At 33.0% G+C, this 72,089-nt stretch overlaps 4 protein-coding genes and 1 long non-coding RNA gene across 11 annotated transcripts in view; 3 read left to right on the top strand and 2 right to left on the bottom strand.

Moving 5' to 3' along the window:
• The first annotated feature begins 8,292 nt into the window (after positions 1-8,292).
• Positions 8,293-27,992, top strand: LOC121220331 (uncharacterized). The gene is made up of 5 exons (XM_041100015.1): positions 8,293-8,301; positions 8,361-8,452; positions 26,671-26,878; positions 26,961-27,148; positions 27,271-27,992. Exons 1-5 carry the CDS (start codon positions 8,293-8,295, stop codon positions 27,875-27,877), a joined length of 1,104 nt encoding a protein of 367 aa, XP_040955949.1. The 3' UTR covers positions 27,878-27,992.
• Positions 27,993-28,006: 14 nt separating this feature from the next.
• Positions 28,007-29,071, top strand: LOC121220034 (uncharacterized). The gene is made up of 2 exons (XR_005917125.1): positions 28,007-28,651; positions 28,742-29,071. It is a non-coding gene; the product is annotated as an uncharacterized lncRNA (long non-coding RNA).
• Positions 29,072-35,480: 6,409 nt separating this feature from the next.
• LOC107909499 (RNA-binding protein 38) lies at positions 35,481-37,891 on the top strand. Of its 2 annotated transcripts, none has more exons than XM_016837041.2 (5): positions 35,481-36,194; positions 36,278-36,413; positions 36,562-36,694; positions 36,807-36,840; positions 37,080-37,891. In XM_016837041.2, the coding sequence occupies exons 1-5, from the start codon at positions 35,964-35,966 to the stop codon at positions 37,365-37,367; spliced, it is 822 nt and encodes a 273-aa protein (XP_016692530.2). In that variant the 5' UTR covers positions 35,481-35,963; the 3' UTR covers positions 37,368-37,891. The 2 variants fall into 2 exon arrangements, with proteins under 2 accessions (XP_016692530.2, XP_016692538.2); XM_016837049.2 differs by having other exon boundaries at positions 35,493-36,194; positions 36,568-36,694.
• A 499-nt stretch (positions 37,892-38,390) lies between these two features.
• On the bottom strand, positions 38,391-42,644 carry LOC107909480 (polyadenylate-binding protein-interacting protein 10). 3 transcript variants are annotated; one of them, XR_001687259.2, is made up of 12 exons: positions 42,340-42,644; positions 41,652-42,212; positions 41,444-41,554; positions 41,317-41,361; positions 41,131-41,203; positions 40,931-41,043; positions 40,752-40,811; positions 40,608-40,655; positions 40,444-40,512; positions 38,835-38,896; positions 38,623-38,759; positions 38,391-38,556 (listed from the first exon to the last, which is right to left on the bottom strand). XR_001687259.2 is itself a non-coding variant. In XM_016837013.2 (11 exons), the coding sequence occupies exons 2-11, from the start codon at positions 42,159-42,161 to the stop codon at positions 38,702-38,704; spliced, it is 1,149 nt and encodes a 382-aa protein (XP_016692502.2). In that variant the 5' UTR covers positions 42,162-42,212; positions 42,340-42,644; the 3' UTR covers positions 38,391-38,701. The 3 variants fall into 3 exon arrangements, 2 of the variants coding, with proteins under 2 accessions (XP_016692502.2, XP_016692517.2); XM_016837013.2 differs by having other exon boundaries at positions 38,391-38,759; XM_016837028.2 differs by having other exon boundaries at positions 38,391-38,759; positions 41,652-42,179; positions 42,340-42,557.
• Positions 42,645-68,038: 25,394 nt separating this feature from the next.
• LOC107909462 (uncharacterized) overlaps positions 68,039-72,089 on the bottom strand; it is a 9,417-nt gene continuing 5,366 nt past the window's right edge. For 2 of the 4 annotated variants that reach the window (XM_016836984.2, XM_016837001.2), the window contains 7 exons: positions 72,086-72,089; positions 71,955-72,008; positions 71,241-71,333; positions 71,100-71,165; positions 70,415-70,461; positions 69,074-69,787; positions 68,039-68,725 (listed from right to left, as the gene is read on the bottom strand). The exon at positions 72,086-72,089 is cut by the window's right edge and continues 170 nt beyond it. In XM_016836984.2, the coding sequence (XP_016692473.2) occupies positions 68,338-68,725; positions 69,074-69,787; positions 70,415-70,461; positions 71,100-71,165; positions 71,241-71,333; positions 71,955-72,008; positions 72,086-72,089 (1,366 nt within the window). In that variant the 3' untranslated portion in view covers positions 68,039-68,337. Of the gene's footprint in view, positions 68,726-69,073; positions 69,788-70,414; positions 70,462-71,099; positions 71,166-71,240; positions 71,334-71,954; positions 72,009-72,085 lie in introns of those variants that run through there. The other 2 variants (XM_041099108.1, XM_041099109.1) reach the window with 2 other exon arrangements.

Raw genomic sequence — 72,089 nt, forward strand, 5'->3', positions numbered from 1 at the left:
AATTACTTTTTCAATCATTCTTCGTTGCACAAGATATATTACACATCCTTGGGTATTTCTTGACCTTTCTTCCTTCTTTGACAGGTACAATACTAAGGCTACCATCTTTCTTTCTTCAGAATCATTTCCGCTTTCTTGGGCATACTATACTTAACATGTCTTTACTTTCTATCTCTTTTCTTAAATCTTACCTTTACATCATCTTTAACCTCTTCACTTACCTTATTATCAGACTTAATAACTTATTCCATACTCACTAGTCTTATCATTATCTTTGGGCGGGAAAGACTGTGCCCAAAACTTATATTAGAATTTGTTATGTCTTCCTTACTTTATTACACTTTTTATTCTTACTCTTAACTTGTATCTTTACTTTGCCACGTACTCTGACGCACACTAACCCTTGTATCTATCCCTTGTAACTATACGGAGTTCACCATTCATTTGGTGTCTGCGCAAAGACGTTGTCTTCAGATGGTTACCATAAGCATCGTTCTTCAGATTCCACCACAAAGGTATTCTTTTTTAGCAGAGTTTGCCACCAAGCTTTCTTATAACAAATATTTTCGCAAAGGCTTTCTTACAAAAACTGCCATAAAGGCACTTCTTTAGGTTGCGCCACAAGGGCATCTCCTTACAAATTACCAAAAAGGTATTCCTTATCAGAGATCTACCACAAAGGCATTTCTTTAACAAAGATAGCCACAAAGGCTCACTTTTACCTTAAATAGCCACAAAGGCGTCCTTTCAGAGATAGTTACAAAGGCTCATTTATATGGAAATTGGTCTTTCTAACGATAAGGATTCGTCTATACTCATCATCATGAGGTTTACCCCTCATCGCTGGTACCCACCCAATCGTCCTTTACTTATTCCATATGATGTCATGGCCTAACCAAGACCTTACACTAAATGATCTTCAGAGTGCCATGACCATGGACTTGTTCTTATCAGAGATTCATGTTTTTAGTCCCGACGAACCCCTTTAGACGACTCCAGAGAAAGACAGAGATACTTCATACAGACTTATGTTTACCAGACTCTTTCACAACAGACTTGTTCATGTCACTAGAACACTTGCACACACATTACACATTCTGACATATTAACCATTAACCTAAGAAATCATATCCATATTTCATATGAATCATTCATGCAATTTCACTATTTCTACCTTTCTCACAGAATCACCACATCATGCATTATTAGCTCATTATTACAGAGAGTACTAACATACATAATACATTTGTAAAATTCAGCTTAGGGACTCACCTTATAACCTCAAAAATAGCTTAAACTTCAAATCTAGCCCTTTTTTCTTGAAAGCAACCAATTGAGCTCTAGATCTTTCATCCAACCAGATACTATGGCCTCCTCGTCTCGCCAAATAGAGACACTTTGTTAGAACTCATTCAAGTAACCTTTCACCTCTACTTTAACTCAAACATATCACTGAGCCTTACTTCTTCACGTATACTTACAAATCTGTGTTTCCTTAGTATATAGAGTCATGAAACATAGCTTGTTGGGAGGGAGCTTACTTAGTAGAAAACCAGAGTTTTAGACTTGTCTTTTTGGGAGGCATCCCGCATCTGCTTAGCCTTTCTGTCCTTAAGAATGGAGACAACAACCTTAACTTAACCTGAGTGTCCTTTCAACTTAACTCAAGTTTTCATGGGGACTTGGTAAAGGTCATATCCAAACTGAGCGGCTTATCAAAATCTGCCACGTCTAAGAGGCTTAACTGATACTCCTTTAGCCTTTGACTCTTCTAATTCACATTTGGTTAGTTTCCAACCAGCTTTCCTCACAATTCAACGGGTACGAGACCACATTGGTCACTGGAGGTATTATGCCTTCTGGCATGGCCTCATACCCATAACCATCCTTTATCGTTTCACTTATCCTCCTAACCTGACTAGGAAATCTTTTTCTACATACTTCCATATTAGAGCCCGCCTGTTCTATACATCGAAAAGTACATTTAGGCGATTACTACTACCTAATCAATCATTCATGTAATAGTGTTTTTTTTCAGTGTTTTCAGAAATAATGTTTTCAGGACCATAAATCCAACAAGTGCGTTTGTAATTATAATATTATATTGGATTTTGGTTTAATAATTTTTTCAAATTGAATGAAAAGTTCAGGTGGTTGTCCCTAAAGTCAAGTAGTTTTGAAAAATAAGGTTTTGGGATCTTATTTCCATAAACAAAGCCCATAAATATTATTATTAAATATTTATGAATTTTTGTATAGGTAAACTAAAATTTGGCCTGAAAATTTTGGTGATTTGATAGTTAATTAAAGAAAAAGGACTAAATCGTAAAAGTTCTAAAAGTTAATTGCTATTAGTTTATATGTGCTACATGGCTTTAAAATCTTAATTGGAGGTTTTAAAGAGGTAATTTGACCATGTGGAATTATTATGGCCGATTACTATGCATATTAGGTGTAAAATAATGTAATAAAATAATGTTTAATAATTTAAACATGAATTTAAGCATAAAACAAAAGACAATTATTTTATTGTTTTATTTTTTTCATTTTCTTCAACCTTCTTCATCGAAACTCCATGGTTGAAGAACACAAAGGTTTGGTCAAGTTATTTTCACCTTGCAAGGTATGTAATTCAAGCCCGTTTTTAATAATTTTTATGTTTTTTGAGATTGTTGTAGCTTACTCCAGCTAACTCAGGGACTAATTTGTAAAATCGATAAATATTTTTAATGTATGCTATGAATGATGATTTTTTTATTAATTTTTTATGTTTAAATTAATTTTTGAATTGTGTTATTGTATTATTAGTCTTGTTAACTGTCGTAATATTCCGAAACCTTAATCCAGAAATGGAGACGGGTCAGGGGTGTTACATTTAGTGGTATTAGAGCTACGATTTAGTCAATTCTAGGACTAAACGTAGCATGTATTGAGTCTAGAAATACATGCCACTTTATAACCTACAATACTGTGATGACTCCCAATCAGTCAAGTAGATTTTAACAAAATATAGAGTTATGTTCTGGCCAACGATCTAGGGGATGCTCATAATGTGCTCGAATTTCAAAAGTCTAGAGAAGGGGCTCACTGTACCTTTTTTAATAAAATGAATGATATGTTTAAAGTGTATATAAGAGTTAATCCCGTGGCTCATTGACCTCCACCCCCTCATCCTCACAACCCTATACAATAGAATATTCACAGGTTTCCTGTTGATAAAGTTCGATTATGTGGAGTCGAAGAGTTCATCAGTAAAGTGGGTGATGATTTGGCCAGAGTCGAATACTGGTTAGAGAACACAAAGAGAGTTTTGGATGAAATGTTGTGTCCTACCAAGGATTATTTGAGATGCACAGCATCGTTGTTAAAAGAAGAAGCTCTTCACTGGTGGTCGACTTTAACTATCGTGGTATCGAAAGAATGGGTTAACTAGGATTTCTTTCGAATTGAATTCTGAGAGAAATATGTTAGCAAACCATATTTAGACAAGAAGAAAAATGAAGTTCTTGAGTTGAAGTTGGGAAACAAATCAGTTGCGGAATACGAGCGAGAGTTTGTTCAGCTCAATAAATATACTCTTAAGATTATACCAACTGAAGAAGAATTGTGTATTCGTTTCAAAGATGGATTGAATAATGAGATTAAAGTTCTTTTGAGAGCATTAGAATTGCATGATTCTGTAATTTTTTTTGATCGAGCTCAGAAAATGGAAGAAATTTGTTATCACAAGAAATAGAGCGAGACAAGAGTTTGAGACTTCAATAACCGAAATGTACCCAAAAGGTATTCTACTTCCTTGAGAAAGAAAAATGAAAGAACCGAGTAGTCATTTTGAATGTCATTTGGGTTTTTTGGGTGAGATAAAATGAAACAGAGTAATGTGAGACCACCGATGACTTTAGTAGCCAATGCGGGTAGAGTCACATATGTAAATAGACTTGAATGTAGCCTTTGTGGATGGAATCATTTTAGGATATATAGATTAAATGACGGGTCCTATTTCATTTGCGAATCTCTAGATCATTATAAGAAAAGCTGATGTATCGAGCTGATTTGAACAAAAATCAGAATGTAAGACCTACTATTACTTCTACGAGAGGTAGACAGCTAGGAATTTGAGACACGACTAGAGTCATTAGAAATAGAACAAAAGACATACTAGTTTCGGTCTACAGCTCGAGCTCTCACCAGGGCTTATACGATACGAACGCGCGAGGAGGCCTTAGTTCTTGATGATATTATTAGTACCTTTTTTATCTTTGATGTTACTGTATATGCATTAATTGACTCTGAGTTGAGGCATTTATATATATACACCATGTTAGTAACAAAAAAGAGTTTACTGGTTGAATCAATTGATAGTCGACCTGATTTGCAAACAGTGTCCATTGAAAATTTAAGATTATGACTTCCTTGTTGAATTGATTTTACTGCCTTTTAATGAATTTGATGTTACACTGAGAATGAATTGGTTGACTGTTAACAATGCTATAGTGAATTGTTGATGGAAATGGATTGATTGAGATGCTAGAGCGGTGAATTAATTTCTGTTGAATCTGATAAGTCTGATTGTGTTTCGAATATGATTTTAGAGATATTTGTGTAGAAATTGATCCGAAAAGGTTGTAATGGATTTTTATGCGTATGCCATGGATTCCAAATTATCAAAAATTAAAGTTTTTCAAGTACTGACAGTTTACGAGTTTATAGATGTTTTTTTCCGGAGAAAATGTCGGGTTTACCGCCAAAGCTAGAAGATGAGTTTGCTATAAAATTAATATCAGGGACTGCTTCGATCTCGATTGCTTCGTACAAAATGTCTCCAATAGAATTAAAAGAATTAAAATTTTAGTTGCAATAATTAATCGACAAAGGTTTTATCTGACTGAATGTATCACCTTAGGACGTACCTGTACTGTTTATAAACAGAAGATGAGTCGATGAGATTGTGTATAGATTATCAAAATTTGAATAAAGTCGCGATAAGGAATAAATATTTGTTACCCTGTATTTTTTATTTATTTGATCAGTTGAAAGGAGCCACAGTATTTTCGAAGATTGATCTCAGATTTGGTTTCTATCACTTTCTTGTTGAATTGATTTTACTGTCTTTTAATGGATTTGATGTTACACTGAGAATGAATTGGTTGACTGTTAACAATGCTATAGTGAATTGTTGATGGAAATGGATTGATTGAGATGCTAGAGCGGTGAATTAATTTCTGTTGAATCTGATAAGTCTGATTGTGTTTCGAATATGATTTTAGAGATATTTGTGTAGAAATTGATCCGAAAAGGCTGTAATGGATTTTTATGCGTATGCCATGGATTCCAAAGTATCAAAAATTAAAGTTTTTCAAGTACTGACAGTTTACGAGTTTATAGATGTTTTTTCCGGAGAAAATGTCGGGTTTACCGCCAAAGCTAGAAGATGAGTTTGCTATAAAATTAATATCAGGGACTGCTTCGATCTCGATTGTTTCGTACAAAATGTCTCCAATAGAATTAAAAGAATTAAAATTTTAGTTGCAATAATTAATCGATAAAGGTTTTATCTGACTGAATGTATCACCTTAGGACGTACCTGTACTGTTTGTAAACAGAAGATGAGTCGATGAGATTGTGTATAGATTATCAAAATTTGAATAAAGTCGCGATAAGGAATAAATATTTGTTACCCTGTATTTTTTATTTATTTGATCAGTTGAAAGGAGCCACAATATTTTCGAATATTGATCTTAGATTTGGTTTCTATCAGTTGTGACCTAAAAGTGTTGATACGTCAAAAACAATATTCAGAAACTGTTACGGACACTACTGGTTTCGAGTTATGCTTTTTGGATTAACTAATTCCTTGTAGTGCTTATGAATCTAATGAATCGGGTTTTTCTTACTTACTTCTCGATAGACGATTTATTAAGAATCTCTCGGTAGTTATATTGCTAATAACCAAGCTATTACAGGAAAACGTTGAATTTGTTTAGTCAAGTAAATGCCAACAAAGTTTTGACCAATTGGAAATCTTATTGACAGAAGCTTCGGTACTGATTCAGCCTAAGTCCAGGGAGGAATTCATTATTTACAATAATGCTTCACTCATATGATCTTGAATTATACTGGTTTGATTATTACAGATTTGAGAGTTAAATTGTTAATTCCTCAGAGAATTTGTGATATGCAAAGAAAATATTCGAATATGTGTGTTGAACAATTCTGAAACTGTATGGGACATCTTACATGAGGTTCATAAAAGTGTCTATTTGATTTAAACCAACCAGAGACAAAATATATAATGACTTGAAACAAAGTTATTGGTGGTCAGAAATAAATTGTGAAAGTTCAAAGTCTATACCGAGATATCTGGTATGTCAATAGGTCAAAACTAAATATCAAATTCTATTTGAATTATTACGGTTTGTTTTGATTTCTAAATGGGAATGGGAGTGAGTGACAATGGATTTCGTATTTGGACTACCCTTGATGATGAGAACGAAGGACTTGATCTGAATTGTTATTATCAAATTGATGATATTGGCTCACTTTGTTCTAGTCAAAACAGATTACTCGCTTAAAAAGCTAGTTAAGTTATATGTATCTGATATTCACCTCTAAATTCCAGAGTAAACTTCATGAAGTTATGACGCAAACAAATGGACAGTCGAAACGGGTAATCAGATTCTGGAAGACATATTACATTGTTGTATCATTGAGATCAAGGGTAATTGGGAAAATGTTTATAATTGGTTGAGTTCATTTATAATAACAACTATTAGTCTTGTATTAAAATAGTATTATTTAAAGCTTTTTACACACGAAAAAAATGTAGAGCTTTGTTATACTAGTCAGAATTTAGTGAGAACAAGCTAGTTGGGACATATTTGATTTGGAATACCAATGAATCTATAAGTTTACAGTAACCAAACTTATCATAGGTAAGAAACTTCAAGGACAAAATTTTTGAAGGGGGAGAGTTGTAACAACCCGTTTTCTAGTAATGTTGGAAATAGTAGTTTCAGGACCACAAATCTAACAAGTTTGTAATTATTATTATTTAATATTTACGAGTCAATTATAATATTTTATTGGATTTTGGTTTAATAATTTTTTCAAATTAAATGAATAGTTAACATTAAGTGGTTGTCCCTAAAGTTAAATAGTTTTGAAAAGTGAGGTTTCGGGATCTCATTTCTATAAACCGAGCTCGTAAATATAATTATTAAATATTTCTGGATTTTTTATATAGGTAAATTGAAATTTGGTCCGGAAATTTTGGTAATTTGATAGTTAATTAAAGAAAAATGACTAAATCGTAAAAGTTACAAAAGTTAATCTCTATTAGTATATATGTGCTAAATGGCTTTAAAATCTTAATGAAAGGGTTTAAGAGGCAATTTGATCATTTGGAATAATTATGGCTGGTTACTATGTGTAAAATATTGTTATAAAATAATGTTTAATAATTTATACATGAATTTAAGCATAAAACAAAAGACATAGTTATTTTATTATTTTATTTTTTCATTTTCTTCAACCTTCTTCATCAAAACTCCATGTTTGAAGAACACAAAGGTTCGGTCAAGTTATTTTCACATTGCATGGTATGTAATTCAAGCTTGTTTTTAATTATTTTTATGTTTTTGAAATCGTTGTACCTTAATCTAGCTAACCCAAGGACTAATTTATAAAAGTGTTAAATATTTTGAATGCATGCTATGAATGATGATTGTTTATTAATTTATGATATTTAAATTAATTTTTGAATTGTGTTACTCTATTATAGGTTTTGTTAGTTATCATAATATCCCATAACCTCAATCCAGCATCGGAGATAGGTTAGGGGTGTTACAATTCCTCCCTATGATTCCTTAACCTTTCCTACTACAGAGGGTCGTATGAATAGAACACTCTTGGTTCGCCTACTCTCTACGCTAGAATGGCCTTTTTTGGGTGAACACTACTTAGCTTATCATTTTTCTATATAATTTTACGCCCAATCTAGAGATTTATACACTCTTACTATTATTCTTCAAATCATCGTACTTAGCCATAAATTTCGCTCCTCCATAATACGCCAGACTAAGGCATTACAAACACGCTTGGAAAGAAACTTATACTTAATCCAATCCTATCATTGGACAACTTAAAACTATCCTCTTAATCCTTATTCCTATTAACTATATTTCAAACTTTCAGGACTTCGCTGAGGGGGTGTTACAAATGTACTCGCCAAAGAAGGAAGAAAGGTCAAAAAATACCCAAGGGTGTCCAAATAACATATGCAACATAGATTAAATGAATCAGGTATTTAAGGAATTTCTCATTGAGTTCTCACAAACTTACAAAAAATTTTATTTGTTCAGGTTATAAAGGAATTTGTGCTGAGGGATGATGCCAGGGTTACGCCAAGGAAGTCGCGTGATTGGGCTGTTATGCATACAAAGGAAAACAAATGGCATGTCAAAGTCTGCACATAAGTCATTCAAGTAGAAATTCAATATGTAACTATACAATGTACACCATAAGAGATTCTGTTATACTTATAGATAGACGTTTACAAAGATGGATAAATAAGAAAGAAAAATTGTAAGTTACATCTGTATAAGGTGTAACACCTGAGATTCGGATCTGGTAAATTAGGTTGGGTCGAGGGCATTACAGGTACAATTTTATAGTACGGTAAATCATAACAAGAAAATGTTGCAAGGAAATTAAAGACGATACTCTAGGGACCAAATTGTAAAGAGTAAAAAATTACAAAATTAACCAATAAATGACTAACGGTGGTTGGTTGAGTTCGATGTGGTTCACTGATATTTGAATGAGGGACTTAAATCAATTAAATTACTAATCTGGCTCAATTTTATTAGACAAATTATTCTAGTTTATCTCTCGATCTTACCGGGTAATATGGGACTAATGAATTGATGCACAACAATATTACCTCTCAGCCTCACTTGTCTAAATGTTCCCTTAAGGACATCAATCTTATGTTTTTAGGTTCATTCAAATTAATCCAATTTAATTACAATTTGGTCCTTCATCCAAAAATCAGCTCACTACATCTCTATTAACCAACATCCCTGAAAGGTTTAGCTACTCACGCTGAAAATACAACTAACAACCATAGAAATGAAAAGCAAAGAAGTCATTAAAGTAATGCTTAAGAAAAATATAAAAATTTGAGATTTTTATGCAATAAAACTTAAAGAACATGAAACGAGAAGCATTCAACAAGAAAACTAAAGCAATAAACATAAAAGGAATAAACTTTAATAGATTTAAAGTAAAGGAAACTAAAATACATCAAACTAAAGCTAGAAATATCATTACCACTCAAGTACAGAGACTGAAAGTACAAATAAACTTAGGCTACAGTGATAACTAACTTAACTAGCTACAAGAACACTAAGAACAAGAACAAAGTGTAATAAAATAAACTCTAAAACTAAGAAAGGAGAAGAGAAAATATAAACCCTAGAAAAAAAAAGTTGTAGAAAACTAATAGAAAACCTAGAAAAACTAAGGCTAAAACTTAGATAATGTGTGTATAACTCTCCTCAGCAAAAATTGATTGTTCCAGGTTGATGACTAATGAATTTTTGTTGCCAAAAATGCCCCTACATGAGCCTTGTGTGATTGGTGCATCTGATGGATAAAGATTATCCTTTTATCCAATTTTATCCCCTCACGATATCGATATCACGATATCGTGATACCCAAGAAGAGGTTATCGTAATACCCCAGTTAGTTTCAAACTTGGCAGTCTTCTTGAAGGGTGAATATCGCTATACCACTAAAGGGTGGTCTCCAGTTTTTAACTCTGTTGGAGATATTATGATTTCAAGATTTGGATATCGCGATACCCTCTCTTTTGGTGTCATTTTCAACCTCCAACACGTCCCTACATCACTTAACCACATGTTAGGGCCCCAAATGGCACTATTGGTCAAATTGGATCTCAAAATGAGTAAAAATGAGGCATTTGCACTTATTAACTTAAAATCTAAATTTTACGAAAAAGACACTTCTTTTCTTGAGAATAAGCTCCTTAAGTATACCAAGAAAGCCTAATTTCCCATATCAAATTACGAAAAATTAGTAATCATCCCATTGTATTTCATTCTTGAGTTGAAGAATATATTTGAGAGCATTTACTAAAACACCTTGTGTGCATTGCTTTCTTGTAGCTTTCCAAGCTTCTTCATTGCTCATTCGCTTTGAATTGCTTCTACTATAATTTGGTGCCTTAGAGAATTTGTGTAAGAATTCTCATCTTCCGAGAATCCGCCTAACTTAGGCGTATTTTAAGCAAAGAAATTGCCTAAAATTACGCGATTTACGAAACTTAAGTTCTAGCCCCGTGACACATGCATGTGGTAATGATATGTCTTGGAAGCGAAAGTTAATTAAGGAAAATATACTTGTATTAGAAAGCACGACTAAATTAAGGTATAATGATTTATTTGACCCTTCAATTTACCAAAAAAAAAGAGTCATTTTAGCCCACCATTTAATTTTTCGCCTTTTTAGCCTTTAAACTTGTGTTTTTTTTTGTCAAATCACCTTAGAATGAATGTAAAAGTTAATGTTTTTTTTAACTTTGCTAATGTTGCATACACATGAATTATCACATGGGTAACATGTCAACATTCAACTATTTTTTTAAAATTAACAAAATTATATATAAATTTTGGTTTAATAAATAATTGTATAATGAATTTTAATTTTGTGCAATTTTATATATAAAATTTTGATTTGATCCACTTCTTACAAGTTATCGACACAATTATTGATATAATAACATTTTATTGTTATATATTGCATAAAAAATAACTATATTTATCTAATATAAAAATAAATTCATGTATTTATTTCTTTAAAAGTGTATGATTGAATCAAAATTAAAGATTCATATATACATTTGAACCACAATTAAAGATTCATGTGTACAATTGCACTAAATTAAAGTTTATATATCAAATTGAACATTAAATCAAAATTCCTATATAATTTTGAAATTTATACCTATTAGTAATCTAATTCCTAAGGTGGAAATTGATTGCATAACCTGCTATGATGGGATTGGTTCAAAGCCAAACACTTTCAAGTTTCAGGGTTATTATGTAGTTTAGAGGATGGTTTTAAGACCTGAATCAGTAATCGAGTAGGTTAAATTATTGGCACTTAATTTAATTGGTCTAATCAGTTTTACCATTAGTCTAGTTTTAATTCAATAAATTAATATTTTTTTATAAAATTAAAAAAAATATTTAAAAATTATAAAATCTTATTCAACAACTAGCTTAATTAATTTTTATCCCAATTCATTCCATTCAAAACAACTCGTAGTCCAACCATTTCAACCCTTTCGTTCAATAAAACAATATATCGATTGATTTCTGGTCCAATTAATTTGATCGGCCAACTTGATATGGTTTGAACAACTATGACTTAGAGAAAGATTATGATTCGAAACATCCATATTTTGTACAGAAAATAATAAATGTTAAAATTTATATTTTAAAAAAGATTTCATAAAATATAATGAATTTGTTTTGAAATTTAAATTTTATCTTTTAAAAATGACTTCATAAAATTCTCATTATATTCTTATGTCAGGTTCAAAATTAGATAGTATATTATTGTTTTCCTAAATGATGATAATCATGTATTTAAATTATTTTCTTATTATATATATCCTAGGTTTTGCTTTAATTCTATGAATCACTTTTCAGATTTTGCACATCAACTAAAAGGTTCATAACAATTTTCAATTTTAAGGTTTTTTAGTTCAATGAATAATATATCGTTGAGCTTGCTATTTGCTTGTATTATTCCAACCCAAATCATTGTAACACCTCTAACCCATATCTATCGCCAAAATAGGTTATGGGAATGCTACAGCAAGTTAATAGAAATAAACAGGTAAAATCATGATCATTACAATACAATTTCTCAAATACTATATAGTAATTGAATTACAATAATAACTTACATTTACGAGGCTTAAATCAAGCTTAAGGGACTAAAGAAATAATCTTAAAAACCATAGGGACTAATTTGAAACAAGTTAGGAAATTTCAAGAAAATATGAAAAATTTCAAAAACAAGGGATACACAGCCGTGTGCTAGCCCATGTCTTAAACTATGTAACTCACTAACTTAGACCACACGGTCGTGTCACGGACCATGTGCCAAACAGTGTGATTCTCTGACTTGATACACACGGTCGTGTCGCAGACTGTGCGCCAAACTGAGTATGATGCATGGCCGTATGGCAGCCCGTGTTCTACACCATGTGTAGCTAAATGAACCTTAAATATCAAGTTTATCATTTCAAGCTTTCTTGGACACTAAGCAATCCAATAACCAGCCCTTAGACCTATTCAAATTATCATTAAACCTACTCAATCATGTCAAATCCACCATTTTAAGTACCTAACCAATGTACCCTCATTGGTACCACAATTATACATACATGTACAATTATATAAATCAGCAATCATTCAACCATTCAACCATTCAATCATGCATACTTATCCTATTTGAGCTAATTATCCAACCTCTTCATTTACCAAGTTAAAATCAAACTTATACCAATTGTTATTCTTAGCTAAGCTTACTAAATCCAAACTATAAACTACATTTAAAAAACTTATGTTCATCACCACACTTAGCAACCATATAATATCTTCACATTACGAAACAAACATAATTCCAAAGATCAACTAGGCACATGCTTATATACACACATATCAAATGAGGTCGTTGACGTAACAACCTATTACATGACATATAATCCAAAATAAATGTTCAAAAACTACCGAAATCGAATGGATAATGTGACTTGAGTGCTGATCTGATCACTCGTCTCACGAAAAGATATCTACAAGAAAATGCAAGTAACACAAGTAAGCTTATTGAAGCTTAGTAAGTTCGATGGACAGAAACAATGAATCTTATAGAAGTAAATATAACAATTTAATCAAACATAATTCAACAACTAATGTTTCATGTCATCAAAAATTGCAAACCGGTGAATACATAGTCAATATCATGAAACATACATGTCCACTACGAAGTTAATTCAAAACATCAAGTAGTAGTCATGCCATTCAAATTCATTAAACAAGTTATAATACAATAATTTACGACCTGATGAATGCCTTACAGATACGAGTACACAAGTAGTCCAACCGAAACACGCCAAACGCTCATAAGAGCTAATCCAACTAATAACACGCCAAGTGCTCATGAGAGCTAATCCAACTGATAACATGCCTCGGTACTAAGTGCCTAGCCCGTAGGCTATACATCTGCCCCCATAACACGCTAGAACAAAATAGTATAACACGAGAGTTAGCAACAAATGTTGAACCTTGGTATACTCGAGAAGAATATATAAAACACGCCACATCAATCTCCACTCCAACCCAGCATAACACGCCTATTTCATGCCATATAATCCAAAATAAATGTTCAAAAACTACCGAAATCGAATGGATAGTGTGACTTGAGTGCTGATCTGATCACTCGTCTCACGAAAAGATATCTACAAGAAAATGCAAGTAACACAAGTAAGCTTATTGAAGCTTAGTAAGTTCGATGGACAGAAACAATGAATCTTACCGAAGTAAATATAACAATTTAATCAAACATAATTCAACAACTAATGTTTCATGTCATCAACAATTGCAAACCGGTGAATTACATAGTTCAATTCAAAGCTCAAATAATAATTTTCGGAAAACATACATGTCCACTACGAAGTTAATTCAAAACATCAAGTAGTAGTCATGCCATTCAAAGTCATTAAACAAGTTATAATACAATAAATTACGACTTGATGAATGCCTTACAGATACGAGTACACAAGTAGTCCAACCGAAACACGCCAAACGCTTATAAGAGCTAATCCAACTACTAAGACGCCAAGTGCACATGAGAGCTAATCCAACCGATAACATGCCTCAGTACTAAGTGCCTAGCCCGTAGGCTATACATCTGCCCCCATAACACGCTAGAACAAAATAGTATAACACGAGAGTTAGCACCAAATGTTGAACCTTGGTATACTCGAGAAGAATATATAAAGCACGCCACATCAATCTCCACTCCAACCCCGCATAACACGCCATCATTCAGTTGTACTCTATCTCGCGTTCATCCGGCCCAAGTATCGAAACTCAATAACATTTTCCAAACAACTTTACATCGTCAATAGAACAGTTAGTATTCTCTATTTCATATCATATCATCATACAATTCATATAGATATTAAATTACTAATCGAACGAACTTACCTGGACTGAAGTGTAATAGTTGTAGAAGTTTAGAGACTATTCCACAATTTTCCCTTTTCCATGTAAATTAACAAGGTCTTCATCTAAAACATAAAATTTCTCAATTATTAGCTTACATTTCATATTCCAATTTATTCTACAATTTTACCCTTGTCTTTTCAAAATTTACACAATTACCCCTAACTTTCACAATTTATGCAATTTAGTCCTTTAACCCAAAAATCATCAAATTAACCATTTTTTCAAGTTCAAAATTTACAGTCGAATAATCTAGTCCCTTAAATAGTCCCAGTTATACCTCTAATTCACCATCAAACCTTGAAATTTTGACATTTTAACAATTTAATCTTTAAATCAAAAACTAATAAAAATTACTTCACAAAACAACCAAATATCACAATCAAAGCTTTCAACAACTAAGATTCATTAATGGAAACTTCTAAAATTTTTAACAAATTCGAAAACGAAGGTACATGTTAGCTGGACCTAGTTGTAACAATCTTAAAAACATAAAATTCATTTAAAATGGGGCTAAAAAACTTACTCTTGGAAAGGAGTGAGCTAGTCGAACCTCCAAACTTATCCTTTCATGGTGTTTTTGGCAAAACCATGGAAAAATGAAGAAGAATATAATATTTTCTTTTAATTATGCTTTGTTTAATTTTGATTTAATTACAAAATTATCATTTCAACATATTTCACTCAATTTTAACTTCAATACCCGTCCATTATCTATTAATATGGGTTTAATTGCTTCATTGGCCCTCTTACATTTATTAGTTAAGCTATTAAATCAGTTAAATGCAATAATTACTAAGTTTTACACCTTTTACAATTTAGTCATTTTTCTTTAATTAGCTATCTAAATGTTAAAATTTCTTCACTAAATTTTAATACTACTCAAATGACTCTATAAATATTCTATAAATAATATTTACGGCCTGGCACGACGAAAACTTGTGGTCTTGAAACCACTGTTCCATCACCACCAAAAAACTGGTTGTTATAATCATGCTGCAAATGAATGTAATAACTTAGGATTCCTTTGCACCAGACCCGAACACCCGTAGAGTTCTTAGCTGCATACAAACACCTCTCAAAAGGTTATAGTTGTTATAAAGATTATAGGAGATGAATAGGAGAGGTGTGTGCACCGTGGGACATCAAAGATGATGAATATGATATGAAAATGCAATTCAACTTGCTTAGACTTGAGAAAGAGGACGTGAAGGTTTCAATAGAGTACTATATCCTAGTTATTCAAAGAGAGAGCAAGGCTATTGATGTTCAAATTCAGTAAAAAAAAATGTTAAAGTTTTTCTTTAATCTTTCATCTCCATTATGTATTGTTAATTTCTATGTCTTTTGCATAAGAATGTGTATATGAAATTGTTGGAATGTTTTAGAAAACTTGTTTTAAAGAAAACAACAAAGGAAAAAATAAAGTAGAAATATTTTTTTGATGGAAAGTGCATATTACATTGAACTGAAAAACTAATCCTTACATAAGTAAAAAAAATTAACAACCAATGACTAAAAATAAGCAAATAAATCTCTAAAAATCAACAATAAATTAAAAATGGCTAAAAATAGCTAAATTATTCTTACTGGAGTAGCAGAGGCAAATCTTCAACACTCCTCATTACTTCAATTGTTGCATATTCCAATCATTTCTCTAAGAGATTTAAATTTGCTCCTAGGCAAAGCTTTGGTAAATATATCTGCTAATTTAAGATCAGTCTTGTAATTCAACTAAACCTTTATTTTACACTTCTCTGAGAAAGAATAAAGTCAAATTTAGTTGTAAATTGTGCCACAATTTCTTGCTTTTTAGGACACCAAGAAAATACCTCTAAACAAAGATTAAAACAATAACTAGAAGTGCTCTTTATATCATTTGGTGAACCAACCCAATTACTATCAGAATATCCTTACAGCATGTACTTTTAACTTGCATAGAACTTGATTCTAAAATTTAGCATTCCTTTAACATACCTCATCACCCTTTTAGCTATTTTAAAATAAGTGTTAGTTGCACAATTAGTGAATCCAGATAGAATACTTAAATCATGTAAAATGCTAGGTCTAGTAGTTGTAAAATACATGAGAGAGCCAACCATTCTTTTATAAAAAGTCTCATCCACTCTTTCAGCTTCATCATTCTTACTCAACTTTTCCTTCAGACATATTGGACTAGTTGTCTCTTTGCAATTTTCCATTATGTATTTCAAAATCTCACTTCCGTATTTCTTTTTACAAATGAAAACTTTATTTTTCTTTGGCTTGATTTCTATTCCTAGAAAGTATGTTGCATATATCTTTTAAACTTCTTAACAAATTCATCATTGCTTCCAATAACTAACAGGTCATCTACATATAGCGAAACAATAACAAAATTGATTTCATCACCTTTAATATAGAGAGTTGTTTTACTGAGGCTCTTTCTAAAACCCAGTTGCAACAAATGCTCATCAATCCTGATGTACTAGGTGCCTTCTTTAGCCCATACAAAGCTTTCTTGAGCTGATACCCTTTATCTTCATTCCCTTTGATTGAAAATCCTTCAAGTTACTCTCAACATAAATCTCCTCCTCAAGAAAGCCATTCAACAATGCGGATTTAACATCTAGTAGAAAAACTTTCCAACCTTTTTGTGCAACTATATCCAGTAATAATTTGATAGTTTCTAATCTAGCAATAAGAGCAAAAGTATAAAAAATTCAACACCTAAGATTTGAACGTACCCTTTTACAACAATTCTAGCTTTTTTCTTGTTGATAAAGCCATCCGTATTCAACTTGGTTCTAAAAATCCTTTTTACTCCAATGACTTTTCTATCTTCTAGTCTTTTCACAAGTTTCTAAGTCTAATTTTTCTCAATCATGATGATTTCTTCCTTCATTGTAGCTATTTACTTGGGATCCTTTTTTGCTTCCCAAAATTCGTTGGCTTGAAAATGGCTTGTAACACCCCGAACCCGAGACCGTCACCGGAGTCGAACACGAGGTGTTAACAGACTTTTAAAAATTTTCCAGACACTGCCAATCTGCGTAATAGTCGTTTTAAAAATCATATCTTGAGTTTCACAACTCGAAAATCAGTTTCGTGATTTTTCCCTGAAACTAGACTCACATGCCCATCTACATATTTTTTTTCTAGAATTTTTGGTCGGGCCAATTAGTACAGTTTATTAGTCAAAGTCTCCCATGTTACAGGGATCGACTACCCTGACCTTTGCGCATTACGACTTGGATATCTCCTTGTACAGGGCTCCAATACTGATGTCGTTTGTTTCTATAGAAACTAGACTCAGAGAGGAATCTATTGGTATGACTCCTAATTATCTCTTGTTAATTTAAGGTAAATTTTCAAAGTCGAAACAGGAGATCCAGAAACTGTTCTGGCCCTGTTTCACGAGAACTTTAATATCTCTTAATATACTGTTCATATGATTGTTTCGTTACTTTCATATGAAAATAGATTCATCAAGGTTCGATTACATAATTTATTCACTATTTAATTCCATTCGTACAAATTTTTGTGATTTTTCAAATCCACACCACTGCTGCTGTCAGCATCTGTTTTCAAGGTAAACTTTACCTATTTCGTGGTTGCCATGGACCAACTAGGGTTTTGTCATACATAGGTCCACATATGATCATATTTAGCCATTCCAATGGCTGATCATTTGCCCAACACTTCCATTCCAAACCATAGTCACATCGTGAAACCATATATACATACATAAACACAAATGGTCTAATGCCATACTCCACTTCTACGAGCCATTTTCGCATGGCTTTACACACATACATCACAAAAAGTACTTAAACAACAGGGGGTAGTCCTATACATGCCATATCCAGAGTTCAACTAAAAGAGTACCAAAAGAGCTTTGATAGTGTGGATGACTTCGACTTCGCTGATCCTGAATCCGATAGCTAACGAACAAAATCTATAAAACAGAGAGCCAAAGCAACCGGGTAAGCATTTTAAGCTTAGTAAGTTTCAAGTAATGAAATCGGCTTTGACTAAAGTATTACATTCACATAGCTAACTAAGTCACTTTATTAACACACATTCTCATAATCATACTTACTTCACACTTCATCAACATATATACACAAGGTATCAACCTTTCTAAAAGCCGAAAATTCATTAGTCGATTTCACGAAGACTATTTAAAACTAATCGACTTTTCTGAAGCACATGCAAACATACCTTATCGTTCGGTTTAGTCGAGCGTATTAATAGAATTTATTACAGCACCAAGCGCTCACATTCAAACCCAAGTCTCTTCGGTATTTAACCGGATATAGCCGCAAACACATTTGCCTTCGGGTCTTAACCCGGACATATCAACTTGCATAATTGCCTTCGGGTCTTAGCCCGGATATATCAACTTGCATAATTGCCTTCGGGTCTTAGCCCGGATATATCAACTCGCATAATTGCCTTCGGGTCATAGCCCGGACATATCAACTCGCGTAATTGCCTTCGGGTCTTAGCCCGGATATATTCCAATGCTCATGCACACATATATCAATAATCATAACACATCCATATCATTTCTTCGTTACTAAGGCTCAAACACAAAACATTTATTAAACCTTTCAAATTTCGGCTCAATAGCCACACACAAAGAGCATGATTTCAATTGGCTTTATAACATAGTCTCTAAGCACATTCGACTATCCGTCATAGTATGACTAATCATTTCAATATAATTCAAGTAGGGTCATTACTCGAAGACTTACCTCAGATGTCGTCGAACGACTTCAATGGCTATTCAATTACTTTTTCCTTCCCTTTATCGGATCTAGTTCCCCTTTGCTCTTGAGCTTAAGTTCAACAAAATTTAAAATAGTCATTAATCGACTATTCAAGTATTACTTTCAGAATAATATATATATTGATCCGACTTTCACACACATAGATTATAGTAAGCTTTATAATAATCAATAAATAATTCATTGGCAAATTTTCATTAATGTTTACAACAAAATCACATATTCACTACGAGCTATTTTCCTGAGCAGTAGTTACTAAATTATTTATAACTGGAGCTACTAAACTCCAAATCACTTGCCGTTAATTTTCCCTGAATATAGACTCGTATATCTTCCATCCATAAAATTTTCAGAATTTTAGGCTTGGCCAATCAATACCAGATTTTTCTTAAAGTTTCCCCTGTTTCACTGTTTGACTATTCTGACCACTCTTCACTACGAATCCAATTTCTCATTTTACAGAATTCAAAATGTGTTGTATTTGATCTCATTTGAAACTAGACTCATTAAGGAGTCTAAGCATATAAATTTTATCTTATAATCATTTTTGTACAATTTATAATGATTTTCTAAAAACAGAACAGGGAATCCAGTAGTCATTTTGACTCAGCCCCACAATACTTCAAATATCTCAAGATCGGTAACTCTTTTGTTTTTATAGTTTCTTTTGTAAGAAAATAGACTCTTCAAGCTTTAATGACATAATTCACTCAGCTTCTATATACATTTATCATATTTCCATTTCAGCATATATAACTAACATTTATTTCGAAATTTTAATATCTAATTGCTTATAACTTTCTTCGGATGTCGTCGACTAATTGATCGGCTACTCAACTACTTTCAATTTTCCCCGATCTAAATCCAATTTCTTGGTTTCTTGATCTTAACATATTCAAATAAATCTCGTTTTAACATATTTTCATTCAATTTAGTCTAATAACGCATAAATGGGTAAATTACATTTTACCCCTAATATTTCGCACTTTCACAATTTAGTCTTTATTCCACAAAACACAAAATACACAAAATTTGGTCACACTCCTTAAGGGCCGAATCTTCCTAGTACCCATATAAGTGCATACATTTCATTTATTTCACCTTTGAGTCCTTCAAAAATTTATTTTTGTAATTTAGCCCTAACTACTCAAAATCACCAAAAACTTCAACACAAAACATATTAATCTTTAACATATCTTTCATTTTTCATCAACAACTATCAAAAAGCTCAAGCACTCATCAATGGCAAAACACAAAATCATCATCAATTCACAAAATTGAACCATGGGGTTTAAAGAACACAAAGCAATGATATCAAAAATGTGAAAATTATCAAAAACCAAACAAAAGACTAACCTTCCTTAGGTTTCAAATGACCGAATGCTACCCTCCTCTCTTCCTCTCTACAACCGGCCAAGATGAACAAGGTGATAACCTCCCTCCTTTTTTTTTCTTTTAGTATCCTTAATATTTCTTTTATCATTTCTTTTCTTTTACTTAAAATAATGTCCACTTCATGGAAATTTACCACATAGTCTAATATATGCTCCATCATGGCCGGCCACTATGTATAAAAAAGGGGTATTTGACATGCAAAGCCCATATTTTCACTCCTTGCTTAAATTGGTCCTTATAAATTACCCTATCACATTTTTAAAACTTTCTCACATAAGTCCTATGGACTAAATTCACATGCAATTGACTAAATCGAAGCTTGAAATTTTCCACACATTCATAATCACATATTTTAGACAATAATATCACATTCAAACATTTCGGTGACTCGGTTTAGCAGTCCCGAAACCACTTCCCGACTAGGGTCAGTTTTGGGCTGTCACATGGCTAATTGCATCTTTGATAAATATCAAAAAATGATCTTGTGCCTCTTACTAGGGCATTACCCACAAGTTCATCTTATTTCAGTTGGAGCTTTTTTACTTTGTTTTGGAATTTATGTTAATTATACTTTTTTTTCTAGTTCCATTATTCATCCTCCATGAAATGCATATCTCTACTTATCAAATTTTCCTTGTATAAGGTTGGAAAATTTTGTAAGCTTTGGAAACTATGTTGTACCTTACAAAGATTTCAACTTTTTCCTTTTTGCCTAGGTTATCTATTTTTATCTATGGCACGTAAACAAAACACAAGCATCCAAACACCTTGACATTTTTTTTAAAAAAGGTTTATAAACATACCAAACTTCATATGGTGTCTTTCCTTCCACTGCTTTTTGTTGGAAGCGTGTTGAGTAGAAAGACTACAGTATGTGCAGCTTCTGCCTAGTACTCTTTTTGCAAGCACTTCTCAAACAACAAACATCTAGTCATCTCATTTATGGTTCGATTCTTCGTCTCACTAACTCCATTCTATTATGAAGAATATGGAGCAATAAGTTGGTGTTCAATCTCTACTTCTTCACTTGAAACACATCATATCCAACTCGATCATCAGGTTTAAGCTACGAGATGCCACATTTGTTACCGGAGCATCTACACTCAATTTCAATTCAATTTACCAATTTGTACCTACTATCAAGTTCACAACCTCATTAACACATGTTATATAATCACTTTAAGGGTTAAAACGAGCTTTCAAAAACTCTTTTGATAACCCGAGGTCAATTTAAGACTAACTTGTAACGTTTAAAAACTATTAGGTTAACATCGCAACTCCAGGGTTCCAAGTCGCAATGCCACTCACTAACTATTCCTTGTCATAATGTTAAGGGTCCGACACCGTGACGTGACTATTGGAAAATATCTGGTTCAAAAATGATTTTCTTACATAGCGAAAAATTAAAATTTTGAAAATCAAGTCAGTTTGTGATATTTACAGAAAAAACCCTTTACTGAAATCTCACATGTGTTTTCGGTTAGATGGATCCTTGTCGTTCTCAGCTTTCAACTGAAAAACCTTCTTTATTATTCTCATACCACGAACTGCTTCATGTGTGGACTCGAACAAATTTGAATCAAACATAGAACCATAAATTTTATACTTTACTTTCAATGGAAAGCAAATCTCTCTTTAATATAAACAGGTAGAATTATTATTCCAGAAAATAGAATTTTTATTTAGAAAATAAATTCTCACTATTTTCGGATAGAATAACAATATCTCAAAGTTGTGTATTTAGCCCTACCAGTGACATCTATTTATAGGGAGAAGAAGTGAAACCTTTATTGAATTAGTAGAAGCTTATTTCAATAGAAAAACTAAATCCTAGTCTAACTAGGATTAAGAGGTGATCTATCGTAATTTGATATGTCAAATTAGGCTTTCTAATACGCTTTAAGAGCTTGTTTCTTAGAAATTTATATGTTTTTGTCGTGTTTTTACTTAGTTTTCATTTTTTTGCCTTAATAAGTGAAATAGTGTGTTTTATGTTACTTTTGAGACCCAAAATGGCCAAATGTGCCATAGGGACCCTAACAATGTTGAAACGAGAAGAATTGGGGCCATCTACAATGGTATCACAATACTAGCCATGGGTCTCGCGATACCCAACAACCAAGGCAACCCTACATTTCAAGACTGACGAGGGTATCACAATATTAGACCATGGGTAGTGCGATACCACTGTCGCAAGGTGTAACAGCCCGTTTTCAGTGAAATCAGAATAGTGGTTTTGAGACCACAAATCTGAGTTTGAAAAGAAAATTATTTTAATATTAATTCTTATTATGTATTATGATTGAAATATCGTATGAAAATTTCGTTAAGAAAATTTTACCGATTACATGTCTAATTAGATAGAAAGGACCAAATTCCATAAAATGAAAAAGTTGAGTTCTAGTAGCTATAGGTATCAAATAGCTATGGAATTCAAAATTTGAGGTCCTTATATGGCAAATAGACCATTAAGAAGAGTTAGTAGATAAGTATACTTAGTAATCAATGGAAAATTAAATAAAGAAAATGACTAAATTGAAAAGATGAAATAATAAAAGACGATATTTTAATTAAGAAATATCATCATTTTATATCATCTTTCCCAAAATAAAAAGACATGGAAACCCTAGTTTGAAGCTTGAAGATAGACAAGTTTATTTTGCTCAATTAGATGAGTATTCAAGTCTCGTTTTTAATGATTTTTATGTTTTCGAAATCGTAGTAACTTAATTTAGCTATCTCAGGAATTAATTTCCAAAGTTATCAAAGTACTAGGGTTTTGCCATGGATGAATATAGTTGAATTATAAAGTTTTATGGTAGAAAATGAAAGGTTGTTGATAGATAAACAACTTTTGTTAAGGGAATTTTGATGAAATCATGATTTAGAGACTAAATTGAAAAGATGTAAAATTCATGAAAAAATTTTGAATTTTATGAAATACATGGGCTACTATTGTTACATGTAAAAATCGGTTAGGCTTGGAATAATGATTAAATTGCATGAATTTCATTTTCCGAGCCTAAGGACGAAATCATAATTAAATAAAAGTATAGGGACAAAATGGTAATTTTGCCAAAGATATGGATTTAACTGAATTGAATATGAATTGATGTTAAATTCATTCATATAGATCCGGATAGACCAAATACAGAGTTAGAACGAGGAAAAGAAAAGTGTCGGATTAGTAGATTTTGCGTACACAAACAATTGTCGAGGTAAGTTCGTATAACTAAATTGTGTATATTTATATGTTTGAATTGAATGTTGTATATGTGAATTGTGTAAATGACATGTATATGAAATTGATCTCATATCCGATAATGTTCGACAAATATTAAGTCCCGTTTGAATAAATGAAATACGAAGGATACAGGGTTCCCAAATTGGTTGTGGTCCTGCATGTGTTGCGGACACACCACAGCTCAAAAGAGCGTCTCGTTATTAGCTCTTATGAGCATCCCGATATTTGGCTCTCACGAGCTTCCCGTTATATGGTTCTTGCGAGCTTCCCGTTAATAGCTCTTCAAGCATCCCGATTAGTTATGATCCTGCATGTGTTGTGGACACACCACAGCTCTTATGAGCATCCCGATATATGGCTCTTCGGAGCTTCCCGATTGAAGGCTCTTTCATGAGCTTCCTAATTAATGGCTCTTTGGAGCTTCCCAATATTGGCTCGCTTGAACTTCCCGATTACAGCTCTTATGAGCTTCTTGTTATACAACTCGAATGAGTTTCCCGTTACATGGCTCACATGAGCTTTCCGCTTATGTGCTCGTATGAGCATTCCCGAATATGAATTAATTTTTTACAATTTTGTACACTTCATGTATACTACCCTTGTATCCATCGATATTTTAAATGATTCAACGGATAAAGTTACGATATGAGATCATATGAATTCAAGATGAATTACTATGAGAAATATTTGAAAACAAGAATATATTTTATTCATGATATATAGACATGTGATGTGAAAAGTATAAGTATATAGAAATTATTTATTGTTGAGATCACACATGTTTCTTGATGTTTATATGAAATACATGTCTAACAATGTTGATGAGGATATGTGTTAAGGTTTTTGGCCAAATTGCTTGAGTCTGCTTACCTTAAATGAAAATGAATGGTAAGTTAATTACCCGTTATACGAACTTACTAAGCATAAAATGCTTACTCTGTTTTATTTTCCTGTTTTATATTAAATCGAAAGCTCGTTGGGTTGGAAGCTTGGCGGAGATCACTCACACTATCCACCAGCCCATTTCGGTACAAACATAAAACTAATTTTTGGTTATAATGACATGTATAGGTTAATTAGCCAATGATGGCATGTAATATTTTGGTTGTAACTAGCCATTGGTATGGCTTATGATTGGTATATTTTGATATGAACGTATATAACCTTATTATGGTTGATATGTGTGTTTTCGTATGATTGAATGATGGTTAACCAATGGATATATTGAGGCATAGGTTAATTGGTATATTTGGTATACATATGTTTAAATATGTAATTGATAAATTAGTAAGTTAAATACTTGGTCATATATGATGAAATGTTATGCATAAGACTTGGTTTTGACTTGATTTAAATGTTTGTATTGGTTTGTGAATATGTTTAAGTGTTAATATATGTGGAAGGAAAATTTGAGTGAGAAATATGGCTTGGAAATGGCCCTATCTCATCCATACGGGCGTGTGTCTCAGCCATGTGTGACACATGGCCTAGCACATGGGCGTGTGTTTTGGCCGTGTGTCCCCTGCATCATTAAAATTCAAAAAAAAAGTTCAAAATTAATCACACGGCCTGGCACACGGGCGTGTGGCTTAGCCGTGTGACCCTTGCACCTATTTAATGTAAATCATCATGTTCACACGGCCTAGCACACGGGCATGTGACTTGGCCGTGTGGCCCAAGTCAAATAGTTACATGAGTATGGACACAGGTTAGGACACGGCCGTTTGCCCTATTTCAAATGCCCACATGGCCTGAGACACGGGTGTGTCTCTTGGCTCACACGGCCTGAGACAAGGGTGTGTCTCTTGGCTCACACGGCCTGACCACGCGAGCGTGTGTCCCCTGCACCTTGGAAAAATTTTAAGATTTTGCAAAAAATTCTTTGGGTACTCGGTTTAGTCCAAACTTGTTTCTAATGTATGTTTGGGCCACAAGGGCTCATATAAGGGATATTATGATAGAATTCTGGTATGGATGTTATGTGATTTGAAATGTTTACTTACTTGATCTGTAAATTTTGGTAATGCTCTGTAGCCCTGTTTCGGCAACGGATATGGGTTAGGGGTGTTACATAAGGGGACAAAAAAAAGACTACAGGGGTAGTTCTTGTCCAACTTCAACACCAATAAAAAACACACGATGATGGAATTTTGGTCAACAAAAATATGGTTTGATGCCTGCTAAAAAAGGCCAAAGTTGGTTGGAGAGAGAGAGGACAGACAAGACACATTTTAGACACAAGTTTTAGCTTAGTTTTCTTAGTTTCTTCTTCATCTTTTTAGGGTTTAGTCTTCTCCATAGCTTTAGGTTTTAGTTTTTCTGCATTTCTTGGTTTTCTTTGTATTTTCTTAATTAGTTATTACTGTAGTTAAAGTTCATTTACATGTTCAGCACCTTAAACTCCTTTATAATCATATTTTAATCCTAGTTTACTATTAGTTAGCTTTGTCTTCTTTTACCTGTTAAAAATAATTTTTTATTTTTTTTATTCATCTATCTTGCTGCCATTGTTATCTTCTCCAAGCTTTTGCAAGAAAGCTTGGGTTTTTACTCATTTTTCTTCAAGTTAAGTTAATGTTATTTTTAACTGTTCATTTTTTGTTTTGGTGCTTCGATATTAGCATGAGTAGTTAAATACTAACAGCTTGTTTGGTTTGGTGTATTGGCTAAGCCAATACACCCCTAATCGGTGGGCCCCACCTAATACCTCTCTAACACGTCGTTTGGTTTGATGTATTGGTAATACGCATCTAATCCATTACCTTCTTAATCGGTGAAAACCACCGATTTCTATTCCCCCCTCTTTGCCCAGATTAGCTACTGATTGAGCATCACCTCCCTGATTTGCCCTCCCCCCATCCTCTTGTTTCTCTTCTGTTCCTTCATCCGATTTCCTTCCTTATTTCTTTGCTTTTGTTTTCTGCCGATTTCCTCCCAGTCCATTATGCCTCTTTGCTGCCGATTTGTTCCCTCCGTTTCCTTTCTTTTCTTTTTCGCTCTGCCACTCTTTCGATTGCCTTCTCAACCAGTTGACCTTCTTCTTCTCAACCAGTGAAACCAAAAAAGCCGACGATATCCCCACTGTCACCGTAGCCATCGCTGGTTCTATCGTCGACAACGCTCAGTCTCTCGAGCTCGCCACTCGAGTAATGGAAAATCCCTCTGTTTCTCTTCACTCTTTCTACCCTATGTTACAAATTTTCATTTAATTTCTCCTTTTTCTATCAGAGTCAAGGAGGAATTCATCATTTGGAATCTGGATTTGAAAAAAGCAATGCGGGAAAGTCTTTAGTATCTGAAGAAGGGATTCAAGCTGGAAGGAAAAGAAGAGTTGACAGCTCACCTTCACGTGGTACTAAAAAAAGGAGGCAAACAAAAGATGCTTCTGTAATTCAAGAAGAGGATTGTGCTCACAGGTATCCACTTCTGCTCTTATATTGATTTCTTTTGGCATGTTATTTAACCATGTGCTGATATTCTGATATTTCTTGATTCAGATAACTGAGGTTTGTTTACAATTACGTTTGTTGTTTTTCAGTGTAAATTCAACTAAACCAAATTCGCTTCCAGATCAGCCTGTATCATTGTCATATGATCAGAGTCAAGGAGGAGCTGATGAGACTAATGCACTGGTTGTTGATAAAATAACAGAGATTTTGGAAGAGACTTTTGAAAAAAAGGTTGTAGTTGATTCTTCCAATCTAGGAAATACTGATCATTTGCTGGATATTGTAGCAGAATCAATGCAGGGTATTCCTCAAAGTGGAGGAATGTGCAGTCTTGCAAGTGCTTCAGGAGAGAATGGTGGATCTGGGGATCCAGTAATTGTTCAAGAAGCACATTTGGGGAAGGTTTCTCAAGTTACCAAGCCCTATCAGGTAAAGGCTGATTCTAGCTATATGCAAATTCCTTTTTTCTTGCATGCAGATGACAGTATCAACATTTTACTAGGCTCTTATTTACAATGTGCATTTGTATTTTGTTTGCTTTTCCCCTCATTTGTGTTCCCCGGGTCTTTAACAGTAGCATTCCCCATTTATGATCAAGTTATTAAATTTCTCATAATAGTTATACAAGTTGATCAGGTTCTTTTGTTTTTGGGTGTCTTTTTCAGTCTTTCTATTTTGTATCCTTGCGGTTCATAAGTGTTTTTATTCCGTATACCTGCAGTTATTATTAGACAATTACTGTGCTATTGTGTCATTCTCTTATAACAGACACAGTCACATAGATGATCTTTGTAAGTCATCCTTCTGAAATCTAGAGATTGTCAAATGGGAAAGAGTCGTAGGCAGTCTAAGAAGAGGTGTACAAAACCGACTCAGAGTTTCATTAGAAACTGCCAATGGTGCGTCTGGATTTAACCTTAGCTACTGGTTGCAACTCTATGTCATTGAATGTACTATTGCGGGGTTCATGCGTATCAATCAAATGGTGGTAATCTTCCTCGACTGATGTTATTGTGTTTGTATCTGTCATTATGATTGAGCATGTTTCTGTGTCTATGTTACCGTTGCAATGGGAACTAACCAAAACTTGGATTATGGTAATAAAATTGTTCTTATACTATTTCATGTTTCATGTTTCATTGTCATGTAATTGTTTTTCTGAATTGTTTTTCTGAATTTAGCTGATTGCATTGATTGTTTTAATTCATAGGATCAGTGATGGACATCATTCAGCTTCATTGTTTAGTTTCTGGCATTGGTGCTCATGACATAGGCAGAGTAAGTAGAGATTCCCTTCTGCTGAAAACGAGGAACAAGTAAGCTTTTGATTTCTTCTGCTGAATGCTTGCTTTATATTGTAGTTGAACTAAGATCTTGAGGCAGTACTGCAACTTGTCAACAAATATGTCTTCTGGTTTTTGGTGCTTTAGAGGAAACATGTGCTCTTGGCAATTTAGCCTTCCTAGAGAGGTAAATTACTTTTGATTCATTGTGATTTTTTAGCAACCTTACCTCATGGCCTTCTATTTCCTGATTTATCAATGCATCATATAAATCCAGAATTGGCAGAGATTGCTTTTTCCCTTAACTTGTGGAATGGACACATGAAGTTGGAGGTTATTTTCAATGGCAACTTTGGACAGTATTCGTTTTCCTGCTAGATTGGTGAGCTATTTTGTTTGAAGTGAAGAATCGGTTTCATGGAAGGCCAATTGGAGTTGAGAGCAAGGTGAAAGAGATATTGTATCGGCTTGAATTTCTTCTATTGAATGCTTGCTTTATATTTTTAGTTGAAAGTGAGATATTGAGGCAGTACTTCCGTTTAATTCAGAATTGTTGTAAATTCAATCGAGTTCTTGATGATAATTCGATATGGTTATGTTTTTTTTATTTTTTAGAGTTCAATTCTTACTTATTAAATTTTATTAGTTATAATTATTTTAAATTTTATTAAATCATATATTTTAATTAAAATATATTTAATATTAATTATTTCAAATTATCTTTTATAGTATCATATAATATATTATGATTTGAGTAAATTCATATAAGAATATTAATTATTAAGAATTTTATTAAATTATATATTTTAAGTATAATATATTTAATAATAATTATGTTTAAATATGATTAAATTATTTATTATTCATATTAATAATCTTATCAAAATTTAAATAACAATAACAATAATAATTTACCAAAACAAATTTCTGGTAATTATTAAGAATTTTATTAAATTATATATTTTAATTAAAATATGTTTAATAATAATTATGTTTAAATATGATTAAAATATTTATTATTGATAATAATAATCTTATTAAAATTTAAATAACAATAACAATAATCATTTACCAAAATAAATTTATACTAAGGGTATTCTAGTCATTTTAGTTCCACTATGCTATTACACCTCTATTCCATTCAACCAAACACAAGATTACTATTACGCATCTATTCCATTACATTCAACCAAACAGTTGATTTGCTATTACACCTCTAATCCAATACACCTCTAATCCAATACACTTCTAATCCAATACATCTCTAATCCAATACAGCGAACCAAACGCACTCTAAGTGTTTGGTTGATGAAAATGATGGGTAATTGATTTTCGGGTTCAGGGACTAAATCACAAAAACTGGACTAAATCGAATAGATTTTAAAACTTGCGATTGACGACCCTAAGGGAAAATTAAGATAAGTGAGACCGAGAGAAAATCTTATCAGGCATCAATTTGATAGTCTCGGGTTAGTTTGGTGAGGTTAAGAGATAAACCAAACTAATTTGTCAAAATTGGTAAAGTTGAGGTCGAGAGGTAAAATTGAACCAATTTATGAGTAATAGTGATTTAGATCCCTAATTCGAAGGTTAACCAACCTCATGGAAATCAATCAACCATTGTCTATTATCATATTTGTTCGAATTTGCTAGTTTCATATTTTGTTTCATTTACAATATAGTCCTTTGTTGTTTTAAGGTAATTAATTGGCGTACTTAAACTTGTGAATGACCTGCCGTAATATAGCATCTAGTGAGTAGTTAGCTAGACACCTTTAATTGCATTTTTATCGTTTAGGACTTACTTAATCATCAACTCCTTTAGGTTTGACCCATTGGAATACTTCAGTGTTCCATCAGACACTATAAATATTACAACTGGCACTATCCGCTTGCAATTAAAACCGCACCTTTAAATTTGCTTTATAAAATTATTTGTTTTACGTGCACGCACGACGCACGGTCAAGTTGTTAGTGCTATTGCTAGGGAGACGGTTTTAGCTTAAGTAATTTTTAGTTTTATTGCATGTTGTCTAAGGAGATAATTGACAAAAATTAGGTTTATAGATACGTCACTTCTTTTATTTTGTCGTTGTTTTTTTTTTTTGGAAAATTTGTGTTGATATGTTTCAATTCTTTGTGCTTGTAGGAGGTAGTGTATGACTCGGACCGATAACGGGGTTGTACCATTCGAACCTGGGCTGGAAAGAATCTTAACACACGCTCAAAGGGGCCAAATTCTGAAAGGAGCCCATCCTTCACCAATAGACCAATCGATCGACAATCCAAGAGTAAAAGAGCGACCACCTCCACCACTGCGCTAAGTACCAATGGAGCAATGCAAGTTGCGCGACTATGCCATGCCTAATTTAGAGGCCATCCGGAGGAGTATTAATCGTCTCGTGATTAATGCTAACAATTTTGAACTCAAACCAGCAATAATCCAAATGATACACGGGAATCTCCAATTTCGGGGATTGATGAACGAGGATCCTAACCAGCATCTCAAGCACTTCTTAACCCTTTGTGACACTCCTAAATATAACAGGGTAATCGATGACACCATACGTCTTTGGCTATTCCCTTTCTCGTCAACTAGTGATGCTTTTTATGTGGTTAGATTTGTAGCTGGTTGACTCGACCAGTACGTTGGACAAGTTGGCAAGTCAATTCCTAGCCAAGTCAAGATCTAAAACACCTAAATGGAACTTGACTTGTTCACTCCATTCAGAGAAATTTAACCCATTAAATAAAGTAATAGGTGAAGGTTGCAAATGAAGAGAAATAGCTACAAAATAATACATAAAAGCAAAGCAATATATAAATGCTCAAATATTGAATTCAAATATGCAAACAATCTAAGTACACCTTAGTTCTCCTTCGGATAGATACTACAATATACTATCATAAATAAATCCCAGTAAACTTAATTGATAAATAAATAATTTCCATCAAATATACATTACGTCTTTGGACATTCAAATATATATCTAGCAAAAATATTAATTTGCCACTATAATTTTTATTATTCAGAGAATAAATGAATCACTTTTGAGCAAATTCTAAAATTCTAATGATAGTAAAAGTCAACCTTTTCATTATAAGTATTTTATTAATTATATAAATATTGATAATTTTATACATAATTTAATTTACATCTATAAAACTTTCTAATTTGGACGCTTTCGTAACTAACGAATTAAGACATCAAACTTAAAATAAATATCATATAAATGTCATAATTAATAATTACCATTGAATTAATTCTTAATAACAATAAAGAAAAAAATGATCATCATCAACCACCCACTCGCCCACTTATATATAAATACTCATAATATAACAACCATGAAACAAAATTAACCAAATTTAGTGATTCACATAAAGTAGTTTTAGATCATTATTATCAAAAGAAAAAAGCAATAAAGTAGAGATGGCCAACTATGGAACTTTAATTTGGTCCTTAAAAAACGTAAAATAAAATATTAATATTTCATAAATTATGAATATTAAAGAACGCAAAACACAAAACTTTAGTTTCAGTCATAAATCATGAATTGCCATGTATCTATCATATGCTCTTTATAATATTCGTAAAAATTCTACTTCATCCCAACAATCGATAAAATTTTAATGGAATATCATTTAGATATAAATATTATGTAAAATTGTATGAACAAATATTTTAGTATTTTTAGAATCATACAAATATAAAAGTACTTAATGTAAAATTGCCTTGACAAAGAAAAAACTCAATGAATGAATAGAATTTATCTTCTTTTTTTTAAATAAAACTTTTAATCCTTTTAAATTGAGCTATGTTATTTTAAACTTAATTCGATCCACATAATTAAACTAAATCCTACAATAATTCTAATAGTTAATCTTACCGCTACAATAATTATTGTTTTCTAACTTACTATATCCAATCTCATTATCCTTAAAAAAAGGAACCTTTAATAAATGTTTATTATTACTATTAACTTTTACTTCAAAGGTAACCTAATTAAATTTTATAAAAGTTTTTTCAATATTCTTTGAAATTATTATCACTAAAAATCATACATTTTGTGAGAGGGCAGGGGCAAATGAAAACAATCCAGATACAGAAGTATGCATTTATTGGTTTGATTGTCTATTTGATTACCATGTTCTCCAGAATATCCAGATCCGTACTTCTTCTTTTTGTTTTTTTCTTATCTATTGGAGATAACGAGGAGGGTCAATCTATACTTGTTTCTTTAACCATCACAATGAAATTTTAAAATAGCGCTCTGTCTCATACTCCAATACCAAATCCCCAGCACGTTCCTTCTTTCACCGTGAAAATCATTTTCACTTTTTTTTTTTTACTACAATTTATTACCCTCCACGGAAAAGAAGTAAAAATAAAACCATAATCATAAATTCAACTTTTAACATTTATATTCTTTTTATTAATTTAGACTTTTTAAATAAATTAACCATAAATATTTTAAAAATGGTTAATTTATTTTTTAATAGAAATATTGATTAAAATATTAAATTTTTAACGATGTTAGTGTAACAACTTAATATGATACTATTTATCTTATATGACATATTAAAAAATAATTTAGAGATTATAAAAATTTTAAGAAAGAAAATATAAAATGTTCATAAAAACTCAAAAAAATAGTATGAAATACACGTGGATTATCGCATGAATTATCATATTTAAAAATTGTTTTTTTAATCAATATTTTCATTAAAAGAATAGCAATTTGATTAATTTTTAAAAGGTTAATTAAATTCAAAATTTTTTAAAAATTTAAAATTAAATAAATATCAATTTGACAAAAATAGAAATAATAAAAATTATTTATTACTATACCTGAAAGAACCAGCGGCTTTTGAACTGGTAGAAAGAACGTGACGGTCAAAGAAATATTCTTCTAATATTGGCCTCTAAAACACATATCTATATGTAACATAAAACACATATCTAATATAGGGTACTTTAAGCAATTTCGAAAAATTTAATAAAACACTTTAAATATTCTAAAAAGTAATTAATTTTGTATTATTTTATTATTTTATTAAATCTTTCAATTTTTATTTATATAATTAAAGTTTTGTATAATTTTTATAATTAAACTTATAAAAGTTAAAAAAAATTAAAAGTCTGTAAAAAAATTATTAAAATCTATAATTTGAAAAAAAAAGTGATTTGGTACAACAATACTCATCAGCATTATATTTTATATCTTTATATTTTTTTATATTTTTACGTCTTTATTATTAATAATTATTTCCATTTTGAATCATTGGCATTAATCTCTATTACATTAATCAGTGGTCAATGGTTCGATCTTCACCCTAGGTATGTAGTAACTTTAAAACTCGTGACTAGCATCTACCCCTTAATGAGTCTACAAAACACAAGGGATTAGTCACTAGACTCTGCTCCAATATATACCTTGGTAAACTAAAAATTTGTAGAAGGTTATTAAAATCTATAATTTATATAATTAAAGGTGAAAAAATAGAAAAATTTTGATAAAAATTATTAATTTTCTGAAAAATTATGAACCATACGTTTTATATATAATTACTTAGATGATGAAATAATAAATTTTATAAGGTTATTTGAAAATTATTTATATTTTATATGTATTTATTTAAATTATGAAATCATAAATTTCATAAGGTCAATGGTTATCTATAATAGTATTAAAAAGCCTAAAATTGTGATCTATTTATCGTGGGTTCATTTTCTCCGTATCATTGTACTAAGAAAAATAAAAGTAAAAAGTTTTAAATTTCTCTTATTTTATTTGTATTTTTTAAAAAAATATCATAACAATAAATTTTAAATTAAACATCATCTAGAATAACTTAGTCATAATATTTCGTAAGCTCCAAGACTTTACTCCTTAATAAATTTTAGACAATTAACTTCAAATTTAATATATTGATGTTATTGTATTTACAGTTGCAATCTCATTTAAGTTAATTTTCAAAAATTAAAAATTGTCATTTAATCTCTTTAAATCTTTAATGATGTCAGTTTTAATTAAGGGTTCAACATATTGGTTGAATTTGTTATATTTCCTTCCTAAATAATTTTAGTGTGAATGCTTAAAATATAGTAAATTTGATTCACCTAACATCTTATGTATTTTATTACTGTAATTTTATCCAAATTTCTTACTTAATTATACTATTAACTAAAGTTTGATTTTTATTGCATCTTTTTGACAGATGAATAGATAACTTAATGATAAATTAAAAAAAAAACATACTTGCAGCTTTTTTTTTGCTATGATAAATACTTAGCCTTCTAAGTTGAAAGTATATTCAAATCAATATAGTTTATTATACATTTTCATTAAGGTATTTGTTGTTATATTTTCGTATACATTAATATTCTCTTTCTATATATGGGTCCGATACTATAATCACATAACTTTTAAAAAATATATCATATTAGTTACTGGATTCGTTCCGAAATCAAATTTGTGTAAAAAAAATTAAAAAAACACAACTACAAGCCTTACTAAATATTTATGCTATTTTCATCACTTATTCCTCTATTTATTATTTATAATATTATACCTTCCAATTTAAACTAATTAAATAAGAGTAATTTAAGGTTGTTAGTTGAATTATTAATTAAAATAGTAATTTTTTCCTTTATACTAATAATTTAATTTATTAGTTGATTGTATTCTAAAGTTACTTAAAATAATATAATTCTATAATTATAAATTTTTAATAATTTTTTTATTTTAGAAAAATCTTTATTTTAATCTATCAAAAGCATAACCCTACATCGTGGGATTATATTCCTCAAATAGTATTGTATATGTATATGTATACATACATTAATATTTAGTGATTAGATTATATGGAAAAGGAATATATGCATAAACAAAATAAAGGGAGATTAGGAGAGAAGAAAGATGAAGAGTTGGATACAGCAAGGCACGTAACGTTGGACCCATTATAAAGTATATATCAAATTTCTTTTTTAAAAAAATTGGAAATAATAGGTTAGTTCGTTGTATTTCATTGGAAATTTCCCTTTTATCTCTCTTCTTTTTTTTCTTTTTCTTTTTTTACCTTGTTTTGTTAATCATCAGTACATGCCAAATAAAATCTTCAATAATCTTACAAGGTCGTTTTCCTATTTTCATTCTCTTGGCAACCTTTGGGGTGTTGGGTAGGCTTTTCTCTTCTGTTTTTTTCTCCTATTAACTCAATTTTTCGAACCTCGAAACAGTGATAACTTTCTCGTCTAGGGTATCTTTGTTAGGGAATCTTAAGGTGAGTTGGCAGCGGAAATCTAGTATAAGGTTTGGATAGAAAAGAAAGAACAAGAAAAAAACCATATTGATTGAGGTTGTTCTAAGAAGATTGATAATATTTTTGTCAGCCAACGTCTGTGTTCTTCGCCTTGTCTCCTCTTTTGCCCTTTTTAGGTGCTGATTCTTGCTTCCCTGGGGTTGGGTGTGTTTGTTGGGATCGATTGTTAATCCATGTCTGAAGCAGGGCAACATAAGGTGGGTGGGGGTGGGGGTGGGGGTGGGGGTGATCAGGGCAATGGCACAGGGTTTGGTGACACCACTTACACCAAGATCTTTGTCGGAGGTTTGGCTTGGGAGACCAAAACTGATACCCTCAAACGTTATTTCGAGCAGTTCGGAGAAATACTAGAAGCTGTTGTCATTAATGACAAAACTACTGGAAGATCAAAAGGTTACGGCTTTGTAAGCTCCCCCTCCATCATATCTTCTTCTTCTTCTTCTTTTCCTGTTCAAAGTCAAGGGTTTGATTATTATGGTATATGTAGGTGACGTTTAAGGATGTTGATTCGGCTTTGAGGGCTTGCTATAATCCATTTCCTGTGATTGATGGAAGAAGAGCAAACTGTAATCTTGCATCGCTTGGTGCTCAAAAGAATCGTCTATCTTCTGCTTCTCACTCTGGTCAGTATTCACCCATTTACATCAAATCAAAATATGGCTGTTAGATTATATTTTTTCTCTCCCATACTTTGCTGCTTAATTTCCGTCACCTTAATTGCTGTAATCGTATTTATTGCTTTATGATCAGTTTTCGTATGTTTGGCATAAGTTGCAGGGATTGAGAAATTTAGCCCATCCGCACCAGCACCACCACCTCGAGTCATGGCACCATCCGTTGCTGCTACTCCGGCATTTTACCGTCAATTCATTCCGCAATACGCATTTCCTTATTCGGCTTACGGGTGGGTAGATAGATCGGATTTCATAATCTCTCTGCCTTGCTTAAATTGTGTTAATTTCTTGTTTCCGTAGGTGGTTCAATGTTCTAAAAATGATTGTCTTTTGAACATTCAGGTATCCTGGCTACACGCAAAATATGTCTCCAATGGTTAGTCTCTTGTTATCATCTTATATTATACCTTCATACATATAATAGGCCTAACAATTGAACATAAAATGTGTGATCAAAAGGTAATACAAATATGACACAAATACATGAATGCATTGTTTTTTATATGGTTATTGTTGCCAACTTGTAACATGAATCCTTGATTGTTGTCTAAGATGAAACATTACAAAAATGTAAAAGCAATGTAGTGATTTGAAAATGGTGAATGTTATTTGCAGAGCTATTACAATGTATATGGAGGGCAAGCGTTCTCATCCCATTACAGTAGCAGTGGGGCGTCAGGATCCGCTGGAGTCTACATGGGTTACTTCCCATTCTATCCCCAGCATGGGCATGGGCATGGGCATGGGCAGAGCAACCAAAGTCAACACCCCAAAATAACTCACTATCCACATTTGGCTCAGCAATACCGACCATTTGGGAACTTAACCCTTGCTCCCTCAGCCTCTGCCGCACCTGCCACATCGCCAGGGACTACCACCTCTGCGCAAAATTCATCAGCCTAATTGGAAGTTAGAATATCATAACTAGGGTCAATAGTAACATGGATACAGACAAAGGAACTTAACCATTTTTAGCTTTGTTAGTTGGATGTACATCAATTTGACAGGCCACAATTTACACTTTTACCACTTTCTGGAAACACTTTTTTTCTTAAATTTTATGTCTCAAAATGATCCCTACAATGTCTGTCTTCTTATGGCAATATATATAAATTTGTATGAAATGAACATAAAATCATAGGATTCTAAGTTTTCTTATCTAAAAAGCAAAACTGGGTCTGAAGAACTGTGGAAGACAGACAAGTTGGGGGTTTGCTTGGCTTGTCAGTTCATCATACCCTTCCTTGGCATTGCAGTTATATTGTGGAGTCACTGTCTTTCTCTGTCGCATGTTTAAAAAGAGTAAAAAAAGTAACACATTCGTTGGGCAGTATTTTTCCTTTTTCCATTGTCAATCATTTTGCATATTCGGCTTCCGGAATTCATGAAGCATGTCGGGAATCCAAGAATATGCACACACACACACACAATTAAAATAGTCATAGAGTATCACATTATTGTGCATATAGAATTAATTTTACTCAATTTCTCCGCGTATAAAAAAAACACCGTTGTACAGCAAATCCCGCTAGTGGAAAGAGGACAATTGGCCCACATTTCACCGGAAAAAGGCAAATCCCAACTTTTCAAATAAGTAGGTGGCATTGCCTAGTCCATTTTTGTGGTTGATATGAAGCACTATCATTTACCCCCTCTCCCCCCCCCCAAAAAAAACAGAGAAAGAAAATTATTGTTAAATTCCTTGCAAAGATTATCATTTAAAGGATCTGATTCAGGTGAAAAAGACAAGAAACCACATTATTATTTATTAGTTCAAAATTTCCATGCCTTTCGGCATGTAGCCAATTCCAAAACTAAAATTAATTTGTGACGCTTTTGTTGCAATTCTTGCTCAATGTTGGTCACGGACATAAAAAAAAAATTACTGATAACATAGCTTGCCTAATTATACCATTAAACATTGAATCAGCAGAATCAAATCATTAATAGCATTAGAAACAGTATTAAACTATAGTTGTACAATCTGTCTTTAGGGATCACCCCTAGCTAGGAGTGAATTACAATATGAAATTAACATTCATATCCTCAAAAACCCCATCCAACTCTCTGCAAGCTAAAGAAATCCGACCCCCTATAAGTAACAAAGATACCGACTAAGATGTGGAACTCTGTATGATAACATTAACGTCAAAAGTACCTTGAATGTACTTGCTGTAGCTAAGTATGTATATGTTGGCGGTTGATCATTCCAAAAAGGAAGAAACAAGAAAGGGTGATTAGTTCATCGCAGGGAGTAGAGCACGGGGTCGAATAGGCGTCTTTGATGGGCTTACTCTGCATTTGCAACGCACATAAAATTAGGGAAGAATTTGAATTTAACTACCCAAAGTCTGATGCCTATAAACCAACCTTATGGGCAATGATCCCAGAACTGCACCACTGCAGTTGAGAGCTGCGATTGCACTTTCTGCCTGCAAGAATGGAAAACTTATGAGGAACTCCAGAAAGCATGCGGCAGCATAAAATCTACAAACAATGCATGTAGACACATTTTGGTAGTTCTACTCTGTAAGTAATTGCGGAAATGACTTACGCTAAACAGCTACAGCAGATTGGTGCCCCAAAATTTTTAGCAATAAAGTGGATAGGGGAGGGGCAATAAGGGAATGATAACGTAACAGCTTAGATCCTAGTTTAACTATGCTTCTTTGAACATGCAGAGCAGCAGAAACAACACTCAGGAATAATCTAGTAGATTATATCACTTATAACACAATTTTATCAATCACTTATCTTCACACTTTTGCTCGACTACCGAATCACAAGTTCTCAACCAAAATTATACGAAATGGTCAAGAGGAAAATGAAGGGAAGAGCATTTACTCATCGTCAAAATTGGCAACAACATAGAAAATTGTTCGTCTTGTGGAAACACAACAATCAATAAGTTCCTCAGTTAAAGAAAATGCAAACCAACCAAGTGTATGATGCAATAAATGGCTGTAGTACTGAATATAAACTAGACAAGTACAAAGCTGACACGCTCTCAACCAAATAGACAATCAGCCAGTCTAGCCGCCAGCATAAGATATTGAGAGTACATCACAAGACAAAAGAAGCACAACATCCTGATTGCATCCTCTGACTAGGTTTGTCATTACAAATTAGCTTCCAACAACACCGCATATAAAAATTAAGATTTAAGTGAGTCCCAAGTCCACATGACTTCCCCAGTCCTAGGTAGCAATCAGGATAGACAAAAGAAAGGTAGATATTTATAAACCTGCGAATTGCAGAAAACATCTAGTTGCAACACATTAACCATCCTTCACTCAGTCAATAAAGGTTCCATAGAGCTTTGTTCATGCTTCCACAAAACTTGAGTACAAGCTCGTTATTTCACACTCCTTAATACGAATAACTCATGGATCATGAGCCACAATCATTAACTGCGCTTATAGCCTTACAACTATGGCTGCAAAGGCACTATGAATGATCATAGCCTTGCAAAAAGACAATATCTTCCCAATCCATCAGTCCAAGAGATTCAGTAAAGAGAGAAGGGAGCAACAAGAGGATTGGGACTACTGTTACAGAACCAGTCATTTCCACAATTTGGTTCTCCTAAATCAACTTCCATAGTTCAATTTGACAATGTTTATCCAATATAGTTCACATCCCAAGAAAGGATACATGAATGACAAAACTAAAAGAGGAGAAGCCAAGAGAGCTCTCCCACCTTAACACTTAGTTCATCCAATGAGAACTTGAGGTCAATAATCCATCAATGAAAAGCTTAAAGAAACAGTTAAGGCTTGGTAAATTATTCATCTAAGAAGTAGCTAGATAATGTAGAAAAGGAATAAGCCATGCTATTTTTCATCAGAGAATAAATAAGCTTTGGGGTTATGCTAAATCGTACAGAATTTTTCTCAATTGGAGAAACAAGTAACCTCATCTTACACCACAGAAATAGATCTTGCAACAGTCTCATTAAATAAACACAGAGAGTAAATACCATTGTAAACTCAACAAAAGCAATACGAGATGAATGATGGTAGTCTCCCAATATCCTCATGCATTGAACCTACCAAAAAGAAAAAAAATGTTTGGCAAAGGATCATAAAAACTGTTATGAGAAAAGCAGCATTTGTAAGAGAGGTCACATGAAAAACTACAAACCTCCCCACAAACTGATTCAAAGAAGAGTTTGACATCAGCTTGAGTAACCTGTATCAATTGACCAAAGAAGCCATAAATTATTGCTCTGGCAATTGATCACACAGGCATAAAGCCATTCAAGAAATAGTGGACATTAGAAACTACCTTCTTGTCTATGTTTGTACAATAAATAGTCCTTGCGCACATCTCCCGCTCATCCTCAGACTTAAGAGCATAAAACATTTGAAGTCAATTAATTAGAGATGAAAACAAATAAAACATGATTCTGATTCAGTTTCATATACAACTGTTAATAAAGATCATTCATCATATCTATGCTTTACCCTCGGTAAAAAGGTTGGATTAACAGGTGCAATTGCAGTCTTGGAAGGCAGCACTCTTACAGGGTAATAACCAAGAATAGTCCCAGACAAATTCAAAGCAGCCCTAGCATCCTCTACAAGAACATTGAACTGTCAATACCATAAAATGAAGTACATGTCAATGCTTACTTCCTGGGACAGGCAAAAGACTTCTATGATACCTTCATTATAGAACTCAACAAAGGCAAAGCGGAGAACAGAGTTAGGATCACCACATATGCGACAATCAACAACCTTTTGGCCAAAATAACAGAACGTTATTTTAGGTTAATAATCCATCACTACAAAATTTGAAATAAAAATTGCAAATTTTGCACTAAACAGAAGAAGGAAGCAAAGAGAAGCACCGGTCCACAGCTCAGAAAGAGACCAGCAAGAAGCTCCTCGGTAACCTATACAACAATAAACATAATAAATTAGTGAGATATCAGTGCAGAAAAAGTAAAACCCAGGCAAAAAACTGTAAAATGTCACCTGTAGATCAATATCAGATACATAAACGGTCTTCCTAATTACATCCTCTTGCTGTGCCATATTGGTCCTACCATTCAACCTTCTCTTCCCTTGGCTAAAGTTATTCCTCTTCTGAATTATAAAAGAACGGAGAAATCAACAAAACATATATATATAATTGTTATAAGGATTATGAAGAACTCCAAAGAAGCAGAAAGTAGCAACATACTCTTCTATTAGTATGTCCCTTGGTGTTGCCAGAATTAGTGTATACTACAAAACTGTCAGTACTATATCCAAAGCCATTTTCCAAATGCCCTTTATTTTGATTTTGGTTATCATTAAGATTATGATGATGATTAGCAAGGGAAGGAGGCACAAATTCCTCAGCCAGAGGGTTAAGCTTGGACAAAATCTCGACCAAATTATTCATATGATTGTTGAAAATTTCACCATCACCCCCATTTTCCATATTGCTAAACTCATTACACCCAGCCGTCTTTGTCAGCATCTGCTGCTGATTCTTCTTATTAAACCCATTTTGCATCTTACTATTGCTATCGCCATCGTTGATGGTAGCTGCTGCTGGCTTTAACTGTTGAAAGTTGGCTTCTTTAGCATCAGTCGCGGAATCAGTTCTGGGTTTTGATTTGTCTGGAGCGTTTACCGACGCTACAGTGTTTTCCAAATTCTGTCCCGCCGACCCAATTTTCGCCCCAGCGTTCTCAGCAACCGCCATGATCAAATGGAAACTCCTCTATAAAAAACGTTATTCTTTTTTCAGATTCTTCTGTAAATAAACAAAGAAACCATCTTTAAGGTTCTGCCTTATTGATGATCCGAAAAACTAAGCCCAGAATTGAAAAAAAAAAAAAAACGAAGCAGCAGCTATAGTTGGTATTAGAAGGGCAACGTACCTTCCCTTGTCTGAAAGGGCTTACATCGAAGTAAAAACCAAATCCATCCCAAATATCGTCACTTTATGTAGAAAGGAAACAATTAAAAAGGACAACTTTTTCTTTCACTTTTATTTTTTTATATGTTAACTTTATGTAATTTATAAAAAATTAATGTACAAATTAAATATAATTCTGGTTGAAATAGGTAAAAGTTGTATATGAAAATCTAACTCTGTGCAATATTTTGAGGGTTTATGTTGCAAATCTAACTTTAGTTATTTGAGGTATCTGGTATGTGAAAGTTTATTAAATGATTAAGTGGATTCAAGTGTTGAGACAACAAAAAGAAGCTTTGTTTTTATTTTTGTCATCCAAAGAAGTGAGTACTCTTGGATCTATTGACTTTTCCATTAATAACACAATTACAAGTTCGAATGTTTAGAGAAATGAATAGTTGAATTTGTTATGTGTTTTAATGTGTGAAAGACCATGGCTAGAAATGTGATCTTGATTGATAAGAAAGTGATTTTGACTTTAAATTTGCATAAAATGAATTGATAAATGTCATGGAATTTTTATTGTCATGGTACAGTGGAAAAGTGTTTTTAACAATAAAGTGTGATTATGTAACACTCCTCACTCATCCTCGTCGTCAGAATCGATTTACGAGATGCTACAGTACAAAACGGAAAAATCATAAACGATTAACAGTAAAAAATATTTTTTTTATAAAAAAATAGTAAAAAATATTCAATAACTTTAATCAATTTAATCATGAAACACCATTTAAAACTTTTTTCGAGTCTTATAACGTGAGCTCTAAAGTTGACTCGGGAACAAACAAAGATTAAATTACAACATTTTCAAATGACAAAGACAATCATGCAAAACATGGGTCACATGGCCTTGTATCCTGGTCGTGTAACTCTTTGAAGTTGTGTGGATCAAAATGTAAAATTTCATCAAAAGTCACATGACCGTGTGGTTGGGTCGTGTAACCAACTAAGACCATGTGAAATCTACATGACCAAATCTATAGTACTTAAACTGGCGTGTGGCCAGCCCATGTGACAAGCGGGAACCGTGTGGTACAAATGCTTTCTAAATTCTAGTGAACACACAACCATGTCACTAGCCCGTGTGTAACACACGAATGTGTATCAGCCCGTGTGGTGTAAAAATATGTCATTTGGTACATGTCCCAAATTCAATCCTTAAAATGTAATCTCAAAATACATTTTGGTAACTTAAAAATCTGTTCAAAGCATACCAAAACAAATCATATAACAATCCCTAATCATCTAACCTATATGTCTCAATGGCACCATTTCACAACAAAATTATATAAGCATTACAAACTAGTCAAGTTAATTGGTACAAATCCATTCCATTCTTATCACATTAACCCAACCATTTACACATTCAATTTTGAACATTTAAGAGTTTCAACTATTGTATCACATAATGTTGTTTTACTCATTTAAAGCATTCAAATAGGGCATACAAAACCAACCACATACTTGGCACAAGTTGTAAACACATCCAAATAAACATTTATACCTTTCAAGTCTTATATGCATATCATATGAACATTCAAAATTAACATTACATATAGGTCATTTTATCATCAACCAAAACAAACACTTATTAACATCAAAGCCTATAAACATGCCACATAATCGGGTCTAGAATGATTAAAGGCTATCGAATCGAAGGCTTTGATAGTATGAGTTTTGGTGTAATCCGATCGTCACGTTCCGCAAAAAATAACTACAAAACAGATCGTAACCGAGTAAGCATTTCGTATGCTTACTAAGTTCATAATAGATTAACTTAACTTGCATTGTCATTAACAATTCAAGTAATTGAAACATAAAGGTACGACATGTCATATATTTGGCATCCTTTTTTATATGTATTCATAAATCATTCCACAAGACAACTTGTAGGTTAGTACATCATATAACAAGATCATAGGATTTATGTAACACCCACACCTGACTCGATTAACGAATCCGAGTATGATGTGTCACAACTTAAAAGCCAAATGAATTTGACAAAAATACTTGAAGCTTTTAAAAATGATGATGTATTGGCGTATACCTCGAATTTGGCATAAACCCTAGTATAACAATTACAAAATAATCAAATCAATTATACGCCAAGTAAAACAGTTTCAGACAAATATTTGGCAGAAGCCTTATAAAAGTTCACAGGGTTATATAAAACGCAAGATGGGTTTTTTTCCATTCAAAACTTTCTAGTGGATCACTGGTAGTTAAATATAGTTTAAATCAGTTTGGTGTATACGATTAAAAGATATCTCACAAACCATAATTTACAAAGGTTTAACCTATACTTTAATAGCACACAAACATTCTCTTTAAAACATTGATTTGGCGAAAGATGTAACTTATTACAAATGTTGATCACAAAACAAAGCTACAAGCCCGCCTCAAACGATAGTATATGAATGTTACAAAACAAACATAAGGTAGGCTCACAAAAAAGGTCACTTTATCTGGCTGAGTCCCGTCTACAAGCCTTATACGTCGAGGTACTACCTAGAAAAAGGAAAGAAAGAAAGTAATTTCAAAAGAACTTAGTAAGCTCCAAGATTAAAAATGCTTAACCCTTTCCAATGAAGTTACATGAGCAAGGATAGCACAACATGTATATATATACATACATATAAATTATTAAGTTAACATTCTACATGCAGAGACATTTAGGGGTATACCTTCATACATATATCAATAGTGAATACCTATCCTTGGAGGATAGTATCCTCAAGCGGACTCTATTACCAAGAGAATACCTTTTGCCCTTAAATTCCCAGAGAATAGTTTCCTTAACATCAACAGGATAGATACTTCCCCTAATGAACATGATTTCTACCAACTCCTACCCTTATCATTTCAGATATTTTGCTTGACTGGTATTTACACGTGTACCGAATTCACTTTCACTAAGGCAGATATTGTATGCCAAGCACAACAACTTAACAGATATGCTACGTACACAACATAATAATAGGATTAAAATTTACTACTTATCATGCAATATTATCATACACTTTAATTACATTATCAAACATTCCTATTCAGCATCTCAATCCTCTTTTTAGATGTACATAACATGCAACAAATCCATATTTATATTTTTTTACTATTATTCTAGTCCTTTCTTGTGCTAACCTCGAATCTCATCTTAACACATCAGAACATATATCATGTTCTACGTTATTTTGAACACATGTGTGATCTCATAAGTTTAGGACTTTTTCCCATGGCTAACAACTAACGTGCCCTACCGATGGTAGCATTTATATCACCAAGTTGGTTAGCAACTAACATGCCCTATCAGAAACCCAACACATATGCTAATCTAGTTAGCAACTAACATGCCCTACCAATGGCCTATCATATTTGGATACCGAGTTAGCACACAAAGAAAGTCGTGTCTATTTCCTGTCACTTACATGCCTATGCAGATGATTACATGCAACAACTTACATATTCCACAAGGACGATTTCACCTGAATTCATAAACTGTAATTATGATAACTAGAACTTGACAGTATACAAAGACTTAGAGGACACTTACAGACGACTATTACAAACTAAATACTCACATAAGATCCCCAAGTAGTTGGTTACACCACAAGGCTTTTGCTACACTCCACAACTCTTACTTGATACTCGTTGGTTCTTCTCTGACAAGCTTATTCCTTCTTTTCTCGAGGTACCAAAATAAAAACAAGGCAGAAGAAAGAAAAGAAGAAGAACCCTTACTACAATAGCTATACCGCTATTTATAGCTCACATAGCTCTCACAATAACCCTACACGTGGCCAACCATGCAAAGCTGACTCAACACCCTTTTTGTGGCTGACATAATAATTTCTAGACAAATCCTACTTTAAACACCCATTACACTCTAGCTAATTTTCAACTAGGTCTTAACAAGAAACTAACTAAAACTGAATAATATGCCTACGTGCTTATAAAGGAAAATACTGGGTCCATGATCTAACAATCCGCCATTGACAGATACTAATAGAAAGATCCACTAATATAAGGCTTACTAAGAGAATCTGTTGATTGTTAGATTTTTTACAACGACCACGCCAAGATGTATAGATCAATAACCTATACTTCGCCATAAGATGAAGTTTTAACCAAGTCTTTACAAACTTACCAGATTAGTCAAACAATCTGCCAATCATGGCGTGACAACAAACATTATCTTAACCTAGTAGATAGGGCATAAAATAACCTTTATTGGCTTATACTTTAGCCAACAATCTACCCACACATACCACCAATAAGGATTACGCCGAGCAAGGTGTTACAATTTAAATTCATATGCATGTACAACCAAATTACTTTACGTCTTACTATTTAACCTTGTTTTATCCTAGAACACATCAATGGAATTCACATTTAATCATTTCATTACCATTTAATTTTTGTTTTCTATCTAGAGAACTATAGAAATTTAATTTTGATTACACGGGACTAATTTACTTCCATAAACAGTAAAGTTGATTTACTCATACATAATTTATTCGATGCTGTTCACTCAAGCTGTCGAGAATCTGCAACATGTGCTGGATTTCAGCCATTGACAAAGAATAATTTGATTTGCTCACACAAGCTGTGATATTTGTGTTGTAGGTCATGTTTACTTTTGTAACTTTATTCGATGTTGCTCACTCGAGCTATCGAGAATCTGCAACACATGCTAGATGATAAAGGAATCCCTGACCAACACTTGATTTCTTTTTTAACCTTAATGGTATGCCATTCATATTCTTATCATTTACCAAATTCATTCAAGCATTGTTACAGCTTTTGTATCATTTCAATCCTATTACTGTATACACACTTTTCATATATCGAATAACGATCTATATACATTTTAAACCTTATAACATCATCACCTACATACTATTCAATTACATAGTTCATCACATCCATTCAATAGCATATACCTATTCAAATTTATTTTTTAATTCATATTTTATGACTGAGTCCATTTGATGCCAAAACATTATAATCACGATAATACAATTAGAAAATTATGCAATATAACAAAAACATAGTATGAATTAATAAAATATGTAACGCCCTAAATTATTTAATTTTGTTTCTGTGAATTTTGTCACAATTAAGTAGCTGCTTCAATGGCTAAGTGTTTTGGAGGTGTATGTGAGGTCTTGGGTTCAAGTCCCACTTTTGGAAAAATAAGCTATTTTGACCTTAGCCTATTCATTGGCGATTGAGCTTAAATTTTATCTTCAGTAAACTCATGTTAGAATGAGTCTGCTGGTTTGAGTGGTAAGATGTGAGCTTGCCCTAGAGTCTCGTGTTCGAATCCCCATACGAGTGTGAATGTTAATTTTTGCTTCGGTTGTGTGATAGAGATTCGATGGAAGTGAAACTCTGAGGTTGTTAGATGAGGATCAATTTATGGTTTAGTGGGGAGTTAGGATATTGACCATTTTTTAAAATTTTTCTCTCTCTTATCAAATTCCTTCTGACATCAAGTTTTGCTTTTCTCCTCTTCTTGATGTTTTCTCTGTTTCCTCTTTATCAAATTTTTTTCTTTTTCTCTTAATTTCTATTGTAATTTTTTTCATTCAAATCACAGTATTTTGAATTTTTGGTCTCTTCGTGTGGCTTGGTAAGTAGCGGTAGTAAGGTTTTGCTCGAGTTAGGGGTAGTTTGCTAAAGCTGTCCTTAACTGATGTTGTCTTTTTCGTTAATATTGATTTTAGGTTATTGGCAACAGTGAATTGTGAGGAACGAAAGTCTCCTCTTGTAGAATCGTAGTAGTGGAATCTTTCTAAAAGTTGGGTAAGTGATGAATGATTGAATTTCATGTTGGTCAATTATTTTAGTTCGATTTAATTAGGGATTAAAGACAGATTTTGAGGCATGTATTGTCAATTTTTAGGTTTTGATGATCTCGAGATTGCTTTCGTATAAAAAATGAACTAGGTTGTAACGAAAACAGGAGAAAATGAGGTTTGACGAAAGTAAAAAAGTGGTCTGTCGACGTCACACAAGCGTGTGCCTCGTCGTGTGGTTGGCCGTGTGTGACACACGACCTTGTGACGAGAGTATGTGTAGCTATGTGGGTCACACAGCCTAGGCTGATTTGGGCGTATGGGCCCACACAGGCGTGTGGGCCACACGGGTAGGGCCAAATTGGGTGTGTGGGCCACATGGACATATGGGCCTAAAATTTTAAAATTTTCCCTAAGGGCGCACACGTCATTTCGATCGACTGTGGGCCTTCTATAGGGTCGGTAACGGCAAACCAAACCCTAATGCATGAAATCTGCTATTCTGATAGACTGTTTTGAATATTGAAAATATCGATATGTATGATTTGATTTTTTTGTATAAATATGTATGATATCTATATATGAGTATGCGGGACATGCTAATTCTGTTATATCTATTTATCTGTTATCCGTATCTATATATATGGTGGGATTTGTATATATGGAGGAAGTATTCTGTGAGGCGACATTTCGCACTGCAGCTTGACTACAAACTATTCTGATAAGTGTCTTATAGACACTATGTGGTGTGTAGGGATGGTGGGTGTTTTATACCCCACGTGGTGTGTTGGGATAGTTGGAGTTTGTAACGACCCTATAGTCAGGGGTGTTGGAAAGTACATCCCGAAACTCCGTTCCCGTAAATTAGACTCGTAGGTATTTTTAAAAAATATTTATAAAGTTAGTTGTGTAGTTAATTAAGTTTCGATTAAGTGAATTTGCATGAATTAAAAGTTATTCAGTATAAGGACTAAATCACGTATAGGGTGAAAGTTGAATTATAGATTAAAAATCAACTGAGGGATTAAAGTGGTAATTATACCTCTATATTGGGTAATGGATGACATTAATGATGCTTTATATTTTTATATGTTAACTGTATATATAGCTTATTATATGTAATGAGAAATATATATGTGTTATAATTAATCAAAGAAAATAATATTTATATGTATGGGTTATAAAATAATAATAGTTATAATAATAATTAAAATTAAAGTAAAATAAAATGAATAAGAAGAAATTGGCATGAAAGAGAATGAACATTCTCTTTCGCATGCAATTTCGAAAACAAAAAAAGAAGAAGAAAAAGCTTGGACGGCACATAAGGGTTTTAGACTTTCAAAGTTCAATTGGTTAGTCAATTTAGTCCATTTTCTTATAATCTTTATATTTTTGGAATCCTGGTACCTAGGGGTTCCCAACACATGTTATAATTTTGGCATTGATTAAGATTTTCAATGTTGTTATAATTAAATAGTTTTAGTATTATGGATTAAATTGATAGATTTTTAAGCTAGAAATGGAAAAAGGATTAAATTGTAGAACAAATTGTAAAATTTAAGCAATAGGAACTAAATTGTGAAAATTTTAAAATTATGGGGTCGAACTGGAAAAGAGGAAGCTAAATGTGGTCTAGAGTGAAATTAGTATAAAAATATGAAGTTAATTGTGAAGCTTAAAATTAGTCTTGGTTTAGGGACTAAATTGAAGAATAAGCAAAATATAGTGTGAATATTTAAATTTAATGTAAAGTTGAAATGTGCAATATTGATGTGATTTAATTGTTTTAATTCCATAGCTAACGTCGTACCGAAATCTTTGACTAAAAAGCGAAAGGATAAAATCGACGTCGAATAGCTCGAAATCCATGGTTTATATTACTATAAATCCGAACCTAGTTGTCAATTATTGTAATTTAATTTAATTCATTTGTAAGTGTGTGAAGTGAGTATTTGACATTTTGATAGTTGATTAAAATGGATTAAATTGTTACATACATTATGAATGTATTGATTATTTGAATTGAAACGAATATATGTACAAATATGATAATTGGATATTGGTTGTATTTGAAATGTGATATTAAACCCTATTAACTGTAACGAGCTGAGTCGGATATAGATGGCATGCCATAGGATAGGAAGAGTTTAAGGATTTCTTTGACTTCGAGTCGATGAGGCACTGGGTACCAATTTACTTCGGTTTAACCGATGAGACATTGGGTGTCAATTTATATAACGTTGGGTGCAATTACTACTTCAGATTTATCCGATGAGGCACTTGGTGCCAAATTGGTGTGTTGGTTGGATCTGTGTATCCGTCCAAGTCCGAGTCGTGTTAATAGGGGTGAATAAATAATAAAGTTATATAATTGATATTGAAATAGCATGATATGAGAAATGGAAGTGATATAGTGAATTGAAAATAGAATGTGAAATATGTTGCAAATACATGGAATATATCAGTTATATACTCATGAATTGATTATGGAATGGATAATGTTATTGTTTAAATGAAATGTGATTGATGTGTGAAAAGCTATTTATATAGCTAGAAATGTATATTGAGATATTTGTTAAATAAAACAGATATGATAGCATGTGAAATTGAAATAATGGTATATAGAAAATATAACCTTGGACAATATTATGTTCATATAATTCAAACTATGCATTTTTGTATCATTATATTCTTAATTGTTCGGATTATAGAAATATCACTGAGTTTTACTCAACGTACGGTTTTATTTTCCGTGCGCAGGTTAGGTACTTCACTTTTGAACACCAATTCAACATCCAGTAACAATCTCATTCTCAAATGTGTTTATGTTTATCTTTTGTGTTGGCATGTACCTAGGAAGTTCAGTTGATAATTATTTTGTGGATAGATTGTAAATAAAGCTATAGGTGTAATGTTGGTTGGTGTATATGTAATCATGTGTTTGTGTTTGATACCATAATATGATATGTTGAATTGAACCAAGATAGGTTAGGTGTTTGTGAATTTTAGTTGATGCTTAGGTGGTTATGAACTAGGCTAAATGGAGTGATTTTAGTATGTTTATAATTTGGATTTCAATTATGCATTAACAATATGTTTTGATGATATAAATGTAGTACTAATAAGGGTACATTGTTAGGCACTTAGGATGATTGTTTTGGCATGATTTGAGTGTGTTTGATTGTGTTTTGAATAGGTTAAATGAACGGTTTTTGAGTTTCTTAATGCCCAAGCAAGCAGGAATGGTAAACTTCTGGTTGAAGGCACAATTTAGGTCCACACGGCTAGACACACGGGAATGGGACTTGGCCGTGTTAGATACATGGCTAGCACATGGGTATGCGAGGCCATTTCGAAGGGTACACGGCCTGGCACATGGGCATGTGGCTTGGCCGTGTAACCCAAGTCAGTGAGTTACACGGGCACAAACACGGGGCTGGGACACGGCCGTGTGTCCCTACTTCGAATGCCGACACGGTCGTGTGACCCCTACAGTTAAAATTTTTGTAATTATTTCCTAAACTTCCAGATTTATTTCAAATTAATCCCTGCCTATTTTTTAAAACTATTTTTAGGGTCCCGCAGACCCGTAATAGAGGCTGTAAGAGTAACTTTTACTTTGAATTGAGGTAGATTAGCAAACCTAAATTAAATGCATTTCACTAACATCATCGAAGATAAATTAAAAAGATAATCATAGATAGAGCATGGGTTAATACTCTGATGCTAATAATTGGAATAATCTTATATGTATCCGAATTCTGACATTCTAGAAAGGATAAATAGTGATAAGAGTGTAGACAGTGGAAGTCTAAGTTTAGAAATACATAGCATAATTTATTATTTGAATGTATAAGAATCTAGCATGAAAGTATTAGATTGTTGTGACTTACCCTTGCATATTATAATGTTATTAGTTAGTTTATATGTTGATTATGACTGAATTAATTGTTTGATTCGTTAGTAATGCTCGTGACCCTAATCCGACGACGGAGAGGGGTTAGGGGTGTTACAGAGTTGGTGTGTACAGGATGAGGGTAGGAATTTGCGTATCAGTATGACTCTGTTATTATCTGATTCTGCTAAGGACTTATGTCTGTATCTGATCTGCTACATGAGAAATCTGTATTTATATACATGTATGTCCGTTGAGTTACACACTAAGTTTTAAAAACTCACATCCATTTGTCTAATCTGTTTAGGTAATTCTCAAGCAAAGGCTGGTCAGTGCGACGGAAGCTCAGTGGTGACCACTAGTATGGAAACCGTTTTTAGTTAATAATTTAATTAATTTTCTAGATTTTCTTGAGAATTTTGTAATGTTGGGACTCTCTGGCCTGTTTTGTTTTAATTTTGGTTTTCGATGTATTTTTTATTTTTATACTGCGATGTTTAACAAAACCACGATTTTACGTAAACAAATGTTTTTGAAAATACAAGCTCAATTTTCAAATATTACGACTTTCAAAATTTCGCGGCAAAGTTACATTTTACTTAAAAAGACAAACAAATGAGGGTTACATTAAAGAGTATAATAAAATATTTTCCTAAAATATATAATCTTCTAATAACAACTAATATGATAAATCTAACATGTTAAGATTGGTTTCAAAACCCTTCTTCGTAACATTCCTAGATTCAGCCATAGCGTCTAGGTTGGATTTAGGGTGTTACATTTAGTGGTATCAGAGCCAGGTTGTAAAACTCAACCTTTGAATTTTGCGTCTAGGCCAAGTTTAGGGTGTTACATTTAGTGGTATTAGAGTCAGGTTATAAAACTCGACTTTTGAATTTTGGGTTCAAAATTGTATTTGTAAAAGAATTAGTTTTTAAGTAAAGTTTGTTTCTTTTTTAGTAAAGTATATAATGCACCGAGTCTCTGGCGTCGATCTTGTAAGTATTTTTAAACTTAGAAATACTATAGTTAGAACAGCCTGAAACTATAATGAGTTAGTTAAAGTCTAAAACTTCTGAAAGACTTCTAAAATTTCTGATAAATGACTGAAGCATAAAACACTTGCTAATAAACACTAGAATTGATACATAAAATTTTGTAATGTAGATAAAATAGTAATTCCGATAAGCAGAAGCTGAATGGTATAGTTTTTTTTTGCTTTGCGACGAGGTATACTAGTGGTGGTTATCAGTTAAGGAGGGTACTCAACCAGATCGTCTTAATTGAGATTATTTCAAGACTGCTTTCCAGGGGAAGTATGTGAGAGTGAGTTATGTGGATGCTCGTAGACGTGAGTTATGAATCTCACCCACAGAAATAAGATTGTGGCTATGTATGAGGTCGAATTTCTAAGATCGAACCGTTACGCTTGAGGGATAGTGGTATCTGAGTACGAAAAGTGTGTTCAGTTTGAGGATGGTCTAAAGGATAATCTGAGAGTACTGATTACTCCACAGAGGGAGCGAGAGTTTGCCATTCTGGTAGACAATGCGAAGATCACCGAAGAGATTAAGCGCATTGAGCGCCATAATATGGATCACGAGAGAGGTAATAATAAGAGGGACTCGAAGCCCTCTAATTCTGCTCAGAGCCCTAAGAAACGGGCCAAACCTGACGGGCCTTCTAGAGTGGGAGTTTCGATTGCTCCTATTGGGGTTCAGTCATGCAGTGACTGTGGTAGGTGTCGTTCGGGCGAGTGTTGGAGGAGATTTGAGGGATGTTAGCATTGTGGGTCGATGGATTATCGTATTAGAGAGTGCCCACAGTATTTTGATCTGATGAAAGCTTCAATTTCAGGATTTGTTCAGCCTCAAAGGGCAATACAACAACCACCTAGGGGTTGTGGTCCGGCCAAGCGTGGTAATGGTTTGGGCAGAGGATAGAGAGCACCAGACAGATGTGCTAATTAGACTGAGGCGAGGTAGCCTGCGCTGGTTTATGCTGCTTGACATCATGAGGGCAGAAACGCCTCTAATGTGATTACGGGTACGTTCCTTATTTTTTATGTCCCTTATACTGCTTTGATAGATATAGGGTCAACACACTCCTATATAGCTAGTTTTATCTCTAGTAGTTTGGGGATACCTGTTGAGAGTACTTTTGGTAAGATTTCTGTATTGAGTCCGTTAGGTCAACCGGTTCAGGTAAACAGATTGTATAAGAATGTACCGTTGGAAGTACAAGGGGTTATGTTTCTGACAAATCTGATGGAGCTACCGTTTAGGGAGTTCGATTTGATTTTGGGTATGGACTGGCTAGTAGAGCACCAAATCAATTTGGATTACGTGACTAAAAGGGTAGTTCTGAGAACCGAGGATGATGTGGAAGTTGTTGTGATTAGCGAGAATCGGGATTACTTATCTAATGCGATCTCTGCTCTTGAGGCCGAAAAATTGGTTCGAATAGGGTGTGAGGCATATCTGACCTATGTAAGTGTTTCAGTGTCTGAGGGCTATTCTGTTGGGAACATTAAAACTATGAGGGAATTTCTATAGTTTTTCTGAGGAGTTACCGGGTTTACCTCTGAATCTGGAAGTTGAGTTTAGCATTGAGCTTTTACCGGATACAGCTCTGGTATCCATCGATCCTTATAGAATGACACTGAAAGAGCTTACGGAGCTAAAGGATCAGCTTCAAGAGCTTCTAGATTGTAATTTCATCCGTCCTACTGTGTCTTTGTGGGGGGTACTGATTTTGTTTCTTAAGAAAAAGGACGGTACCATGAGGATGTGTATCGACTACCGGCAGTTGAATAAGTTAACTGTGAAGAATAAGTACCTACTTTCGAGGATCGATGACCTATTTGATCAGTTTCGTAGGACTTCAGTAATCTCTAAGATAGATCTCCGCTCTGGGTATCATCAGCTTAAGGTTAAGGAAGCTGATGTTCACAAGACAGCTTCTAGGAATCGTTATAGGCATTACAAGTTTTCATGCCCTTTGGTTTGACAAATGCTCCGGCTGCGTTCATGGATATGATGAATCGGGTTTTCCTGCCATTTTTAGATCAGTTCATCGTTGTCTTTATCGATGATATTCTGGTGTATTCTAAGACCGAGGATGGGCATGATGAGCATCTTAGAGTAGTTCTTCAGATACTCAGAAAGAAACAACTCTATACTAAGTTGAGCAAGTGTGAATTCTGGTTAAGAAAAGTAACGTTTCTCGGGCACGTGGTTTCTGTTGAGGGGATCCAGGTTGATCCTAGAAAGATTGAGGCTGTACTTGATTGGAAACAACCTAAGAATATTTTTGAGATTCGCAATGTTTTGGGTCTTTCGGGTTATTATCAGAGGTCCATTGAGGGGTTCTCGTTGATTACTGCTCGTCTAACTAAGCTTCTACACAAGAACGTTCCTTTTGTCTATATTGGTGCGCAACAATCGAGCTTTGAGAAGCTCGAGTAAGTTCTGAGTTAGGCTCCTATTCCGATATAGCCTAAATCTGGTAAGGAGTTCGTGGTTTATAATGACGTGTCACACGTCAATTTAAAGTGCGTACTGATGCAAGATGGTAAGGTTGTGGCTTATGTGTCTCGACAGCTTAAGTCACACGAGAGGAATTATCCGACGCATGATCTCGAGTTAGCTGCCGTGGCTTTTGCCCTAAAAATTTGGAGGTACTATCTGTATAGTGAGAGGTGCATCTTCTACACCAATCACGAGAGTCTCAAGTACTTCCTTACTCAAAAGAAGTTGAATCTTAGGCAGCGTAGATTGATTGAGCTACTTAAAGATTATGACTGCACGATAGAGTATCATCCTGGTAAGGTCAATGCTCTTAGTCGTAGAGTCATGTCTTATTTGAGGGTGATGTTTACTTGCCTCAGTATGTTTGAAGATGGGAGTCTATTAGCCGAGTTGCAAGTTAAGCCGACTTGGGTTAGTCAGATTCGGGATAAACAGTTGAGGGATGATTCTCTGGTTCTGCGTTTTCGTCAGGTTGAGAATGATAGTATGTCTAATTTTGGGCTAAATAATGATGGGGTTCTATGCTTCCGAGGACGAATTTGTATATTGAACGACTCCGATTTGAGACAGTCTATTCTGAGGGAAGCGTATAGTGGCCCTTATGCTATGCATCCCGGTGGAAATAAGATGTATTGGGATATCTGTGAACTGTACTGGTGGGCAGGTTTGAAATGAGAGGTAACAAATTTTGTTTCTCGTTTTTTTACGTGCCAACAAGTTAAGGCTGAGCACCAGTTGCCTTCGGGTTTGCTCCAACCCGTTAAGATTCCCTTATAGAAATGAGAACGTGTAATTATGGACTTTGTTAGTGGGTTACCTTTAACATCTATTAAAAAGGATTCTATATAGGTCATCGTGGATCGGTTGGCTAATTCCGCCCATTTTATTCTGGTTCGGACAAATTATTCACTCTAGAAGTTAGCCACGCTTTATGTTTTGAGATTGTGAGACTTCACAGGCTTCCGGTTTTGATAATTTCATATAAGGATCATTGTTTCACTTCTTGGTTCCAGAAAAAGCTTCATGGGGCTTTGGGTTCGAGATTGGACTTCAGTACTGCATTCTATCCTCAGACCGATGTCAATCTGAGAGGGTGATTCAAATACTAGAGGATATGCTTTAGATTTGTGTGATTGATTTTCGAGGGAGTTAGGAGGATTTTCTGTCATTAGCTGAGTTCGCCTACAACAATAGTTTTCAGTTTAGCATTCAGATGACAGCTTACGAGGCTCTATATTGTCGTTAAGTGTTGTACTCCACTATGTTGGACTGAGTTGGGTAAACGATAGGTTTTGGGTCCTGGGTTTGTTTTTGAGACTGAGGATAAAGTCAGACTGATTCGTGATCATCTTAATGCGACTTCTGATAGACAGAAGTCCTATGTAGATCTAAAAAGGAGGGACATTGAGTACTCTGTGGGGGATTACGTGTTTTTTAAAGTATCTCCGTGGAAGAAGGTTCTACAGTTCAGACGTAAGGGCAAGTTGAACCCTAAGTTCATTGAGCCGTATCGAATTCTAAAGCGTGTGGGATCGGTTGCCTATCAGTTGGAGTTACCTCTAGAGTTAGATCGTATCCATGATGTGTTTCACGTCTCTATATTGAGGCGGTATTGGTCTGGCCCATCTCACGTTGTTTTTTTGTTGAGGAGGTTGCGGTTGGACCGGATTTGACATTTGAGGAGGAGCAGATTCAGATTTTAGATCGAGATATAAAGATTCTGAGGAATAAGTCTACTCTTTAGTTAAGGTTCTGTGGTGGAATCATGACACTAAGAAAGCCACGTGGGAACCTGAGGACTTGATACGCCAGCAATATCCTCATCTGTTCGGATCAGGTAAATTTTGAGGCGAAATTTCTCTTAGGGGGTAGAGTTGTAAGGCCCTAAATTATTTAATTTTTTTCTATGACTTCTGTCACAATTAAGTAGTTGATTCAGTGGCTAAGTGTTCTAGATGTATGTGTAAGGTATTGGGTTCAAGTCTCAGTTTCGGGAAAATAAGCTATTTTTTACCCTAGCCTATTCCTTGGCGATTAGGCTTAAATTTTATCTTCAGTAAACTCATGTCAGAATGAGCTTGCTAGTTTGAGTGGTAAAATGTGAGCTTGCCTTAAGGTCTCGTGTTCAGATCCTCATACGAGCGTGAATGTTAACTTTTGCTTCGATTGTGTGATAGAGATTCGATGAAAGTGAAACTCTGAGATTGTTAGATGAGGATCAAGGTGTGGGTTAGTAGGGCATGTGGTTCTTAGTGGGGAGTTAAGATATTGACCATTTTTTTTAATTTTTAATTTTCTCTCTCTTCTCAAATTCCTTCTAATGTCAGTTTTTGCTTTTCACCTCTTCCTAACGTTTTGTTTATTTCCTCTCTATCGAAATTTCTTTTTTTCCTCTTAATTTCTGCTGTAATTTTTTCATTCCAATCGTGGTGTATTAGATTTTTAGTCTCTTCGTGCGGCTTGGTAAGTAGAGGTAGTGGGTTTTGCTCAGGTTAGGGGTAGTTTGCTAAAGTTGTTCTTAATTGATGTTGTATTTTTCGTTAATATTGATTTTGGGTTATTGGCAGCAGTGAATCGTGAGGAATGAAACTCTCCTCTTGCGGAATCATAGTAGCGAAATCTTTCTAGAAGTTGGGTAAGTGATGAACACTTGAATTTCGTTTTAGTCAATATCTTTAGTTCGACTTAATTAGGAATTAAAGATGGATTTTGAGGCATTTATTGTCAATTTTTAGGTTCTGGTGGTCTTGAGATTGCTTCTGCATAAAAAAACGAACCAGGTGTGAACACGAGAAATGAGGTTCGAAGAAAGCCGAAAAAGTGGCCTGCTGACGCCACACGGGCGTGTGCCCAGTTGTGTGGTTAGTCGTATACAACACACGGTCGTGTGACGAGAGTATGTGTGGCCGTGTGACCTAGGCCGATTTGGGTGTGTGAGCCCATACGGGTAGAGCCAAATTGGGCGTGTGGGCCACACGGGCAGAGCCAAATTGGGCGTGTAGGCCATACGGGCATGTGGGCCTAAAATTCTAAAATTTTCTCAAGAGTCACACCCGCCGTTCCGATCGATTGTGGGCCTTCTGTAGGGTCGATAAGGGCAAACCAAACCCTAATGCATGAAATCTACTACTATTTTGGGTATTGAGAAAACTAATATGTATGATTTGACTATTTTGTATAAATATGTATGATATCTGTATATGAGCATGTAGGACATATAAATTTTGTTATATCTGTTTACCTGTTATCCGTATATGTATATTGGGGATGAGATTTGTATATGTGGAGGAAGTATTCTGTGAGGCGACATTTCACCGATATACTTGGAGCTTGGCTACAACTATTCTAATAAGTGTCGTATAGACAGTATGTAGTATGTAGGGATGAGTGGGTGTTTTATACCTCGCGTGGTGTGTTGGAATGGTCAGAGTTGGTGTGTAGAGGATGAGGGTAGGAATTTGCATATCTGTATGACTCTGTTATTATTTTATTATGCTAAAGACTTATGTCCGTATCTGATATGCTATATGAGAAATCTGTATTTATATGCATGTATGTCAGTTGAGTTACACACTGAGTTCTGAAAACTCAAATCCATTTGTCTGATCTGTTTAGGTAATCTTCAAGAATAGTCGGGTTGGTACGACGGAGGCTCAGCGCTGACCACTAGTATGGAAATCGTTTTTAGTTAATAATTTAATTAATTTTTTAGATTTTCTTGAGAGTTTTGTAATGTTGGGACTCTCTGGACTGTTTGTTTTAATTTTGGTTTTGGATGTGTATTTTATTTGTATACTGCGATGTTTGAAAAAATCACGGTTTTACGCAAACATATGCTTTTGAAAATACAAGCTCGATTTTTAAATATTACGACTTTCAAACTTCCGCTGCAAAGTTACGTTTTACTTAAAAAGACAAATAAATAAGGGTTACACTAAATAGTATAATAAATTTTTTTCCTAAAATATAGACTCTTCTAATAACAACTAATACGAGAAATTTAACATGTTAAGATTGGTTTCAAAACCCTTCTTCGTAACATTCCCAGATTCGGCCATAGTGTCTAGGCCGGGTTTAGGGTGTTACAAAACAAGTCCCATATGAACTTACTAGGGGCAAACAACAACAATAGAAATGTCAAGGACTAATCTATAATTTTATCTTTTCCTTGATTATCTACCGGTTGGTTCAAATATTTATCTATACAGTAATTCATTTCAAATTATCAATTCCAATTATTTTATAACAGTTTATTTAAGGCATATGAGAACTTAATTTTTTTACACAATTTCCCTAAATTTTTGTATTTTATTCAATTTAGTCCTTAAAATCGAAACTATCATATCTTTCACATTTAAGCCCAGTTTTGCAATTTGATTTCAATTTCATCATTCTAATGTCCTCTAAATTCAATAATTATAAAAATTTTACATCAAATTTGAAAGATTTTCGTTTTAGTCCTAGTGTGAGCTCTAGGTTAATCCGACCAACGCGTTCCACGAAATGACCTATACAAGGAAATGAGAAACAAGAAGTAAGTACTTTTATTGTTTACTAAGTTTATATGAAGTTTACTTATCTTACCTTGATATACCAACAATTAAGTAATGTACAACACATTGAAATTTAAACATAGAATCCCTTTGTCATCTTACACTTTCATGTACAATTCAACAATACATCATTACGTTAGTTCCATTTCATATCAACACCAAAGTATTCAAATCATAATCATATGAATCAATTCATAACATGTTCAATTGGCAAAATAAGAACTCAAGTTATAATCACATATACAACCATTTCATTTTTCCATTTAATCACAATTTACCTTTTATGTTTTCATAGTTCACAGAAATAAGGTGAGTATAGCATATGTAATTTACATAATTTCTCAATTTGTTCAGCATAATTGAATCAATGCTACTCAATTAAAAGTATCAATGCATATTCACCATGTATATTAGTTCAATCAATTATATCCACTTTTAGTTATATGACATATACCATCACACATATATGCTTTCTTTTTATACTATTAACCTGATGAACTAGATTATCATATTCGGATACACAAAACTAATTTACTTCCACAAACTATAAAGCTAGTTTACTTATAGAAGCTTTATTCACTGCTACTCACTCAAGCTGTCAAGAATCTACTACATCTGTTGGATCTTAGCCATGGATATAACATAATTTTGTTTGCTCACACAAGCTGTCGAGAATCTGTAAGACATGCTCGATCTCAACCATCGCTAAATAATGATTCGATGCTACTCACTCAAGCTGTTGAGAATCCACAACTTATGTTAGATCTCAGCCATAGCGGATTGTAAAATAATAATTCCATGTTGCTCACTCAAGCTATCAAGAATTCACAATTTATGCTGGATCTTAGCCATTGAATAAATCTTTATTCACAATTCCCATTTTTCTTTTTTAGAACCCTAATGACTTTCCATTCATATCTAAATCGTTTATTAAATTCATACGAGTTCTTTTACTAATTTTGTATTATTTCAAACCTACAACATCATCATATACATATTATCCAACCACATAAAATTCCCACATTTATTTGATGTCATGTATCTTTTCATATTTATCAAGTATTTAATATTTTACGATTTAATCCATTTGATTTGATGCCAAAAGTAATTAAATTTACCATTATATATATAATTAATATATATAAACACACAATTAATTCATAATAAGAAAATACAATAAGTTCCATATGAACTTAGCTGGGAAAACCGCAACAAACAAGGTGTCAGAGACTAATCCAAAATTTCTCTTGTTTCTCGATTATCTACCAGTTGATTCAAATCTCGATCTATAATAATTCATTACAATTTATCAATTCCAATGGCCTTAAATCATCCTATTATAAGTATAATTCAATTAAAGTTCACTTTTTAGAAGTTTCCTAAAATTTTACATTTTATTCAATTTAGTCCTGAAAATCGAAATAGCTATATCTTTTAGATATAAGCTTCGTTTTTCAATCTGGTTCCAATTACGTCCTTCTACAACCCTCTAATATCAATAATTACTAAAATTCCATATCAATTTTAAAACATTTACACTTTAGTCCCCAAGTTCAAAATTAACAATTTTCACTTTACAAATTAGTCCTATACCACATCTAAGCTTACAATCAAATCATTTAACACCAAAGGTTTCAAAATCATCAATGGTAATATTTTGAAACTTTAACAGTTTCAGAAACTAACATATGGGTTAATTAAATCAAGCTATCACGATCCCAAAAATATAAAAATGACAAAAAATAAATTAAAATCGGCTTACCAATTTGAAGAAAAAAATTAACCGAAAGCTTGGTTTTCTTCTCAATGGAGAAACAGTGGAAAAAGGGAGAGAGAAAAAATGATAATGTGCATTTTCCTTTTGTTTATGTTTTAATACCTTTTATTTTTTAAAAAATTAACATAGAAATTACTAATTTTCAAGCATTAACCGTCCACTATAGTTTACAATGACCTAATTGCCATGTTTGACTCTTACAATAATACTTTTTAACCTATTTAACTAATAAAAATTAATACCGATTAATTTTTACACTTTTCATGATTTAGTCCTTATACCTTAATTAGTCACTAATTCGACAAAATTACCTATCCAAAATTAAATTATCCTATAATATAACTTCGTAAATATTTAATAAAAATATTTGCGGGCTTAATTTACAGAAATGAGATCCTGATACCTCATTTTCCAAAATCACTGACTTTAGAGTCGATACACTTGTACCTTAAATAACCGTCCCCTTAACAAATTCATCAAACCAAAACCCAATATAATAATATAATTAATTCATAAATATTATTAATAATATTTACAGACTCGATCATCGGAGAACGAGTTTCAAAACCACTGTTTTCGACAATAGTAAAAATCGGGTTGTTACAATTTGACAAAATTCTTCAACCATGTAAATTTCACCTAGTACCCAACAATCAATGACATAATGGCTTCAGGTTGATATAACTATTTTCGGTTAGCATTTTTTCGTCGATTCGAAAATCAATTATTAAGGCAACATCTTCTAGTGTTATAGTCGCTTCCCTGCATGAAAAATGAATTGTATGTATTTTGGCCTCCATCTTTCTAGCAAGGAGGCAAGCAACTCTAGTATCATTTTAAACTTGATTACCGTATATGTCATTAATAAACCAATCCTCTTTAAGTGGTTTTTATTACGTCCATTTGGTCTCAGGAGCTTAAATTATGTTGGCCAAAACACTTCAACCTTTTCCATGTTCAAAATATCACAAAAATAATATTTAATTTCGTAAAATTAAAAAAAACTTTTTGTAATAAAATTTGATTGTAACAAAATCTAATAAGAACAAAATTAAAAAATCAAGCAATTTTACCATATTTACTGTTGGTAAGTCATGTGTTCTTAAAACTTTAGATCAACAATTTTTTAGAGGAGAACTAGAAAATTTAGAAGGGTTACTAGGTTAGAGAGTTTTAGGGTTCTTTTGAGAGGATTTTCAATGAAAACAAAATAGAATTGGGTGAAGTATTTATAAGAAAAGACCTCTAAACTGTATCTAGGTTCTTTGTATCAATTAAGGTTTCTAGATTGTGTTTATCAATACTTCTCTTAACGGTTAGAGGCATGTATTGTGTGAGAATTTATCATTGCAATGACCTCAACATCCATGGAAGTCAAGGTACCTGTAAAAGAAAAAATTATTTTGAAAAATAAGTTTCTTATACGCATAATTTTGTGTATAATATTCTTTACATAATTTTAATAAAGAAAACAATTTTTTAGTTATTTTTTATATTAATATTATAACAAATTATTTTCCAATTTAATATTTTTTTGGGTAAATTACACTAACAGTCACTCAACTTTCGAAAAATAATAAATCAATCACTAACGTTATTGAAAAGTTACAAATCAGTCACCCATTAACATTTTCCATTACAAACCTAACGGGATAGGTGACGTGGCTAGTTAACTAGCTGATGTGGCCAATTAACTTGCCACGTTGACATGGCAATGCATTTAAAATTGGTCTAATTTAGAAATTTGGTCATTGTACATTATGAAAACTTAAAATTAGTTCAATTAAGTATTAATGTTAAATCTTGAAAATTAGTTCAATTAAGTATCAATGTTAAATCTTGTCTGTTGACCTAAGAATTAGCATTTCAATAAATTGTATGCAAGAAATTAGTGAAAATCAACAATTCAATCATTTATATCAAAATTGAGGACTAACTTTTCATTTTTCATAAATTACATCGATGCCATTCACAATTAGACCTAAACAGTGACAAATTACAAATTTAAACCCTAAATACCTTTGTTCAAAGGATTAGTAGCCAACAGAATCAATGAAATTGATAGGAACAACTATATGATCAGAATTGCAAAGATCCTTACTAGTGACATCCAATGTTTGGTCACTCATGCATTTGGCACGAAGATGGAACTCGACTGAGTAGAACTTGCATTGTCCATCACCGTCGCAGGCATCACAGTTACATGAGTATTGCATTGACATGGCTCGTTAGCTAGTGAAAGGGATTAGACCAAGTCGATGGGCAATGAACTTGTCGTTGAGGACGGAAGATTTAACTTCGATTTTGACGAGGTCGATGGTTATGGTGGGAACCTTAGTGATCATGAAGCGGCAGAGGGTATTGGCCATGGAAGCATCGGTGTTGTGGAGCTCGGATTTAGCTTAGTCTTCTTTGAGTTCTCAAATTTTGACCCTTGGGAATCATTGTTATGAAGCTCATTCCATTTTTCACTTCTTCTTCTCCTCCTCCTCCTCTTCTTTTTCTACTGCCTAGGGCTTTTAAATGTGGCTATTTAAATGATAGCTAGCCTTCCAGGTGGCTGGTTAATGACAACAAGGAGTTCATTAAATGCCATGTCACTTTTTCGTTATGTCTGTAACAGAAAATGGTTAAAAAGACTGGTTTGTTATTTTTCGAAAGCTGAGTGATTAAATTAAAATCAGAGTAACTATTTTGTCAGTTGCATCAAAGTTGAGTGACTGTTGGTGTAATTTACCTTTTTTTTTGTTTTACCATTTGTGCTTACTTTAGTAGATATTTTTTTCCTGTGTTAGTTTGGTAACTATTATTAATTTATTTTTTCCTTCTTTATTATTCCAATATTTCATTTTATATTTCCATAAATAAATATGTATATATTGATACATGTGAGCTGTGTCAAATTCTTTCTATTCTTATCATTAGAGGTGATTATGGATCGGGTCGGGCAGGGCCTCAACATAATTTTAGGTCTGTTTTCTAGGCCTGGCTTGACCTGACTAGAAAAAAAGGGCCTAAAATTTTGCCCAAGCTCGGCCTAGATAAAAAGCTAAAACTCGAGCTCGTTTGATTTGCTCGTATTGAATTTTTTATATTATTATTTTTGTATAAAAATATATTTTTAAAATATAATACATTAAATACACTAAAAATATTAAAAATAAATGTTTCTCAACAAATTGAAAATAAAAAAGTATTTAATATTTATACTTAAATAGCACTAAGATAAGTGCAACTTAGCAAGCAAATTCCTCTAAAATAGTAGCAAAATTAACAATAAAACAAGAGTTAAGTTAGAGGTGTTCAAATTTTGGCTAAACCGAATTAACCGACTGAACTGATCTAATTTAGTTAATCAGTCGGTTAACTGATCTAACTCAGTTGGAGGTCAGTTGATGATTTTTTTAGAAATTCGGTTATCAGTTAATTTGGTTCGAAAGTAGGTAATTAACCGAATTCACCGAACTTAATAATTAATATTGTATATTATATGTATTAGGCTTAGCCCATTTCCCACCCAAGCCCCAACCACCGGTCCACCCTAGACCTCCTAAATCCTACTCAATATAAACCCAATCCAATATAATTTATAAACCCAACCCAATCCTAAAAAATAAAAATAATTTAATAATTTAATAAAAAAACCTAAACATCCTAAAAACAAAAAAATTAACACCAATAGCCATCAGTAACCCAAAAACCCTAAATTGAAAATCCTCTAAAATCTCCCAAAATCCCTACTGCCGACAACCACCAGTCACCACCGCCCGGTGTCCACCAGGTCACCATCATCATATTAATATTGACTTTGGTATCTCCTTTGTATTTATCCCTATATGTTTTTGCTGGTTCTTTCTAGAAAGTACTATTCATAAATTTAATATTTTCTCTCTTATTGTTCCCTCTGTTTCTCTTATCAAGTGAATTGTGGTTGGGTTCTGCTTTTGTTTCCCGGGAAAAAGTTCATCCAATTCCTTTTTTCATTTCTGTTAAACAAGTCTTCTTGATCCTAGTGAAAAGACCCAAAACCAACAAATCTTTTTACCTAGAAATCATGGGTTTCTGTTGAAATAAATAAAAAGAAAAAACCTTCAAAAAAATTTTGGCTTCTGTCATTAAAATAAACTATTTTTGGTTTTCCCTTATTTTATCTTCTTTTTGTTTCTTGGTGTGAGATACAAGTGTTTCTGTCATTAAAACAAACTATTCACACCAACACTTAATTAGACTAACCGATCGAATTAATCGAAATATTTCGGTTCAGTTAAATTTTTTTTGAAAAAATTTCGGTTCGGTAATGGTTAAAGGATTATATAACTCGATTAATGCTAGTTTGGTTCAGTTAATAATTGAACCAACTGTTTGAACACCCTTAAGTTAAACAATACCGAAACAATAACAACAAAATAGTAAAAATATAATAATAAAATGACAGCAAAATAGTGGCAAAAAAATGCCAAAATAGTGGAAACATGTTTTTTTTTTGCACATTTAGGTCGGGCCCAAGTCAATAAAAGCTTTACTCGAGGCTTGAACCATTTAGAAAATAGGCCTCGTTTTTTTCCCGAGCTCATTTTTTGGGCTTATATTTTTTCCCAAACCCTCCCACTTTTCGGACGAACCTTCGGGCCGGGCCATGATCAAGTCTACTTATCATCATCATTATTATTTTTTAATTTTGGTAAGTAATGAAAAAATTTATTATGTCACATGCTATATCTTCGCCTTAAAAATAAAAATAAAAAATATTTTTTAAAATACTTTTATTTTGGTCATTCAAAATAAGTCCTTAACAATTTTGTTCCATTTTAGTCACCTAAGCGACAGCTAATTCTACATGCCAAATCATGTCCACATCATATTTATAGAAAATCCTTTTTTATGTAAAAGAAATTTTAAAGATAAAAATGAAAAGGGATAAAATTAAAATAATGTATTAAAAATGGTCAAATTGTAATTCTTTATCCCATTGGCAAAAAAGTTAATTTTTTTAATATTAAAATTTTAAAACATCAAAATCAATTAAATAAACCGTTGAATTTTGTTATTCTTTAATAATGAGAATCGATTTATTACTATAATATTAAAATTAATTAATTTAATCTCCTAAGATTTAATTTTATATTTCTAAATTATCCTTAACAAAATCAACTCAAATAATTCATCTTTAATAATTGAATATCAAATTTAAATTTCTTTTGATTATACAATATCTCAAATTAATAGAAAAAAATCTTAACAATTAATTAATTTTTACTTGTCAAATAAAATTCAAAATATTTTTTATCGTGAAAAATAAGTAATTAATTTAATTAGTTGAAATAAAATTTATAGAATATAAAAATAAACTATAAATATATATCTCAGAATTAATCAATAATGACGGCCACCGTTACATGAAACATATAAACTGTACAAAGTAGACATGTCTCAGAATTGATCAATAATGGCTGCCTGCAAAACCAATGCCCTGGTATAACTGTATTAGGAAGGACTACATTTAGGCTGGAAGGAAGACATAGAGATGTGGCACGGTTTTTAATTAATATTTGTCGTTTTATTTTATGGGGTTCTGAAATTTATCTGGAAAATTACAAAAAGTTAAATGTCAAACTTTGTACATAATCTGAACTATCTTGTCTTAAACGTACGACTGCGACTCGTTTCTCAACTCAGCCATGAAGAAACAAAAAGAAGAAAAAAACATAACCGATTTATTTGGTAAAAGAAATTATTTTAACTTTTCATTTATCCCGACAATTTTTAAATTTATTTTTTTAAAATTATCCTAAAATTAATAAAAAATTAATGTTCATTAACTTTATTAACATTATATACATGTAAATTGGTATGTAAATGATACATCAATATTTAATTAATTTTTAAATTTTAAAAATTATTTTTTAATAATTCTTAACTTTTAAAAATAATATTTATACTTTTTTGAATTTTTAAATTTTAAAAAGTACATGTAGCATATGAAAGCAATCTCAACAAATTGAAAAAAACGTTATTTTTTTATTTATATAAAATATAAATTAAAAAATTAATCTTTTTATAAAATTAGAAAATCAAAAAAACAAAAAAAAAAACAATCTCAGAAGATAATATAAAGTAGCATCAGCAATGTTGTATTGATAATTTTGAGAGAATTAGATACAACTAAAATTTAAGTCAATTCAAGCACTCCCATCTCAAAAGCGAACATTTCCAGGTAGTGAATGTTGAATGTCAAACTGGATTTGGGTTACCCCTTAGTCGGTCCAAACCCAATATACAGGTTAAAACAAGCAAGCAACAGCAGATATCAATTATTTAGATTATTACTGAGGCTCTGAGAGTTATGTTTTGCATAAATTCAAGTGAAATGAGGTCTAAGCGAATATACAGGTGAAGACTCAAGATTACACAGGTAGTGGAGAAAGAAGAAATTCGGGTTGTGATCTCTGTAGCAATATTCCGCAAAAGGGACATTGTGGTTTGGAGGCTACTTTTATAGAAGACGGCTCAGGTGAAAATTTATAATCTAGACAATATTGCTGGGGCATCTTAAATAGTGACTCCGGTGCAAGTTTGGAAATCCATCTTTGACAACACTTGCACAGCCATAAAGGTGTGATTGGGCAAACCAGCATTGTAACAGCACACCTAGCTAACTTATGCTGCTGCCCACTGCTACCATTGCTCTCCATTCCCCTGCACACCCCAAATTCTGGGGATTCAAAAGGAACCGGTGCTGAGCAATAGCTACATTGCTCTTTATCTTCTTCTGCAAGTTCGATGCAGCGAGACCTGTTTTTTGACAAGACAGACACTAAAAATTAGTAAGAGTTTAAGCGTAATTGAGAATAGATTTAACTCCTGCAATGATTTTTCATAACAAGCCCGTCCTTTCAATAAATCATCAGTAGCACCAGGAATAAAAGTTGTTTCAATTAACTGAACATTGTTTTTTAGTTTGAATGGAAGCAAATGCTTTGTAAAACAGAAGTGATTGCATTAATGCAAGAGACTAAAACTGCATTCTTCTTTCAAAATATTTTAGGGAAGTGAATTTTATGCAAAGTTTTCCTACCAAGATGCTACCTATCAACACAGAAATATGAAAACTACTCGAATATCAGTTATGAAAGTAAGGACCTTTTGCAGGTTTTAATCTCTGTTGCCACAACTTTTAGTTGGTCGTGTACTTGATGATTATTATTTGCAACCCACTGCTCCATTTGTGCCATACCAAAAGGATACCAATATCCAGGCTCAGAGGAAGTGGTGGCTGAGTTGGATGCGAAACTTCTACAAGCAGAAAAACTAATACCCACAAGTCTCTCTCGCAGTTCTTTTTCACTTCTTGAAAGTAAGTCCATCCATAACTTATGTTGCTTATCTTGAGCAAAATTGGGATTATCTACTGTAAAGTTCAACAAGTTGCTATTTATTTCATCTGCATTCAACTCCGGTAGTATTACTTGTCTGCAAATGATGTTTAGGAGGTGCAACTGGCGTGAAGCAGCTTTACAAAAACTTTTACAGACATGTGGCAGAACCTTTCCAATAGAACGTTCCACATGAACATCCACAAATGAGGATGAAAGCCACTTAACCAGAACATGGTCAACATAATCAGGTGCAGACCACTTGAAGGCCAATAATGCTGCTACAATATCCCAAATAACCAAAGGCTTATCCCAATGTTCATATTGCTTTAAGGACCACAAAATATTGGATTCCCAATAAACAAGTTCTTTTTCTGTAAAACCAGGGAGGGCTTCAATGTCAAATTCCAGGGAAGTGTTCGACAGAATATCCTTTTGGTGCCCACCAATCCAGAAAAATTCAACGGCAGCCTTCTGAAGCCTTGGCAAGTGAAAAGAAAATCAATCCATGATAAAAGTGTAAGGTAAATGAAACGAAAATAGGCATTTGTTTTCCTTCTTTATCCCATTTCTTATTGCTCTATATCTGTTTTTACTACGAGGTGTCCCATTTTCCCTTAGTCCTGGGAATGATGTTTCGTCATGCAAATTTAATGATTGTCCCTGTGGCTAAAGGGTTAGTAGAACTTGTATTTAAATTATTTGTCTAAAAAAGTGAGAGAATAATGACTTCACATATTTAAAAGGATCAACTCAAGAACTAGGAAGATTAAGATCATGAATTTTCAAATTGCCATGGCATCCTTGTCCAGCTGACAGACAACCAGGCAAAGTTGACCATCTAAACCAGGACTGTGATTTAGGTAGAGTACACACTCTAATTCATTAAGGACTACAAAATTCTTCTGGCCTTCACTCAATGTTCCTTTGATGAGTATTTAATAACGAATTTGATTCTTAACCTGAGTGTTATATTTCCTCCTAAAGAGTGCAATCTCTCCATAGCCTGGTATGATATCGATATTTAACTATTCCCTAATTCTCACAATACAAATACAATATTAGAGTGTAACTTAAATAAAAAAAGATTTTAGCAACAGTTCAATACCTCGCCTCATACATGTGGTCCAACTGATTAACATCAAAACTGCGAACCTACAAAAATTAAACACAATTAAGTCTCTAGTTCTTTAATATGTACATATTTTACAAATGAACTATTGAATAAACAACATCATCTCTTAATACACCAGCAGTTACTTTAAGCAACGTTACATATAAAAAAAGGTGTTCTTGTAGAAAGACATTAACAGAATCATTGTTTATATCTGTAATTGATTCAAGCCCCACATTTCAGGCATCAACAGTGTGTCTAACAAGCACGCGTGATACTCTATAAAGTCAGCATTCAATGTTTCCTTTTAATACTTTCTTTAATATAAATGCACGATTCTAGTACTGGCCTGTAAGAAGGGCATGATTAAGAGAACTGTTCTTATTTCTTTTTCATTGTAGATACAAGCAAGTAATAATGATAATAATGATGATTTATACTTCATGTTAGAAGTGAGCATCTTCCAATGATACACATTAAGGCCACAAGCAGTAAGAGGGATCCTTCTTTTATGAGGAAGAGTATATGAGTCCCACAATGTTCCAAAAGAAAACCGAATAAGTAGGATAAAACATATAATAAAAATCTTTCACCAAAGTACTTTGTGGACATGGATATGAGCTAATTTGAAAGAAATATAAAAACAACACAAATGAGAGATTTAATAATAACACCATACCATGGCTACTGCAAGATTACTTGGTGATACCACCAGACCAAGGCATGAAATAAACACATCTGGCATCTGCAAAAATGTTTGTCACATTCCATAAAATGAAAAGAAAAAGGGTATATGAGACCAACAAAGGTGGCATCATACATCACTGACGCTCCTCAGCCCAGGAGAACTTGAAGGAATGGGCATTTCACTCAGGGAACTGCCACGTAAACTCCAGCTACGAACAAAATTATCCTAATATCATTCATAAGTAAAATAGGTAAATTAATAAATGAATGTAGAAAAATCTGAGAAACAACTTGCCCAGTTAAAAAATAAACTCATAGCAATACATTTTATCTTATATACCTGGACCTCAAGGGTATAAGATTTATGCATACAATAAATTATAACTTACAGTATGCAAATTTCATCATTTGCCAACTAAAGACACTGAAGTTGGAATTAATGAACAAGGAGTAATATTGGTAAAGTGTCCAAAGAGATTAAGTAATTAATTAATGAAACAAATGTAACTGTTTGTGGTAGTGGATGACATACAGGAATAGCATGTAATTTATTGCTCTAAAGAGCGGTCGAAGAGATTTTGGCAAGGAATGAACATATTCATGGCTGACAAAAACCTCCTTGTTGCACCCTATGATTCTTCCATTTGAAAAGACAATACATATAGGAAATCAAGAATGGAAACAGAAAAGAATTGCCATGTTACTGGTGCCTAAAAGATATCCTTAAAAATTTCAACCCACTTAGTTAAAGTAGCAATGCTAACCATAAGCAATTTGCAAATATGCAGTATCTGCTAGAGACATTTATCTTTAGACAATCACATCTAGACATCGTAGAAGTTTATACCTGGCTGCAGCTGTACAAAAAACATCCATCAAAAGCCCAAGCTAAACCAGTAACCTGAAGACATTTCATCACAAATAAATCAATGGCGAGAGTCAGCAAAATAGATGATGAATAAAAATGCAGAAACTTACAACT

The sequence above is a fragment of the Gossypium hirsutum genome, chromosome D08 (assembly GCF_007990345.1).
Source record: "Gossypium hirsutum isolate 1008001.06 chromosome D08, Gossypium_hirsutum_v2.1, whole genome shotgun sequence".
In the NCBI taxonomy this organism is placed as follows: domain Eukaryota; kingdom Viridiplantae; phylum Streptophyta; class Magnoliopsida; order Malvales; family Malvaceae; genus Gossypium; species Gossypium hirsutum.

Bases quoted from the DNA above. Each gene is read 5' to 3' on its own strand.
- LOC107909480 (XM_016837013.2), bottom strand. From the start codon at position 42,161: ATGGCGGTTGCTGAGAACGCTGGGGCGAAAATTGGGTCGGCGGGACAG. The intron at 40,656-40,751 runs GTAGTTTCTAAT...CAATTGATACAG, and splicing joins GTACAAACATAGACAAGAAG to GTTACTCAAGCTGATGTCAA. The intron at 38,897-40,443 runs GTATTTACTCTC...CCATTCTTGCAG, and splicing joins CTTTTGTTGAGTTTACAATG to GCAGAAAGTGCAATCGCAGC.
- LOC107909499 (XM_016837041.2), top strand. From the start codon at position 35,964: ATGTCTGAAGCAGGGCAACATAAGGTGGGTGGGGGTGGGGGTGGGGGT. The intron at 36,195-36,277 runs GTAAGCTCCCCC...TGGTATATGTAG, and splicing joins GATCAAAAGGTTACGGCTTT to GTGACGTTTAAGGATGTTGA. The intron at 36,414-36,561 runs GTCAGTATTCAC...GTTTGGCATAAG, and splicing joins ATCTTCTGCTTCTCACTCTG to TTGCAGGGATTGAGAAATTT.
- LOC121220331 (XM_041100015.1), top strand. The intron at 26,879-26,960 runs GTAATGGAAAAT...TTTTTCTATCAG, and splicing joins CTCTCGAGCTCGCCACTCGA to AGTCAAGGAGGAATTCATCA. The intron at 27,149-27,270 runs GTATCCACTTCT...GTTGTTTTTCAG, and splicing joins GAAGAGGATTGTGCTCACAG to TGTAAATTCAACTAAACCAA.